Source organism: Erigeron canadensis, chromosome 6, assembly GCF_010389155.1.
Source record: "Erigeron canadensis isolate Cc75 chromosome 6, C_canadensis_v1, whole genome shotgun sequence".
NCBI classification, from domain to species: domain Eukaryota; kingdom Viridiplantae; phylum Streptophyta; class Magnoliopsida; order Asterales; family Asteraceae; genus Erigeron; species Erigeron canadensis.
In genome coordinates this window covers 12,540,137-12,612,225 of record NC_057766.1, presented here as the reverse complement: position 1 = coordinate 12,612,225, position 72,089 = coordinate 12,540,137, and the positions used below count along the sequence as shown (strand labels likewise).

Sequence of the window (72,089 nt, the reverse complement as noted above, 5' to 3'; positions counted from 1 at the left end):
TGTTTGCTGAAGTTAAGGATACTGGGGCAATTACTTGGTACTTGTATTATTGCTTTATCTCTCAGGTTGAGCCTAAAAATGTTGGTATGGCTCTTAAGGAACCGTCATGGGTTGAGGCGATGCAAGAAGAATTGGCTCAGTTTCGAAAGCTTGAGGTATGGAAGTTAGTTGACTTACCTCCGGGTGAATCTCCTTAACAACGCGTTGGGTTTTTCGTTGTAAACGAGATGACAGAGGTGTAGTCACTCGAAATAAGGCTCGATTGGTGGTTAGAGGATTTGAGCAACAAGAAGGCTTTGATTACGATGAGACTTTTGCACCTGTAGCTAGACTTGAAGCTATTCGATTATTTCTGGCATATTCTAGTTATAAAGGTATTAAGGTGTATCAGCTTGATGTAAAGAGTGCCTTCTTGTATGGAGACATTAAAGAAGAAGTGTATGTAGAACAACCTATCAGGTTTGAGGATCCAGACTTTCCTAATAGAGTATATCGTCTCGATAAGGCTTTATATGGTTTACATCAGGCTCCTCGATCGTGGTATGAAAAATTGTCAACTCATTTGAAGGAAAGTGGTTTTACCAGAGGTTCTATAGACAGCACGTTGTTTATTAAATGGAAAGGGAAGGACTACTTGCTTGTCCAGGTTTATGTCGATGACATCATTTTTGGTTCATCTGATGACAAAATGTGCAAGGAATTTGAACAGAGCATGAAGGCTAAGTTTGAGATGAGTGCTATGGGGGAATTAACCTTCTTCCTTGGACTACAGGTGGATCAATTGAAGGATGGCTTCTTTATACATCAGACCAAGTATGTCAAAGATCTTCTTGCGAGGTTTAGAATGTCTGATGCTAAGGATGCTGTTACTCCCATTAAGACTAATCATGGGTTGTGTCCTGATAAGCCTAATGATCCATCCATCGATGCCACTCAATATCGAGCTATCATTGGATCCTTGATGTACCTGACAGCCTCACGTCCAGATATTACCTTTGCTATTTCTATGTGGGCTAGATATCAGGCTAATCCGAAAGAGTCTCATTTGAAAGCTGCAAAAAGAATCCTTCGTTATGTGAAAGCCAAGCCTCGTCTAGGTCTTTGGTATCCCATGTATGGTTCTTTTGACTTCGTAGCTTATACTGATTCGGATTATGGTGGTGACAACTCGGATAGGAAATCAACGTCAGGTGGATGTCAGCTTTTAGGGGGGAGAATTATATCGTGGCAGTGCAAAAAGCAGACATCTGTTGCACAGTCATCCTGTGAAGCAGAGTACATTGCTGCTGGATATTGCTGTTCTCAGGTGCTTTGGATACAGCAACAACTGCGCGATTATGGTATGAATATCTCCAATACTCCTATTTGTATTGATAATAAATCTGCCATAGATATTACCAAGAATCCGAAAAACTTTAAAGTCACCAAGCACATAGATATAAAGTATCATTTCATACGTGACTGTTTTGAGAAAAAGCTTATTCATTTAGAAAAGGTTAATACTGATGATAATCTTGCTGATCTATACACTAAAGCTTTTGATGGACCTCGTCTTGAGTTGTTATTTCAACTCAATGGTATGAAGAATGCCGAGTAGTTTCTCTCAAAGAACTTAAAGTTATTTTTCGTTTCTTTGTAGTGTAAGTCGTACATAGATAGAGTCATAAAAATACAAAAAGAGTTGTCTTAGTATAAGTTTATATATATCTAGTGTCAGAAAAATACAAAAACATTGAAAAATCGAAAATCCAAAAAACTATGAATAAAGTAAAGTTACTACGCTAAATGATGAGAAGTGACGATACTTTAGCTTTTAAGCCTGCTTAATCGTAATATAACTGATTAGTTCAGTGATTACAATTTGGGATATATCGGTAGACACAAAGTACCAAGGTTTCCTTCAATCTGAACTTAAATTATACAATGTTCTTGTGGGAAACATATTCAGATATATGGCTGAGATTGCTTGCTTTTCAGTAATGAATTGATCTAGTCCTTAAATTTTGTGAAAGATCTAGCATTACTATAAGATTTGTTCAATGAATAGGCAAGAACCTCTACCAATCATGAGCATAAAAGTAAATGTGATATTGTTATGCAAATCAATTGAATGCAAATTAAGGGGCTAATGTGGTCCTTGAGATTCGGACAAGTATGTCCTCGGGGTGTCCTTGTATACCTAGCCTACCTAAAGCTTACAACTTGGGATAGGTTGTCGGAAAGTTCGCTACATGGATCTCATAGAAAATCACGGGTTCCTTATAAATCATGAAATGCAGAAGCAAATATGTGAAATCACAAAGCAATTAAATTCAATTATCTATAAAGTGTCTCATGATTTGGTAAGGATGTTCTTGAATATATTGAATATTTTTTATCTTAGTGCTTGTATCGATTACGAAAATATATCTGAATGTGGGTTACATAAGTTCGCAAACTATCCAATGGCATATTAGGCTACTCGGGTTACATGGTGACTGTCCTTGGCCAGGGTATGTCGAAAGTGTCATAACACCAAGGAAACTGGACGTACCGAGTGTTTAAGAGGACAAACATACCGGTAATCGCTGTTGGGTCACGGTTCAAAACTTATAATAAGAGAATTATTTCTCACCCGCAGGCTTATGTAACATGCTAACCTGATCTAATTAGCAGTAATCATGCTTAATGTGAATAATGTATAAAGTCAAGTTAATTAGAATTTAGATTAGTTTATTATTCTATAATTTTTATTCTGTGTTATTTTTCTTTTTATTGAGTCAAAATAGTATTTTTATAAGTTCTTATTGCACGAGAGACCCTATTCAAATTCTGAGTATATGTTTTGCTGAATTCCTTCATGTGAATTTTTAATGAGGTTGTGTGGTTTGTTTACAAAGAAGATTTTCTAATATGGACATTAATTTGTTTAAAGTTTAGAAAATGATCTTTTCAAGTGTTATGTGAAATGTCAAAGTTATTTGAAATCTCACAATTTTCACTTGTCACCAAGTTATTAATCGGGTTTGTTTAAGTTTGTGTGGTGACATTTTAGGGTTTGACAAGAAATGACCTCCCTTGATTAGTTATTTCATATTTGTTAACCCTGATTGAGTGTGATTGTAACTTGAATTTTCTGCATTATACTGTTTTGTTCTCAATGCGTTGATGAGTTCTATGGTAAGTGTGCAGTGTTCAGGTTAAGAAGATAACGTTGGAGTGCTGATTTCTGTTACTACATTGTTATTTACACGGATGATATCATGACGATAAGATCCTTGGTGTGTAGTGATAATATTTGTGATGCAGATTTGAGCATGTGAAGGATGAATACATGAACTTGTTTTTGGAATAGTTATTTATTTATGATTCATGTATTTAATGAAAATAATCAAATTTGATATTAGTTTCTTTTGAATTTCATGCTGTAATTTATGACATCCTTTTGGAAACTTTACTAAGTTCTTCAGTGAATTTTTGTTGGATTGTTCATTGTTTGTTAGTTTTGTAGACGGCATCTAGTATGGACTTAAGTGTTTCAAGATGGTTTGCCGTCATGCATATCTATGATCAAAGGAAGTTCTCGGTGTCATAATCGTTATTGGTAATGAGGTTCATATTTAAATTGATTATTTTCAGGTTTGTAAGGCATGAACAGGTTGCATTCTAACGAGTTTTTGCCATGTACAGATTGTGATGAAGGGTTGTGTTTTGGAAGATTGCTTGGATGAAAATCCAAAAATTTTTCAGAAACTTGCTGAAATCTGGACTATTTTCTGATTTTGATTTGTTCTTACAAAGATAACTGTTATCTTCGTTCGAAACAATTTTGTTCAAACGAAGGATATCTTCGTTTGGCTAACTTCGTTTGTGAAGTTTAGCCCGACCCATAGTTGGCCCATTGTTATTTCCATATATAAAGGGGTTTTTCTTCGTTACTTCTTCGTAAAACAAAAATTACTCTCATTTTCGAGCAAAACCCTAAAACCCAAACTCTTTTCTTTTCTCTCAATCTAGTTCGTTTTCTTGATTCGTTGTGCAAACTATGATCTAAGTAAGTGTTTGATGTTATTTTCATTCACGAAAATGATCTAGGTTTTCTATGTATCTTCGATTTGATTCATTTTGATTCTATATATCTATATTTTGAAATCATTAACTGGTTTATTCAAACGAAGTTACACTTGTACAAACGAACTTAGACTTTCGAGCAAAACGAATTTGGATTTGTGAACATGGACTTAAATGTTGGATTGAACGAATTTACCTTTGGTAGAAACGAAGTTAACTTTAGATGATGCCTTACGAACTTAGACTTTAGTTGATAAGGAATGAACTTAGCAAGGTTTAACACCCTTAGTTTTATCCAAACAAACTTAGACTTCGTTTATAAGTTACGAACTTAGAAGATAAGTTATAACTTACGAACTTGCATGTACAGTTTAGACCTTACGAACTTAAACTTCATTAGGTGAAAACTTAAGTTTAGTTCTTACGAAGTTAAGATTTATTTTCGTTTCGTTCTTGCTTACGAATTTAGGTTCTATCTTTGTTTCTGTATACTTAACGAATTTAATGCTTACTTTCGTTCAGTTTGAATAATTTTGTGCAGTTTTACTTTGTGAAATTATTGATTAGGTTTTTCAATTCTGCAATCCATTTATCGTGATTATTTATATTTGTTTCGATATTGTGATTGGTTTTGCAGAAATGGCTCTTGCTCCTCGTCAGTTTGTGAAGAAGCATAATCTTGCACTGAATCTTGATCCAGATCAGCATAATTGCGAACATTTTCATGAAATGTTTAACTACATTGCTCGCTCGCGATTATCTTTTGCTTTTTGTGACTCGCCGAGACTTGTTAGGCAGTATATCGATTCTTTCTGGTCTACTGCTCATGAAGTCATGGTTGATGGACATAGTTTTGTACGAGCTACTGTTGAAGGCATCACTTTTGATTTCAATGCTGAATCGCTTCGTACTATTTTGCATCTAGGAGCAGAACCGGACGTAGAAGAAGAGGAAGACGTCGAGATGACTTACGAGTTTGAACTGCTTCTTCACTGCTTTCAGCGAATGGGATTTGTTGGACAGGTCAAACTTCCTTTTGACAAAAGTGGTTTTCAGGGATGATGGCGTTATCTGGCGTATGCATTGCTCGTCTGTTTGAGCAATCGCAAGGCTGGATTTGATCAACTGTCTGCTCAGATTGCGTCGCAGATGGTTGCTTTGGTATATAATCGACCTTATCCTTTCTCCCGATACTTTTATCAAGAGTTTATTGATCAGATTAATGCTAGGGGGAGAAAGCGATTTCTTTTGTATCCTCGCTTTGTGATGGCTATAGTTAGACATTTTTGTCCTGACTTAGTATATGACCAAGGTCCTCGCTACGTTCTTCATGCTTGGCCTTCGCGTCTTTTTGCTGATCTTGAAGCCAATACAAGTAATGTGGCTGGTCTTCATGATCCACCACTTTTTGGTCACCTGATTAATCCAAACTATCGATCTCGTCTTGAGAATGATATGTTTGTGGATGATGTTGATGCCGATTCTGATTCTGGTACTTCTGAAAGTTCGGTTGATGGTTCTGATGATGATTCGAGGGATGAGTCTGATGGTTCGGATGATGGAAATGATGGAGATGATGTTGATAGTTCCGATGGTTCTGCTGCTACACATGAAACAGACACAAATGATTCTGCTGCTGCTGAACGTCGAACTAAGCTGATTCATGATATCTCGGCTGTTTCTGAAAGCGATCATTCACATCAGTCGTTTGATCAAGAGGGTGTTGTGTTTCATAGAGAGCGTAGAAGCAAGGCTTGTCACGCTGTTCCCGCTATTTCATATTCAGCTAACTCCATTCCTGCTGATGAGATTGATCCTGATGTTGCAGCACAGCATGATTCTGAATTGCGTGAGATCTTTGAAGATATGGAAGATCCGGTGAACAGAGCAAGTTCGGTTTGTCCGGTGAAGAGGCAAGGGAGTGTTGAACTTCAATATACCAGAATTAAGCGTCGACGTGTTGTTGAAGCTTCTTCTGCAGCAATGCATGATCCTCCACGACCAACTGCTGCTGTTGTTCCTGTTGTTTCACAAGCACCAGCCTTACGTCCTCTAGTGGCTCCTTCTTTATCTTACCGACTTCCTTCCAATTCGTCGCTTGGTCGTCGTGTTGATCTTTTGGAGACTAGAGTTCGCACTTTGGAGTCTGATCTCACTGATACTCGCGCCGCCTTAACTTTTTTGATCAACTGGGTCAAGAATCAAGGGGGAGAAGTTCCTGAAGAGGTCTGCAGATTGTCAGCTGTTCAACCAAGACGTCAGAATGACGATGATGATGCTGATAATGCTGGTGATAGGAATGTTTCTCGCCCAGTTGAAGATAAAGGAAAGGGTGCTGAGATCGAGGGGGAGACAGGAGGTGATACTTCTGTTGTTGGTGCTTCTGGTACTGGTGCTGGTCCTTCTGGTGCTCCTCGTGATTCAGGTTTCTAATTTTGATTATGATAAAGATTTTTAGATAGAATGTATAATTGATTGTGTGTAATAAGTTATGACATTTTGTGTAATGAAAATGTAATATATCTTATTTCAATACAAGTACATTTCATCTTTATTATAATTGTCATGATTATTCTTTCTATTCTGGTGTTCATTTTGTGTAAATTTAAATAGATGATCCAGATTATACAGATTTATTCTTTGATGGTGATGAGCTCGAGGAAGGCGAATTTGTTCCTGAACCAAATCTAGACATATTCAAGAAACCTTATGGGTTTGATGAAGTATGGAACTCAATTCCTGAAGATCCATCGATTGAAGAGAGCAGAGTGTTGGATCAGAAGAGATCAGATGTTCGGGAAAGAATGCTTCAAGTTCCATTCAGCAGCCAAACTCAAGTTCTACATTTTATTGTGTATGCTAAGAATGGTGACGTATTGATTCCATCTGATTATGAGATTAATGTGACAAGACCATTCAATCCAAATGATTTTCCAGTTCCTCTCAGAGATGATGATTCATTACATATGGTTGATCGACATGTTCCCGAGAAAAGAGTTAATGAATGGATAGTACATAGGGAAACATGGAAACCAAATCTGTATTGGACTCATATCTCAGACAAAGATGCTGCAAAGTACTAGACAATCATCTGGAGTTGGTTTTATGATGATGAACTGAAGTTATTTGTTCTTAAAAGACCAGAAGGTTGTCAGTACTTAGCGTGGTGTGAGAGACATTTCAGGAGTTTGTGTGAAGAAGATTTACATGAGCTTGGAAATAACTAGATTATCAATCCAAGCGATGATGGCTTAGCTGATGTTGTTGGTAAGAATCTCAGAAATGATTTCTGGTTGAGAAAGAATATGAAAGATTCAGATAAACCACAGTTTAAGATTGAGCCAAGATCGAAGAAAAGAGTGGTCAAACCAGATAAAACAGTTGAGTATGTTCAACATGATATTAAATGTATGATCAAAGTCCCTGCCAAGAAATGGGCACAAGATGTCTTGGACAAGATGGATAATTGGGAAATTGATTGAAATTCTAGTGAAGCCAAGATGTATGCAGACTCAAAGAAGAAGATTTTGTTGAGAAGAGTTTATGATCCGATGCAACTGGTGAACTTCTCAAGAAATGATCTGAGAAAGTTATACGATACGGAGTGTTCGTTCTTGCCATTTTTGAAGCATGAAGAAAGTCGATATCGTAAGATACTTCAATTCTGCTTACATGAAGATATTCATGCAAATAGCAAAAGATTATTGTTTGATGAATGATCAGATTTTGAAGACTAAAGAAATCGAAGGTGCTGCTGTCAAGGGGGAGTTTGTTGATGCACGTTGATGTGACAACAGCAACTTAGATTTGATATGTCGTTTAGATTAAGACATTATGTTATTTTATGTTGTATCTATATATGTAATTGATAGATTATGGACTTTATGTTTTGGTAATGATCGATTACATGTTTTGGTGTTATATATATGTTATTTATGATGTTTGTTGTGTGTTATGCAAGTACAAACATAATATGTGTTAGGATTCCTTGTTGATGAAACACTAAGGAATATAACTAAGTCTTATATCTAACGAAGATAAGGTATATCTTCGTTAGAGGCAAACGAAGATAAACTTCGTTTGGTACAAACGAAGATTAACTTCGTTACATGGGCTGGGCAGCTAAGTTCGTAAGAACAAAGCCCAGCAAGCCCAGTTCGATCTGAAACATATATATACGAATGAATACCCTAAAATGAGGCATTATATTCGACATACACGTACTCCAGACCACTAAGTTCGTTCTATAGCTTATAGAAACGAATATAGTATCATACGGCTAATTATCTACTTGATAATTAAGCGATATACACGTTAACTAATCAAACTAGTTATCTCGTGAGGATTTCGCACTCACGACATAATAATAGACGACCTCGAGAGCGATCTGTAGCTATCGAGGGACTCACATGCCCTGAGGATGAATTACTTCGATGAGAATGAAATGCCTGTTGAGATTCCATCTGGAATCAATACCAGGGAGGTGTGCAGGTTGATGGGGCACACAGAAATAGTGGATGAAAAAGGTCAGCTGCTCAGGAAGGGCACTGTATATATGAGCAGGCTGACAGATTCATGGAGATATTTCTTCACTCACCTTGTTGAGTGTGGGGGTGGCAGTTCTGGAAGTTTAGATCAGATAAACCAGACACAGCTCCAGATTGCTTACTGCTTATGGCATGGGTATAGGGTGGACTTTGCCCATATTTTCTTTAATGATCTGGTGGACAGATTGAGGGTCAAGAGTAGGAAGGCCTTCATTCCATTCATTCGATTTCTGTCCATCATATTCAGAAGGGCCTTGAAGAATGAGTACTCTGTAAATACAACTCATTTTTCAATATGTGAATATCTGAGGGACCTTAACCAGTTGACCTCATCTCCTACTGAGGTCGACATTCCATCGGTGATGCTTTATCAATTTAGAATTCAAGAAGATGCAATTGAATCATCACCTGATGAGGAGGTTGCTGGTGAGCCTCATAACAATGAGGAAATTGCTGATGTTGTTACTGCTAAAAGGATGCAACCTATTTCCCAGATCGCTCCAGATCTTCAGCAGCCTGGTGTGAATATTGTTGAAATTCCACCTAATCCCACCAGGCCAAGGAATAGAACTCGTCGTCTTAGGAGAGACGGAGTTCTGGTATCATCCCTTCCAAAATCATCTTATCAAGATTCTGGAGAAACTAGTCAGGAAACTGCCCCAGCAACCACTTCCCCAGTACAAGTAGAAGGAAGTGGTGAAGAAGAAAGAGGGTTTGGATCACCTCTTGTCATTCCAGTAGCAACTGCTGAGAGTAGGGACATCATGGCTGCTGATGGGTCCCTAATAGTTGAAGAGGTTGAGGGGGAACAAGTTAGGCAGATTGAAGGAGATAATCTGGAGCAGGTGGCTTAGATTGATTTGAATGTTGGGGTGGAGAATGTACAAGTAGGGGACCAGGCAGGTGGAACCGGCCCAGATTGGGATATGGTTGATTCTCCACTATCTGAGGATAATAAATTTGATGTTAATATGAGTTTTCTGGGAGAAGAAGAAATTGATCGCACCATCCACTCTGTCTCCCAGTCAATTCTATCTGATATGCCTCCTCCACCCCCAGAAAATACACCAACACCTCTTCCACAACAAACAACAACAATTTTGAATCACCTTCTGCACCAGAAATTCAACATTCTGAACCACTGGCAGTCACCCAACCAACTAAAAATATCACAAGGGTGTTGCCAGTATCATCAATCACCAGAATCGCCAATCCTTCCAGTGGTCTCTCCTCTTCTTCTTCAACCGAGGTCCAAGGCCTTTTTGATAAGGTAGCGGACCTAGAGAGATAACTTCAGGCTTCTTCTCAGGTTATTTCTGACTTCAAAACTCTAATTTCCAATAATCTTAAGTCAGAAATGAACATATTTGTTGGAAATGAGAAGATAGTCTTTGAGAAGCTGGATGAACTTGTCGTGGCAACAAATAGAAATTCTGAATCAATACAAGTTGCAGTGCAGTGAATCAAGGGGGATGTGGTGAGAAGTATTCAGACTGCCATTCAAATTGAAGTTGTTCAACCTCTGGCAAGTCTGACTGGTGATGTTCAAAATTTGACCACCAGAAGAAGTTCTCTGGAAAGCAGGCCAACCCTGGAGAAAAACTCAGTGGTCAGCACCCTCAGTGATGAAGTTGTTAGAAAATTCAGAGGAGATATGTTGAAAGAAATCACTGAGGAGGTATCTGAAACTCTCCTTAGAAATCTCCGTGATGGGTTGTTGCCCGAAGTAATGAAGATGATCGACGCCCAGTTGCCTTGCCACTTTCCTCAAGATCTTGAAATAATTAAAAAGGAAGTGATGAAGTTGAGGAAAACTGTGAACAACATTGCTCCAGTATCTGGTCGAACATTTGACTCTGCTGACAGACATAAGCTAGATCAGGTGTGGAATCATCTTCAATCTGGAGATGCTTCCAAGGGGGAAGGTTCTGGTTCTGGTACAGAGAAGGTTGTTGATCTTAAGAAGAAGATCGAAGTCTGGAAGAAGATTATTGGAGAAGATGTCACTGGTACTGAAGCCAGTGGACAAGTTGATGAAGAGGCTGCTGGTACTGATGCCAGTGAGCCAGTATTTGAAGAGTTCCCAGACATCCCCACCACAATGAAAAGTCTCAAAAGAAAGAAAGTGGTGTCTGGGGAACCATCAGATGAAGCAGAAGAGGAATATGTGTCTGCTGATCAGGCCAAGGCAAAGAGACTGGAGCAAGAGTGCATCTTAATTGAAATTTTCAAGAAGAACTTAAAAGATGACTTGATTGCTCACCAGTTAGATATGGCCAGGCATGGGACTCTGGATTCTTACAACGCTGGCAGGTTGGGCGTACAAATTGAAGTTTACAAAAAGATGAAGGATGATCCTAGGCTGAAGAAGTGTCTGGATGCCTTGGATGACATCTATATTCGATCCATGTATGCTCAGGATGAACAAGTATATGATTATGAAATTTATGGTGTGAGCATACTGGATCTTATTGACCAGAGAAGAGAAGAATTGAAAATTCTCCAGCAACAAGTAAGGAGTAATGCAACTGCTCTGGAGCATGAATATAGGAAGAAGGTTAAGGGTTTGCCCAAGGCACCAGCCAGAAAATCCAAAGCTTCCAGAGATGCAGATCTTAGCACCTTCATTCCCTTGAACACAACTGAAAGGATAAACAAAGAAAAATTTCAACAAGTTGCTGAACAGAGAAAAGTGTCCAGGGAAGTGGATGAAATGGTGAAAAGGGCTCAGACAAAGGAAAAGTATGAACATTTGTCACAATTTAGAGCTGATGTCGGATCAATACTGGGTGTTGAGATCCATTTGGCAGAAAATCTTGACAACTTCTCTAAGTTCCATGTCAAACTCTTCAGAGAAGGGAACTTTACTGATGAAAGAAAAGACACTTCAATCAGGGCATTTGGGTGGTCAGAATTAAGAGAGATTGGTCTTTCATTCAGGGGTAAAGATGTCTCCCAGGATGTTAAATACTTTATGAAGAGGATTGGCAAGGAATGGATGAGGAAGGAATTGATGGAGATGGAGTTGAGCTTAAGGACTTCTCTTACAACGTCTTCATCTCCAGGTGTAAAGAGGAAGGCCACTGAAGAGCCAGCTGGGCATGCTGAAAAGAAAAAGGCCTGACTCTGATATTGTACTTGTATTTATTTTATGTTGATAAAATTGTAACTTTCCTCCAGTTGATGTCTGTAAATATAAGTTGCAATTCCTATTTTTTTTTTACAAGTACTTATCCAGATTAAGTCTAGAAATTAAAATGTACAAACTGGGAACACTAATGATCTATAAAGTGGCTCTCCAGAAATTCAAAATAGACTTAGTCAAATTTTTCAAGGATTCTTCAAGCACAAACTTGTATAGATAAAAGTTTGAAAATTCTTGCATAATTTCTAAACAAATAGGGGGAATTTGTTAGGTCCACATTTACTGGACTCGCTCCAGACGTGACTACTGGAGCCCTCTGAAGATTTGTCCAGAAATTATGTGAAGACCAGTGAACAACTTACTTGTATAGAAATCTGGATTCCACCAGATTTGTTCACTAGACTTCACTCCAGTTAAGATCTTTCCACTGAAGAACATTCTCACTGAAGTCTGAAGAAAGAAGTCTGACAAATAGCGGAGCTCACTGGAAGACTTACCAGATCTCCTGACTAGAGTCCTTGTCAGTATTCTAGACCTTACAAGTCTGAACACTGATTACAAGGAATTGACTTTATGCCTTTACATGCCTTTAACCGGACAATCCATTTGTCTTTTATTAAAAGCCTTACACGCAGGTAAAGGTGGTTGGTTAATTAGAAGACAAGTCACTATCATGTGACTTTATTCTTGTACTTTAATCAATGCTTAAGGAATTAAAGTAATTTCCTTAAATGCATGTAACCATATTTGTACGGCAAAAAGAATATTATATTTATTCTTTTTACCTATAAATACCAAGTCACTTCCTCTTCCAAATTACATACTTCTGCAATTTGGTGTCTTTGCTCAAATACTCTCGATCTAAACAATCATACTTCACAACTTTAAGTATTTCAATCAAAGAGTTTATTTAGCAAAGATTAGATCACTTGTAATTCATAGGTTGTTTAGATACTTACTTTGTAATATCTTGTTCCGCAACAACCTTGTATTTTATTTAACATCAATAAATTGAATACACTTGAAAATTACATTGTGTCTCACCATTTACTTACTTGCTTATCTTTATATTGCTTAAGTACGTATTACGTTATATATATTCTTGCATTTATATTTATCGTAATACTAGTCCATTCTAGTGCTTACTTAAAGTTTCATACTAGTCCTATCTAGTGATTACTTGACTTGTTATTCTACACTTGTGGGTTAAACCATCGAGTGAGGGACTTCACATAGTTTCCTTGAATGCTGTCAACCATATATATACGACAAAGTTGGAATCCCAATGCCAACTTTTTCTATAAAAAGAGGTCTTTGCACAACAAGAATATAACTTTGCATATTCAGACTTTTGCAATGTTCTTGGTGTACTTGTGCAATATTCTCTCAATCGTAAAAGGGAACACTTCACAACTTTAAGTGTTTCGATTGTTAACGAGAATTTTCAAGTATAGATCGTTTGTATTTCATAGGTTGTTAGGATATTTACATTTATGTATTATCTTGGTTCCGCAACAACCTTGTATTTTATTTAGCATCAATAAATAAAATACATTTAAAAATTACAACTTGGTCTCACCATTTTTACTTTGTTGTATTTACTTATTGCATTGTCATTTCCTTATTGTCATCTGTTAAGTAATCTAACTAAGGACTTGGTATATATTCACTGTAACTGGTCGTCTCCAGTTCAGTGTTTATATTGCAAAGAAATCTCACCATTGACATAGAGGTGTCTTCAGTTAGTACCATCTCTTGAGTTGGGACTTATAAAGTAAATAACTGAAAGTAAATTGCGAGAAACAAAAGATGTTGAAACTATATAAAGTATATATATAATCAAGTATGTGACATTGAGACACGATGTACTTTTCAATGTATTCGATTTATTGATATAAACAAATACAAAGGTTGTTGCGGAACAAAGATAATCACAAAGGTGAAAATATCTAAACAACCTTCAAATACAAGTGATCTAAATAACTTGGAAATACTACTTAAAGCATATCTCACAAGTTGCAATGTCAAAAGTTCCAACATTTTGTAATTTGTAAGAAGCCTTGTATTTATAGCCAAAGTCCATGCTGATGTGGACTTGGCCGTACAATACTAGGTTGGGACACATTTTAACGAATTCAAATTGATTCCTTAAAAGTATGTGTTAAGGTTAAGTGTGAAAGTCATTTGATGTGACATTTCACACTTTATTCCCAACCTTTTACTCAATTTATCACTTTTTCAGGTGTTATGAAAATAATTGGATAAAGAGAGTTAAAGTAAAAAAGCTTACTCGTAATCAGTATAAAGTGTTATAAGTACTTTACACTGAGATGCTTCAGTCTTCGATCTGGTAGAATCTTCTCTGAGCTCTGCTTCTGAGATGATTCTCTTTCTTCAGTTTTCAGTCTTCGACTTCAGAATGAATGTCTTCAATTTGGGCTGATCTTGAACTAAAGTGAAGCTTCAGTGAACTTATTCTAAACGGGTTCAGAATTTTGTACAAGTATCTTCACTGAACTTCAGTTATTTCTGAACGAATCATACTTGGTCGATTTTCGACCCAACAAACAAAGGTTTAAAATAATTATTAACAAATTAATTTTATTAATTCAAGCTATTATCTATCATATAAATAATAAAGTAAATTTGTGATGACATAAGAAATTTTTACATTGTTTTATATGGTACAACCACGCATCTTTTTAATTTTATTATGACATTATCATGTTTTGTTAATTTAAAATTCAAAATATCCTTCTCTTTTTAAAATATCATTAATATAGATTTTTACTAAATGTACATATTATTATGTAAGATTTTAATAAACATAATTTTCTATTATAATAGGCCGAAAACTATGGTGTCTTCCAGATAACGAATTTACTTTTTTTGTTTTTTACCAACCGTATATGTTTCAATATATGTCCACACCTACACAACGTTTGTTTACGTTTAATTTTGTTTTTTACATAATAAACTATCACAACTTTTAATCTTATTTAACGCTGTAATAATACATTTAAAAATAACAACATATTTAAAGCTACCTGAGTATCATTTGGTTTATATACAATAAGTTAATCCGGTTTGAACCCGATTGATTAGCTAATTTTAATTAAATTAGAACCGAAACATTTTTAATCAACATGTGTCACACTATCTAAGTGATGCGTGTCTTTCTATATATTAATCTTATCTTTTAAATACCATATATAATTAAAAATACTATTTAATTAGTACATAATATATTTAACATATAATGAGACTTTTATTATTAAATTGTTACTGTATACTCCGTATATCGATAATTAAAATATGTTCAAAAAAAATTTCAAAGCAAACTTTTTAGTATATATGAAAATTAGAAATTGCTACACATACATTTTAGTTTTTCTAGAACATTTAGTCAATATACGACATCGAGAACCCCTCATCGTATAATGGTGAATCTTTACACGTACTCTAGACAACAATATATTAACCATGAGATGTTACAAGTATAAAAAGGGAAAAACTCCAAGGTTTTGTGATCCTTAAAGATCGAACTCAAGACCTTAGGTATAACTAAGAGTGTCTCTGACCCGTTAGACTAACCTTCATATAAACCTATTAAACATGTAACAATAAGGAGTAGACGCAACGGATAAATAAATCACGTATAACATATAATTAATTAACATAAATAATGAATAGATAAGATTGATTACCTTTTGTTGTTGTGACTTAATCAAATAAGTGACGTTTGAACAAGAGTAACAAATAAGATTTTAAAGTAAAAACCTTTTATAGCCTAATAGTTTAACCCTAACTAATATTTTAATAATAAAATACTCTCATTCGATGTGATTCACTTGACAGTAGAAACCAAAGAACCCATAAATGACTTTGTTATTCTACCCGAAAAAACAAAATTCATCATATCATAAAGGATTATTAATATAATGATAATAATAATTAACATAGATTTTGGTGATGTAATTGTTCATTTATATATTTTATTCGAATTTACCTTTCAACACTTACCTTATTTTCATCTAGCTTCCGGTCAAGTTACGTCTTATCTCCTGAATTCTAATTAATCTATTCATTTCATATTTATCCATAACAATTTATTTATTTTGAATCCATTAAATCGTATACGTAAAGAATATTAATTTCAATACTCCATAATTTGAGCATGTATAATAGCTAGTTATGTTATTCGAGCTTTGACGGGAAGAAGGAGATACATTCATTTATTGTCTGAAAATGTATTGTCATATACAAACTTCACATATAATAATCATCTTCATAATCAATTCTATGAAATAATTGAAGAAATACAAAAGAACAAAACTAGTAGAGAATACTCTCCGCTTGACATAAAAGGAAAATTCACAATAGATGAACTCATGAAAGTAAAACGTAAACTAGTTAGCCTATCCTCACGTTAATGGCGAAACACGGTTCTACAACAAAAACTTTGGCATACAAACAATATACAGTAGTATCAGTGTAATACAAATACATGTATGTCAAATTTCCAAACCCAAATTTAAAAAAAAAAAAAAAAACAAAACATGTAACAATGATAAAAAGTTAAGTATAAAAACTATAAAAATAATAAGATATATGAAACCATAAAACAAAAAAATAACTAGATAATGCGAATAATGACATTCCGAAAACGGTGATATAATATAATTTCTTGCTTTAAAGGTTACATAAACTTAAAACGTAACAATGAAGATTATTTTATATTAAAAAATGTTATATATAAGTATATAACGAATAGGAAGCGGAACATAATCAAAACTAAACGCTCTAAAAGTTTGGTGTACACAAACTGAAAACAAAAATTTTGATGGAAGGCCAAACTTAAAAGATATAATCTTTTAGGGCAAACTTAAAAATATAACTTCGGGAGTTAAAAATGAAGAGGAAAAAGTAAAAATAATATATGGTATTTCATAAAATAAAGTTATATTATGATTGGGACAAAAGTTGAACCATAAAAATCTTAAAGATAAAAAAAATTTTGATAAAAAAAACTAAGGTCGCATTTGGTTCACAGAATTTGATGGAAACCGATGGAATTGAAACTGAATTCCATTCCTTAACATATTTTGTTGGTTAAAGATGGAGGAATCACATTCCGTTGGAATATAAACATTCCCCCATTTAATGGAATCTCCGAAGGAAAGAATTTCATTTCGTTCCTCACTTGAATCTTCAAAATATCAATAACATTCTGTTAAACTTCAAAATATAGGTAATTGTAAGTTAAATTAGTAATATAAATATGGGCTTATCCAAGGATTTTGTGGCTAAGACCGGGTCATGAACCAGTCTTTGAGCCGATAGCAGGAGCAGGAGTCAGGACTAAAGTAGTCTTTATCATTTGTCAAGCTTGGTAGGATAGGACCAAAGCCCAACTGATTCGGGGAAAGGACTAGTCTCGGATATAAACTAATTTGCCAGAGCCACACATGTTCTCAATCAGACTAATTACACAGTTATACATACAGAACATGACTCCATCAAACAAAACCAGGTCTACAACTATTAAAGATGCCATGTTAATTTAGCTGTTAACATACCTCTGAGAATTTAACTTACACTATATTTCATGTTTATGCTCAGATTGTATCAGCTCAATACAGCCTGGACAATACATAGCCTGAGAGTATTATGAGTAATGGAACCAAACATAGAGCAACATGGACCATATTTAGAAGTCTAAAATATGGGCCGCTCCATACCAATCAAGTAATATGTTTATATTCCTAAACAATTAAGCTTAACTTCAAACTACTACGTTCATCTTTCTAAACAATTATGTTTAAAATTAAAATTTCTAATTTATTCTAATTTTCTATTCCTTATAAATTCATAAATTATTAATTTAATATATGTTAACCCAGATCCTATTTCCCCCGAGCCAAGTCCGAGAAACTGAATCGTTACTCTCACCTCACACAGCCAAATCTGAGTAGCAAGTTCCCCAACGTTGCAAATTCAGCTGATTTACTTATGGTGGTTGTTACTCAATCAGTGGGTCGAGTTGAAAGGCTACAGTATGAATTGAATTGGGCGGAACTCACCAATGTGTGATTTTTAAGCACAAATCCTCCGAAATCATTTCCTATAGATGATCATTGAAATAAATTGCATTTTGTAATCATACTTGACACATCGACTATTTAGAAAAGAAATCAAACTTTGAGCAGAAAGTGTTTTGAAATAGCCCCAAATCTTATGCAGAAATTACCAAGTCTTTCCACATCTGCTTTCATCTATTGCAGATCAAAGAGGGGCCTTGGTAACTCAAGGAAGACGGACAGACTGACTTTGTACGTGACTACCTTCACAATCCGGTGACCTACAAATTCTAAATCCCGAATAAAACAAAAACATGCAATCAGCATGTATAGAATCACAAGGGAAGTAAAAGCTTTTTCAAACCAATCATATCAATCAGATTCATGTGTCCTTTCTAAAAGTAGTTTTTCGTAGAGAAAAGTATGTAATAAGACTGGTATAAGACACACTACTTAAGAAGAGCAGCAAAGATCTATCTCCATGACCATAGACGAAATAAAAGTTAATCACAGCAACAGAGACACAACAAGCATTAATAGCAAATCTAAATCTAAATATCCAAAAACTACAAAGCTAGTTTGAAGCATCCGAAATTTTCAAGAACTAAACCTAAACTAATACCATACTAGTAGGAAGTATGAAAAATTTCAAGAGCTAGCATCATACAAAGCCTTCAATAAAAACCTGTCCATCAACCACATACTAAAGCCCAGCTCTACATTTCTTGGATCTTAAGGTATAACTATTAGAAACATCAACAGATGAGTTAAAACGTAAGAAATCCTCAAAACCATGTTTCTAGCCCACCAAGCAACAAGCATGAACATCAACAATGACCGCCAACAAATGACCTAAAGATTGACGATTCTTCATTAACCAAATAAAGAGCGAGTAAAAACCTCATCCTAGCATGTGTACGAAACAAGCAAAGTGCCTCCTTAACCATATCTTCATAAATTAAGCTGGGTAAAACATGAAACATTAACTTCACTTGCATGTTTGTGTCATATGAAATGTCAAGCTAGATTGATAGAGTTCTGCGAAAGACAAGCTATCGATATTTCATAACATTCTAATAAAGGAAAAATTCAAAGAAGCACGTTATTGTCAATGAGGCAGATGAAATATCATATTTAAATATTATTAACAAGTAGATATTCGGTGACCATCATGAAATCTGGACACATACTCATTAATGCTGGTTATAGTTATTTTACAAAATGAATGTGATTATATGACATAAAAGCAGCTAAAATTGTAAACAATCTCCAGCAGTCCAGCCAACTACAAACTATGCAAAATCTCAACTCCAAACCATTTACCAAAAAATTTATAGTTAATTAGCTATTATGTAAGTGAAGAAAAACACACAAACAGTCTCCAGCATACTACGGTGATTGAATCAACTAGAACATCGAATGAATTGTCATGGAATGGAGAGTATCACAATGATATGCTAGCATAAACACTTGCAAACAACTCATACCAATTATATTGAATAAGCTCACTCTAAAGTGTAGTATTCAGCCTGTTATAACTTAACGTCACCTACAGAAGACAACCAATAACTAGGTTCAACTAGCATCATTTTGCATCTACAAACAAAGACATAAAAAAGAAATCTAATCAAAACGAGGCCTGGCTAAGCAACACAAAAAACCAAGACATATAAACTTGTCAACTAAATGACAACGACATAAACAAAAAAAGAACACAAATAAGAAAAAAAAAATCGAAGAACAAGTGTATATATATATATATCCAAAAACTAGGGTTCAAATAGATTTCCACAAGACTAACCTATACAAAATAAGTCGGATAAACCTCAAAGACCAACTCTGCAATTCTTAACTCCAGCAGCAGTCAAAGATCCAGAAGAAGTTGCATTAGTAGAAAAGGCGACATTCAAATCAGGACAATAAACCCTCAAAACCCGTCTTTTAGCCCACCAAGAACCGGCTTTGAATCTAACCCTGGCAACCATCCTTATATTAAAAGCAACAGCATTCCCCTTGATTCGGTCATTGGCAATCCCATTCTTGTCATTCACATAAGAGGAAACCGAAGCAAACTTGGCCCCGAAGGCCGTCTCATTCTTTTTGCCTTGAACAAAGGGGGCAACAGTAGTTTCGGCAATAGATTCGGCCTTGTAAAAGACGGCAGCTTCGATTTGATCATAATACAGAGTGATCTTTGAGTTGGGGTTTCTAACCATCAACTGGGCATCCCAATTGCCTGAAACTAATGAGTTGGATGATGCATTGAAGTTGGATACAGATAAGGAATTGACACGGAATTCAGGCACTTGTGGACGGAGAATGACCCACATAAGGAAAACGATTATGCCGGTGATGATGATGCAACCCATGAAGATGGCGAATATGCGCCGGAGGAATTTAATGCGTTCTTGTTGTTGCTGGAGGGTGTATGGGTTGTTTGGTGGGTAGTATGAAGTATTGAAGTAGGTTTGTTGTGCAGCAGGGTACGGATATGCAGTGCCGTTTTGGGGCGGTGGTGCTGGGTACCCGGTCACCGGTGGCGGACGGTTTGGATCTGCCATAATTGATTGTATCGTATGTTAGATATATGTGGTGAGATTGATAATTATGTAGATTTGGGGTTAATTTTATGCCGGGAACCCACCGCGTGAAAGCTGCCTGACAAGTACGGGTGTGTCGGTGACTTGCGCTTTCGGATTCCTATACCATTTCATAACCTATTTCTGCTGGAGTATATCACGAGATTCGGCTAAGCGTTGCTTGGCCAACCTGTACCATTTCTAATAGATGAGTAGTCTCAAAACATATTAATCATAATTAAAAAATTAAAATTCAAATATATTAATTATATATATCAAAATCAACTTGAAAATTTACTAGCTAAATAGTCACTCCATCGATAAAAATATTCCTAAAATTTTCCGTATATTCATTATTGACCGAGCCATGTATGATAGTGCCCTGCAAATAGTAAAAAAAAAAATGAAAAAAACTGGTAAGTTCTCTTATTGTGTTTCTATGTATTTAACCCAATTTTAAAAAATCAACCCCAAACAAATTAACCATAAGAATTTAATAAACATTTTTGCATACAGATCCAGGAAACTCGAGCCAAAAACCTTGCAATTAAAGTCAACTCCTGCTGTGTTAAATCTTAAACATAACGTGGATCAAATGGTTTTATCTAAAGATATTATTTAAAATTGATATCATGTTTTTCATAAGTTCCGAAGTATATCTGTCATACACAAACTAAAATGATGAATTGTTCCACCATGATAAATAATCATACTAAATTATTCAACACCATCTCAATATGTAGCATTTTCTCCTGATAAAATAATAGCGGCTAAAAAATTACACCATTAATGAGTTAATTTCAAAACAGATTCCAAATAGTCATAGTCAATATATTAAAATAATCATAATCTTACTCATAGAAAAATTCGACTTTTTATCTAAAAGCTTATAGAAAGATATAATCGTAAATCTTAAGTATACACAATTAATGTGCTACTTTCAAAACGATATCAAAATAATCAAAGTCAATATATTGAAGTAATCAGAAACCTACTCATAGCAAGTTTAGACTTTATATCTAAAAGGTTATTGTAAGTCCCAACTATATAATAGATAAGTGCTGAAAACAACTCGATGTCAATGGTGAGTGTACTTTGCAACACGTTCTCTTAATCTGGACGTGACCAGTTATAAGTTAACAGTGTACCAGGTTAACTGGAGTTATACTTATTAAGGTGACAAACAAATAAGTAAATACAATGCAATAAAGTAAAGTACAAATAAGTAAATTGGTGAGACAATATGTAATTTTTCAAGTGTATTTTATTTATTGATTGTTAAATAAAATACAAGGTTGTTGCGGAACCAAGATAATACACGAATGTAAATATCCTAACAACCTATGAAATACAATTAATCTATACTTGGAAATTCTCTGAAACAATTGAAACACTTAGAGTTGTGAAATGTTCCTTTTTACGATTGAGAGAATATTGCACAAGTTCACCAACAATATTGAAGAATGTATGTGTTTGCAAAGTTGTCAAAAAGGCTTGTGCAAGGACCTCTATTTATAGTCGAAGGTTGAGCATTGAGATCTTAACTTCAACGTACAAATATGGTTGACAGCACATAAAAGTATTAATAAATAATTCTTTGTGTGTGTTAAATAAAGTAAGACAAAAAGTTACTTTATTCAACCACTCTACATCTTTGCACTTTTATCCACAGACAAGATTATTATCCGGGTAAAAAGATGTAGTGTAAAAGATCCTCCTCGTAATTAGTGTAAAGCTTTGTAAGTGCATTTACACTTGAGGAGTCTCTAGTTGATTAATCTTATAGAATGTCAAGTGGGCTTCGCTGCCATTGCCATTCTCTTTCTTCTACTTGTTGTCTTTGACTTCAACTGGAATGTCTTCAGATAATGGTCTTCAGATGTTGACTGGAGGAAGTCATCAGTTGCATAATATGTACATTGCAACTGGACTTCAAATATTTCAGACAATTTTTCTTGCTTTACAGATGCAACTGGAGAGCTCCAGTTTTTAGCAAAACTGGACCTAACAAATTCCTCCTAATTGTCCTGAAATATTGCCAAGTAATTTCAAACTTGTTTCTATACAGGTATAAGTTTGAAATACTTGTATTTGATAAAACCTATTAATTTTCCAAGGCATTTTTATAGATCATCAAATGCCTTAGGTTCAATTTTAATTGTTTGTAGATTCTATCAACTATCTAACTTGTGGGTTACAATCTGCCAACTTGTATATACAATATTTTACAAAGAAGTTACAAGAAAGTAAATAAAATTACAAGTAGATAGATAGAAGGAAAACTTAAACAGATGGCCCTTCGCCAGTTTTCCTTCTCTTAGCAACAGATGAGATTGGTTGTTGATCTTCAAGATCGAAGTTCAGTCTTTCTTCCACATTTTCTTTGAACTTGATTAGACTTTGCAATACATAGATCTAACCTTTCTCAACTTTGTTCTTCTGCTGTCGTGCTTCCAACAAGTTTAGCATGTAATTTGATAAATGATTCGTGTTTTGATGCGGAAGTTAGGTGATCAACAATGGTGGAAAGTGTGTGTTAGTGTGTGTTCTTGAGAGAGAGAGATGTGTGTGTGTAATGACCTGATTTCATTCAATTCCCGAAAAGGCTTACAAGTGTTATTAAAGTTATAAGGAAAGAAGGCTTGAGGGGTATTTATACTCTAAGCAAACTTATAAAAACTCCCCCTCAACCTTTCAATAAGTACATAAAAATACAAAGTTTGAAATACAACTAAGCACTATTTTGTATTTCTAACACATTCTCCCCCTAAGTGCTTGGTTGTGTGCTAGGTTGTCCATCATCTCTTCCTTTGTTGTCTTCTTCTTTTGCTAGCTCGCCTTTGCTTGTTCTTTCTCTTCATGTATCTTTGAGCAACATTTGATGTTGTAGGCTTGTCAATCTTTGAACTCCAGAAGGCTCTTTTCTTGTAACTACTCCATGTGTCTTTCCAGTACTTCTTGGGAATGAAATGCCAGTTATCACCTTCAAGACGTTCATCTGACAACCTGATGTTATCTTGGAAATTCACAGGTGGAATGTTATGAGGACCATGTTTATGACTAGGATTCCAAAGAACCCATGAACCTGTCTCAGTATGAATTATTCCTTCTTGAGCCTTAGGAGTTCTTGCAACAATGAGATCTCTTATTCTTTGACGCATCTCAAGAACAACTTTGATACGTCTTATATGATCTCCTCTCTGATACTTGATGTTATCATCTTCTTCATGATCAGAATCTTCATCTAATGCACTTAGAATGGATAGACAGTAATTCAAAGTACCATCAGAATACTTGGGAAAATCTGAGGCACGAATGAAGATCTTTCTCTTTAGTCGATTAATGAAGACAAACCCATCCAAGTCTTCAATCACATCTCCATTTTGAAATGAATCTAGCTCATAAACTCCAGCTCTTTGGTTTGGTTTTGTGAGATTAATTCTGCTAGTTCTTCTTTCTAAGCCAATCTGAAAGTCATTGAATTCATAAAATCTGATCAAGGCTTGAATGTGGCTTTTTCAATGCTTCATAGGCTTGGAGTTGATCTGGATTCTTGATTATCAGGTAAGCATATTGATTGTAGAGGAAAAGAATGCCTGAGATCTTCAAGTGTTGAAATAATTCTTCTTGAACAACATAAATGTTACCATCTGCTCGACGAACTTTAAATCGAACAAGTCTGATATTGTGAGCTTTCGGGGGAACAAACAGCTCTAGCACTCTAGCGATTGGTCTTTCAAATTGCTTATACCACCATTCATCTTTCACAGAACTTACTGCATTCATCAACTCCATGTATGCATCTCTTTGATTTTGATGTCTGAACAAAAAAGATGCTCTCAAACGATTCAAAGTCATGTTTAGTCTTTCATCTAGTGAGCAATAAATCTGGAAAGCTCTTTCTTCAAGGTATCTTGCTTTGCATACAATCTCTTCAGGTTTGGTACTCAAATCCAAGATCTGCTCATAGTTCTCAGCGAAATAACCCTCATTGATCTGCCAAATCTTATCTTTTGAGATCCTCGGGTGTCTAACTCCATATGCAAGCTCACTGGGAGTCTCAAGATTATCAGTGTCTCTCAAATGATAGACAATTTCTTCAAAAATGTCTTTTCCATATTTTTCTTGCTAAGATTGTGGAATGGCTTCACTTGTTGGAGCATTATCAAGATCATCAGAATCAGATGAATCAGACTCATCATTATTAGCATCTTCTGGTTGAAATGGATCAGGATCACTTGACTCATCAGAACTTGAAGTTGTGGAATAATAATGTGAAATGTTTCTGACAAGCGGGGTTAAGTCATCCGAATCTGATTCATGAACATGAGATGATGAAGCTTGAGCTTGAGTTTAATCTTGATTGGTTTTATCTTGAATCACATCTTGAACAGTTTCGTCTTGACCAACTTGATCTTGAGTTTCATGATCCTCTCTGATATCTCTAATATTCTCCCCCTCGGGTTGATCATCAGGATCATGATCATCCCGACTCCTGGAGATATCAGCCAGTCGACATTGTTGGTCAAGTTCTCGGATTCTTTTCTAAAGAGCTTCAACTTTAGCTCGATTCTCTTGTTGAGTACCTTGAAATGACATATATGCTAGAAGTGATTGAAAGATTGATCTTTTATGAGAAGTGAGATGTGGTTCTTTAGATGTCAACCGATGCATGAATGCAACAATAAGAGTGTTGGTTGATAAACCACTGGTGGCAATTCTTTTCGGTAAACAATCACTTAAGTATTCGGCTGAATCAGATGATTTGGAAGAAGAAGAACTGGAAGAATGATGTGGTGAACTTGGATCGGGGAATGATTGAGTTATTGGTGTTGGTGTTGTTGTTGGTGGAACAGTTGAAATTATTGTTGTTTGAATTGTTGTTGATAGAATTGTTGTTGTTGTTTGAATGGTTGGAGATGTTGGTGTTACTCGAGATGGTATTGAAGATGCTACTGGAGTACCAATGCGTAAAGTACCTCCAGTACGCAATCTTGGTGATGGTGAACTTGTTTCAGTGGCAGGAAGTTTACCGGTTATAATGTTTCTTGATACAAGCAATTCACTCCTTTGCCCTACTACAACTCCTTCAACAAATTGAGATAACAACCTTTGAGCTTCAAGAGGTAATGGAATAGCAGAATCTAGCACATCAGTAGTCTCAAGTGATTCTACTGAGTGACCCGAAGACATCATTACTGTCTCAGGATTTCCTGTTGGTTTAAGAGTATGAACAACAGTTGATAATTCGGCTCCACAACCAGAATCCTTAGGGAAATGAAGGTAAATAACACCAGAGTCACTTAGACTTACCGTTAAGCCTAAAGCACGAAGAGCTGACGCAACAGATTGAGCTCGTAAGAACTCAGACTGTCGCACAACTGATCTAGCTACTAAGGCGCCTTCGTTCAAAGCTGGCGTGATGTTAGCAATGGAAGGACTTCCAAACAATCCTCGAGAGGACACAATAGCCAATCTCTCTATGTCTGTTCCAGCAGCATCATGTAGATGTGCAAAAGGTATCACGATCGGTGTCCTAAGGGGGGTACTAGACACACGTGCAGAAATGAAGTTCAAGAGAGGGGCATGTGTCTCTTTTGATTCAACATTCACAGACTCTGAAGGAGAATGGAATGGAGTACGTGGATTTTGCCCATGCGAAAATGAGACGTTAGTCTATTGAGAGACTTACGAATGGCTTGCGAAGGTTTGAGCATGCGAGAGTTGGGAGCCCTCTGTACGTCTGAAGAGCTCACGCTTCTGAGCGTGAAGGCTTCATTATCACCCCCACCTTGATTGTGGGCGGCGTTCAACCCATGTGGTTTCAGAAAGGAATCGAGGTTTGACATAATTCTTTTCTTTTGATCGTGGCTAGGTTCGAATCTGAGAGCAAAGGTCCCACGGGTGGCGCCAATTTCTTTGATCAAATAATCACACTATGACTCAACCGGAGGTGTAAGTGGGTTTGGTGTTGTTTTGCTGGCAATTCCCTTCCGGTTAGAGGGTTGAAAACCGCTTTACGCCTTACGGTTGTTGATCCTAAGTCGTTTCGTGAGACTTAGGGTTTAGGGGATTTGTTGAGGGTTTATTCGGAAGTCGAATATAGGTGGTTATGATAATGGGATTTTGTATATTGTATATGATGGTCTGCCGTATGGCTTCCTCCTCTATTTATATAGAGGGTAAAAACTTAGAGAGGATGGTAAAAGAATTAGGGTAAATCTCTTCCTCCTTTGTGTATAACTTAGTTCTTCTTGAGGAGATTTGCAATGATCTCGTTACATGTTGTGTCCGAGTTTGACGAACCTTAAATATGTTATTAAGATTGGATAATCATAGAAAGTATCTATATCCGAACTTCTTGATATGTTTTAGCTTGGAGCTGGGAATTTATCACCTCGGGAGCTCTGAGATAATTATACTGAGCGGAGGTCGAGCTCTGTTTCTTGTTTTGTGCATAAGTAATTTTTACTTGTACAAAGGTGTCTTCGTGTCTGCTTCAGATACGGAGTTAAAGCTCTGCATAGGGTATATCATCAACTAACGAATTAGCTAACTAAGAATACATGTAATTAATAAAGCATTTGCGATTTTACTTTTCATAAAACATAATCATTTCATTACATTATATACACATCATCATATTAGGAATCATAATCCTAATTGGGCCTATAATCATTCACTTTTACTTTTCACTTTATCTTTCACCTTACACTTCACACTTTTAGTGACATTTGTCACCTATCACATGATAAGATGGGGGTTGTGTGTAGGCGGTCCTAAGACCTGACAGGGAACCTCACACCCAGCATGATGGGTATTGCTTGTCGGTGGTCCATCATTGTTGTTAAGGAAAGACAAGTCAATCCAAAAGTATACCGTTTATGCCTTTGTGCATTTAGTGGTGAGTTACTTCACCCAGATATACTCAAACACGTACTCTTCGTCGCAAAGAGCCACTCAAGCGACCACATGGCACACTAAACAACGAGGAGCTAATGCAGGTTATGCTTAACACTTTCTTTACACTTTGCTCGAGCTACACTTTATATTTAGATTAGGTGTTCACATTACCTAAACTACATTTTATCACTTTTTACGTTTGGGCCCTTAAACGTGCACGTGTCCTAGCAACTTACAAAGTCTAGTGAAGTATATTTACAAGCCATGTAATCATCATATTTCACATATACACATGCAGTCCGCGCTGGCGTTTGTTCGAGAGAAGGCGCGAGATCACCTTCCTGACTACCGGCAAAGCTGGCAATCGTAGTGGGGAGGTCCTTGTCACCGTCTTCGCTGTCACCATGAGCTATCTTCGACCCGTGCTTTTCCGATGGGGAATCTGAGTTTGACATAATGCTCTTATTATGATCGTGGCTAGGTTCGGATTTGAGGACAAAGTGTCCCACGGATGGCGCCAATTTGTTTGATCAAATAATCGCACTATGACTCAACCGAAGGTGTGAGCTGGGTTGTGGGTGTTGAACGGAGATTTCCTTATGGTCAGAGGGTCGGAGAGACCGCTTTACGCCTGTGATCAGTTGATCCTAAGCCGTTCAAGTTCGACTTAGGGTTTTGTGGGATGTGTTTGGGGTTTATTCGGAAGTCGAATAAACCGTGAGTTAGGATTTTAGAATTATGTAAAAGACTTATTCGGAAGTCGAATAAGTTGTTAGGGTTTATAAGTCGATTTGTGCTCGACTTAAAGGTTTAAGGATGATTAGATAGAATATGCCGTGAGGTTCCTCCTCTATTTATATAGAGGGTGGATAACTTGGAGAGGAGGGTAAAAGAATTAGGGTAAATCTCTTCCTCCTTTGTAAATATCTTGTTTCCTTCTTGAGGAGATTTGTGGTAATCTTGTTACCTACTTATGTCCGAGTATATCAGAGCTTTAGTATATATATCTTTAATAAGATTAATTGCGGAATAAATTATATCCGTCCTTTATTGTATATCTCCTCGGAGCTCGGTATTTATTACCTTCGGAGCTCCGGGATGATCATATTAATCGGAGGTTAGGCTCCGTTATGGGTTTACTTGTACGAAGATAACTTTGTATTCTGCTTCTGCTTCGGGTACGAAGCTAGAGCTCCGTATGGGTATATCATCACCCGTCTTATCAGCCTAATAATTTTTAAGCTCCGTACAGGTTATATCATCACCTATAAACACAAAGAATCTGTTAATAGGTGGAATGTATGTATGTGTATGTGTATGTGTATGTGTGTATTAGTTGCTTTTCAATTAGTTTCAAGAAACAATACATTAGGAATCATGAGTACATGGTATAAAGCATTTTCACAATCACAAAAAACAAACATAAAAATTATGGTCTTACAACAAAATTCGATGAAAATTCTACCTTTAATATCAATCAATCTTAACAACTATAAGATAGTCTATATATTCATGGTCTCAAAGTTTTACGAAAGTCTATGGAAGATCATCTAACCTTTTTGAAGCTATCACCCGACAACAAAACAAAAAAAAAATAAAAGCTTTTAGATGGTTTGTCAGAACTCGGAACATTATGTGGCAGAGATCAAGTATAATAAATAAGCACGTGGGAGCACTTCTTAGAATCTAGCTGATGATCATAAAGACCCTAGTTTCTTGAGAACTACTCTTTCAATTCCTTAAAAAGAAGAGTACTACTCGGCTTCTCATGACAAATAGAAAAAAAAGGCCATATTAAAATACATAAAATATACATTAATGTACAATGACTATAAAGTTACAAAAATACCATGATCTTAATCTAATGTCAAGTATATAGAGATTGTATAGAATATGAGAGAGCATGATAAATGGCAATGGATTTTAGGAACTTTTTTTTCTTTGTTGTTATAGATAATAAATTGAGATATAAATAGTTATGAACATCAAGAGATCATGTACTTGAAATTGATAGTTTATTGCCGCGTTATATGATGGAGTTTCAATGAATTAGATCTATAAGAAGTCCTAGCTTTTTAATAAAAAACGAATCATGCCTTGGGCTTATGGTGTGCCTTGAATGTGTGATGACCAATAATTGTGCATTTGGAGCTCACTTCCTTCCATTAGTCAATCGGAAGATCTTTGGGCTAACAACATCAATCCAAACAGTTAATACCAAGCAATAATTAATACACATGCACAAAACTATACCCAATAGTTAACAGACTCCAAATGAAGATAAATAACTGAATGAAATCTTTATTCAACTAGGAATCCAAAAAACGACAACCAAAAGCAAGAAATTGTCACCTGTCATCCGTGAGAAGAGAGACATGATCAATATCTAAGTAGAAACTCATAATCAATTCCAAAACCTCATCAATGAGAAAGCTTTAACATTGTTAAAAATTTAAAATTAACATTAATAAAAGATGATGTTGGTTTAATATATATTTCAGAAACTCAACTTTTATATTATTATAAACTTAAAAGTAGAGATAATATAGATTATTCTAAAAAAATAAATGATAACAAGAATTTTTTTTAAAAAATTCATTTTTTAGTCAGTCAAAAAATGTTGTTATTTCTTACCTTTTTATCTATTCCATTATGGAGATGTCATATTTTCCCGTCAGAGATATGCATAAAATTATGCCTAAAGATGTGTATAATGTTTTTGATCATGACTTTTTTCTTTTAATTTTTACAATTCAACATCTAATGTCATCATCTTATTTTTATGTTTATTATTAAAAATATCAATTAAATCTATTAATCATTATCCTTTCCCGTCAAATACATCCATACAAAATATTTCTAGCTAAACATGAACGAACATTTAATTATTGTAATAAGTAACAATCTGACGGGATTTGTCTCTCAATACTATGACAGTAAGGTATGTTGAGATGTAGGTAGTCGTACCCCTATCCAGAAAGAGATGCTGATTTCGGGTTCTTATTTAGAAAAATGACTCCGATTTTCATCTTTGAGCTCAGAAGTTACAAATGTCTTCTCATTATGTTGTTTCAAATAAGGGCCTTCGAATTTTTAAGACATAATGATCTTCCTTTCTAGATATGCAAAAGTGTTAACCACTTGATAACTTTATAAATAACATGTAATGAAGATTATTATTTTTATTATATAAATTAACTTCCGAGATTGTGATGAGACATCCTTGGTTTTATTTGTAAGTTTTGGGTTTGATTTTCAGGCCACATACCCCGACCACGGAATATTCTGTAACCCGACCACCTCCCTTTAGGAGCGACAGTCGCTCCTAAAGGGTAGACCCATTAATTGCTCGCGGATACCTATGCATATACCCGTTGACCCTTTGACCCGTCAAACCCCCTCTTTAGGAGCGACGGTCGCTCCTAAAGGGGTGCCTCGAATAAATAAAAACCGATCGATCCCCCTGCTTCTTCATCAGTCTTCTCCATACTCCAATCTCCTTTTCTCTTCTCCATTCCAACCGATCCAACCCCTCTCTCCCCCATATTTTCCGGCCAAGATATTCCGGTGAAGCTTTAGGAGCGACACAGTTTTCCAGTAAGGCTTTAGGAGCGACCCGTCGTTACCCCTTTCGTAAACCCCAACCGATCCAACCCCCCTCTCCCCCATATTTTCCGGCCAAGATATTCCGGTGAGGCTTTAGGAGCGACCCACTTTTTCAGTGAGGCTTTAGGAGCGACCCGTCGTTACCCCTTTCGTAAACCGAACGTCGAAGTAAGTTTTTATTTTTTATTTTTATTTCGTATCTATTAATTTGCTATATAGTATATGTATTAGTTTGATGTTATTCTTGTTATGCATAGATGTATTAGGATCGATATTATATGCCCATACATTTAACGTATTGTATACGCCCATAGATTTAATGTATTGTTGTTCTTGTGTTCTTGTTGTTGTTCTTGTTGTTGTTCTTGTTTTTGTTATGTAAAAATGTTTGTAAAAAAGTGTAAAAATATAAAATGTAAAAAAAGTGTATTACATAGTATATAAAAAATATATTTAAAAAAAAGTTTATAAAAGTTTGTACTAGAAAATGTTTGTATTAGAAAATATAAAAATGTATAAATAAAAAAGGTATTAAAACATAAGTATAAAAAGATATTAAAACATATATTGAAAAAGTAGTAGTACAAAAGTCATATAAAAAATTAAGTTAAAAAAAAGTTGTTAAAAAAGTTGATATAAAAAGTATTATAATACGTGTATTATTTATGTAGATATAAGAAAAATGCTAGGAAAATGTATAAGTAAAAAAGGTATTAAAACATAAGTATAAAAAGATATTAAAACATATATTGAAAAAGTAGTAGTACAAAAGTCATATAAAAAATTAAGTTAAAAAAAAAGTTGTTAAAAAAGTTGATATAAAAAGTATTATAATACGTGTATTATTTATGTAGATATAAGAAAAATGCTAGGAAAATGTATAAGTAAAAAAGGTATTAAAACATAAGTATAAAAAGATATTAAAACATATATTGAAAAAGTAGTAGTACAAAAGTCATATAAAAATTAAGTTAAAAAAAAGTTGTTAAAAAAGTTGATATAAAAAGTATTATAATACGTGTATTATTTATGTAGATATAAGAAAAATGCTAGGAAAATGTATAAGTAAAAAAAGTATTAAAACATAAGTATAAAAAGATATTAAAACATATATTGAAAAAGTAGTAGTACAAAAGTCATATAAAAAATTAAGTTAAAAAAAAGTTGTTAAAAAAGTTGATATAAAAAGTATTATAATACGTGTATTATTTATGTAGATATAAGAAAAATGCTAGGAGCTCACGGCGGCGACGGCGATGGGAGGGATCCGCACCGATCGTGGTGGAAGAAAATATCAGGCTGCAAAAACAGCGGTAAGAAAATTGACTTTACATTAAATTTAGTTATGCATTGAAATAATTGTATTCTTATCGTTTAAAGTAACTTATTTATGTTATTGTTACTTATTGGTTTTGTAGGCTCGAAGAAAACACCACCACCACCAAGAGGGGCAGCCAAAAATCTAAAACTTGAGGCTGCCTTGAAGAAAAATGGAGGCCCGTTACCCATGTACTTCGACTACAAATCAAAGACCTCTCAGTCGATCGGGGACTACGGGGCTATGTACAAATCTTTGTTAGGCTCGTTGATCGGAGATGTCCCCCAGTACTACGAGTCATGGGACGATGTGCCTGAGTCTATGAGGGACCATATCTTGGAGGAAGTACAGGTTAGAATATGTTTCTTTTTATATTTTTTACTTAATATGTTTTTCAATGATAACCCCGAAAATGCTAACTTGTATTTGTAAACAACGTAGCGCTATTTTGCGATGGACCAGTACTTAGAGCTTGATGAGGACGACCCCACCCGGAAGGCAGCAAAACTGGCTTTCCGTGCTGATGCAGCTAGCATATATAGGCAGAGAAAGTCAAAATTCAAATCTCAGCATTTTACAGCACGGGGGGGGGGGGGGTGTAGGCGCAGCAGATACCCTGCAGACAGCACCGCCAGCTGGTATGGACCCGGAAGAGTGGGGAAAACTATTGCGTTTCTATACGAGGGATGACCGGGTTAAGCGGGCCGAGACAAACAAGACAAACCGGTCCAAACAGGCGGTGGGGACTCAGGGTCGGCGATCTATTTCTCTTGCCCACGATCGGGCGTTGGTACGTTTGGTTTTAACAAAAGTATACAATTCTTGTGTTTTTTAAATGCTAATTATTTGACTTGTTTGCAGGCCAAGCACCATAACGAAAAGAAGGAGGGGCCACCGCCCACGTGGGAGTCGACTTGGGCGGCAACCCACAGACTACAACCTCCGGAAGTTGCGGTATATACATAACTTTAAGTTAAATTACTTTTAATTGTTGCTCCATTTATTAAACTTACCTTACTATTTATATGCAGTCCCGTCTGGAAGCTGCGCAGGAGAGACATTCACAGGATCCTGCACCGACACCTCCAACCCAGTTGTTCCCGGAAGCGTTTGGATCGCGATCGGGACATCAACGCGGACTAGGGAGGATTCTCAGGGGTTTCGGATCCCATGATTTCCCTGTTGAGTTGCCGCAGCCACATTATGGACCTCCGGAAGGATCCTCCTCCGGCCCGTCTGGATCCTATTCTGGCCCCTCTGGATCCCAACCTTCCGGCGACCATGTTGACTTGAACCAGCCTGGTGATGCGTATTTCGACCCCAGCCAATTATGGGGTGGGACATCGGCGCATCATGGACCTCCATCAGGGGAATTTGGTAGCTTGTCGGATATGAGTGGATTTTTTAGTGGGACAGGCTCTGTATCCGGACCAGGTGTAGGTGATGATAATGCCGGTGAGGACGACAACGATTCCGATGATTAGCCTTTTTTTATTTGTACAAAGTACGGACAATTTTATAAATACAGTTTCTTATGTACATTTTTATTATTTGTGTTTGATATGGACATTTTGATTATTTGTGTACTGTTTGTTTATAATGATGGTGTACTATCCGGTTTGCAAAAATGTAACACCCCAAATTTCGTAGTATTATTATATTATTAACAGTAATATAGCAAGTAAAAAGATGATAAAGTTACGAAGTAACACCCCAAGTTTTCTTTGATAAAAAAAAAGGAAACAAAAAAACAGGCATAACAAAAAACAAAAAACTTTATTACAATCCTAATCAGATGAGTCCACTGTTCCCATATAGACGGGAGGAGGTTTTGTTGCATCTATATATCTATTGTAGGCTAACTGGCGGTGTCGGTACAAATCTTTCCATTTGCTCACGGGAGGCCTTACACGATCCTGTACCCAATATGCGATCTCCGGGGCCATCGGGTAGTCACCTTCCAACTGCACCATGATATAGTGACCGTGACCATGTACTAATGCTATTGATATGGGCTCTCTCCTAGGCATCTCATCAGGACCATAGGTAAATGGGAACGAAGTCCAACTGGCGGCAGTAGATAAACAGTGAATTACTATACCCATCCTGTTGGACAACAACATGGCCCCCATAGTCATGTGCATCCAGTAGCCAGTTGGTCTAAACACCCCTACATAAGACCTTGATAACCCCTCAAAAAACCTCTCTTCAACCTGTCCCCATCTTGTTAGTTCATCGTAGAATTGGTTGTTGTTTTCATACTCGGCCAACATATGTAGTCGGATCCACTCGTAACCTTCGTTTTCATCGTACCCCAATGCAACAGCAAGTGCCCGGAATCCACAGTTGCCATCACCACTGACATTAATAATCCCCTTGACGTATGGTCTAAATACATTCGGTATGTCATCAAGGTAACCCTTTATACCCGTCGTCTGCAGTGGGCGAGTGTTAGGTGGTGGTACTGGTAGAGCAGCCAATTGCTGCTCAGCTGATATGGGAGATATTGGTGATGGTGCTGGTGCTGGTGGCATCGGAGGTGATGGTGCTGGTGGCATCGAAGGTTGTGTGGGCGTACTGAAAAAATCAAAGTACGATGATGGTGCAGCTGGCATCGGAGTGCTAGGACCTGCAGGAAAATAAGTATCGGCACTGAAGAACTGATCCACTACGCCTGTTGGTGCTGTTGGTGGCACAAGATAGTACGCGGGTTCGGCTGCGCCGAACAACTGATCTAGGAATGAGGGTTCGGTTGTAGGCTCATTACTCGGCCCTGCTGCTGAAAATTGTGACGATCGGATCAACTCATCAATATAATCACGGGTGTCCTCCCGTAATTCGGTGTCAGGCTCCGCGAAACGTGACTGCGTGGGCACATGCTCACTGTGTCTCGCCGCCTGAAAGTCTCTGTAGCATGAGCCTGAGTCTGGTGCGGTATCCGGATACTTAGGTGTTGTCACGTGCACGGACCTCGACTTTTTCATCTTTGGTGGTGGTGGCATCGGAGGTGATACGTTCAAGTCTGGCATCTGCAATGAATGAATGAATAATTAAGTTAGATGTATACCCGTATAGTATTTAACAATTAATAATTTGCTAGACTATAATAATATACCTTTTTCTTTGACCCAACAGGTCTACCACGTGTTTTCTTTTGGACCTCCGGATCCTTGATTTTGGACCGACCCGGATAGATGAGGTCCTTTATTTTTGACATCAAGCTTTTCCTTTGTTTTATGGGTTGTCGTTCCAAGGCAGCAGTAACCTCGCCACAAAAGGCCTCAACAGGCTCGTCATCATCCGAGTCTTTCTTCACATTTCCAGGCAGGCAGGTGGACGGGGTTATATCGAGCCTGCACCAAAATGCATCTATCTCATATTCTTGAACACGCCTTCCTGCAGGAATAAAAATATTACATTAAGTATTTTTAAGTAAAATGGACCATTTGTATCTGAATGAAATGTACTTACGTTCCTGCATGTATGTTAGAAGTCGACAACTACATGGCAAGCCACAACTAGCCCATACTGTACACCCGCACTTTGACACGTCCCCTTTTACTGTATTTTTCAATCGATCAATTTCGTCAACCATAATTTGCAAGGCTACATGGGAGGCTTTACCGAGCAAATCCTTTAAACAGGGATAGTTGTGTTTATTTTGATTGTACTGCCTGCAATGTTCCAGTGACCCCTTTATTTCGGTGTATTGCCCGCTGACAACAGAGTTAACACATTCAACGATTCGATGGAACGTAAGCCGCTTTTGATGCATAACTGACTTCAGCAAAGAATGCTCGCTCTCAACCCTGTTGGTAGTGTAGTTACGATAATTGCGGTGTTGGTCGACCCAACATGACACAAATAACTCCTTGTACGAGGCAAGCCACTGTATTTGTAGATACTTATAAAGATCTGCAGGAAAATAAAAAGTGATTTAGCTACAGGGTTACATCGTAAGCGTTATCATAAAAACAGTATGGGGACGGGATGTATATACTTGGTTTATCTGCCAAGAATACTTTTAGCCGCTGCTCATTCTCTGCGTATTCTTTAACTGTGATTGAGTTTACGAGTTTATCCCACCGGTGTCTAAACGAACCATAATCTTTTTTTGACCCAAACGATGGGTTGGCATGTAACTCAATATTCCTCCAAATGTGTATTCTACACAGTATCAGCTTCGTTTCCGGCATCACATCCTTAACTGCTTTCATGAGGGCCAGATCCCGATCAGTGAGTGCCACACGCACGACGAACCCTTCTTCGAGCGTCGACCTCAAGCACTGTAACACCCATGTGTATGCCGCATGTTGCTCATTTTCAATAAGTGCGTGCGCAATGCTGAATGTCTTGCCAGTTGGAGTGACACCCACAATCTCAACAAGCGGCATGTTGTAAACGTTGGTTTTATACGTGGCGTCTATTTCAATGATCCAAGGAAATGCACGCCATATGTCAAGTGATGTAGGATGTACGAAAAAGAGATTGGTCAAACATCCGGTTTTGCTATCCGTCGTGTACTGATACGTGTACTGATGGTCAGATAGTAATTGGAGCACGATCTGCAACGGGTAAACAACCAAAGTATAAGGAAGTCGTATTTTTTTAAAAAATAAACATATAGTTATACGATCCACATGCAGGTATGTTTCTTATTTCACCTGCATTCGAGTTTCCCCTCGTTGTTGGGCGTGCTTTAGCCGGTGTTGCCGCAGGTAGTTAGAAATGTCTTGTGAACGGGTCAAGATGTCGGGAAATGCATCCTTCAATTGGTCCCTTATGCTATTTGGCCCAAAACCTAGCAACGCCTTTTCGTCCACAAATTCTTTTTGAACATCGGTTAGTCGTCTTGCGTACGCAATACCTTCCAAATTACGAGCTGATGGATGGTTATGTCGGTGATCTATAACTTCAACCCACCAACTATGGTCCTTTGTCAGACGGTCTACCAATTTGAATGGACAGTCAATTTTGGTACTCCTTTTGGGTGCCCCGGTTGACCGCTTATCTTTTTTTCCACCACGGTTGCAAATAAGGAACCACCTTTTTAACTTCTCCGCCTTTTGTGACATTTGATCTTCGTGTTACTAACACATAACCAAGCTCCTTTGCTGTTCTTTGAGCCCAGTCTACCAAATCTATGTGTGTGTCAAACACCTGAAATATTTTATACACTTTTTTTTAATACACTTTTTATGCACTTTTTTATAATACATTTTTTTTAATACACTATTTTATATACTTTTTTATAATCCACTTTCTTATATACTTTTTTATAATACACTTTTTATACACTTTTTTATAATACACTTTTTTATATACTTTTTTTTTAACAATTTTTTAATAGCTTTTGTTAATCTACATTTTTATTTACATTTTTTAATATGTTTTTATAAACAATTTTTTATCCGTAGTTTTAATAATTAGTTTTCTTACATACTTTTATAGCAACAAATCTAATGAATAATAACAAAATACAATTACTCACAAAATAACAACACAAAAATGAAAAGGTTGGATTATATACATACCTCCTTGGTATAAAAAACATCGTGATCGTAATCAAATTCATCACGGACATCTGGGGATTCAAATTCGTCATCGGGTTCTTCGTACACAAACTCGTCATTTACACCTTCCGGCGCATTTGGATTTAAGAAAATTTCCTCCAAGCAATCCATCTAAAATAATAAAAACACTTAACAGTAATAAATGAAAACTAATAAATCAAAATGAATGAATATGAAAACGATCGAATATCAAAACTATTGAATACTGAGATTGAAGTTATAAAGAATGAATATGAAATGGTTGAACTTATAGAATGAATCTTCACGGGGAAACATGAATATGAAATGGTTGAACTTATAGAATGAATCTTCACGGGGAAACAGAAACATTCCTGTACGATTCGAACCTGCTCCTAAAGGGGTGGTAGGTTCGAATCGTACAGGAATGTTGTCGTATGCTGTCGCTCGTTGTCGTATCCTACTACCTCTTTAGGAGCAACTGTCGCTCCAAAAGGAGTGGTCGGGTTACATAAGGGGTGGTCGGCCTACACGTCCCCTTGATTTTTCGGGTTGACAAATTCATGGGGTATTTCCTCTCAATTCTCTGCGGTTATATTTTGGTGGAGTTGCTCGGTGGGCTTTGATGATCGAATGTTAAAGAGAGAGAGAGAAAGTGCTGGGCCTGTTGGCGAAACGGGAAAGCCGTTACTTACATGGATATGAATCGCACGTGCCCTGTTGATAACTTTACTGCGTGTTTCACTCACAAACAAAATCATCATTCTCATTATCATATCACTTTTTTTTCAAAGGGATAAGTATCCTGAATTCCCAATCTCTTGAATTCCCATTATCATTCTCATTATCATTAGCAAACAAAACACACCTATACGTACACCGTATCTATATCTATATATCTTCAAATCCAACCCAATCTCTTGAATTCCCATGTGGGTATTTCTAAAATTTACATTCCATAATTAAATTCACTCACTTTGTCAACAAATCAATCAAAACACATAAAATCCTGATCATTTATAAAACCCTAAAAAATATGAACAGGCAATCTACAAGGTTTTGGACATTGAATGCTTTAATTGGTGCATTTCTTGATTTATATGTAGCTTTTTTGTTACTGTTTGGATCAATTATGGCATTTATTTGTATTAAATTTCTTAGCTTCTTTGGTATAAGCATACTTGGTAATAATCTTGATCAAAATGTTAATTCTGAATTTAAGTCTTTACTTGTTGATTATCCTACTGATAAAGTATCCGCTGTTCAGTTTTCTGCTGCTAGAAAGTTCCCTTTTGATACCCTTTTCTATAGAGTTCAAAATGATAATCCAAATAATGATAATATTGGTTTGAATTTGGAAAGAAATGATGGGGTTAGGGAGTTGGAAGGTGAAGCATCGTGTAGTTCGAAATCGGATGCTCGAAAAGTTGTTGGAATTGAGAGTGATGAGGTTGGAGGAAAGGTGGATAAGGAGAAAAGGATTGATGTGAAAGGGAAAGGAGGGTTGAATTATAGGTTGAGAGGCGGGTTTCGGCGTAGGAGGAAGGGTAGTTTTGATAGTGGGAGAAGGTCTTCTGTATCGTCTTCTACGAATTGGGTGACTTGTGTTGATCAACAAAGTAATAATGAGATTGGGACTACTGGAGGACTTGAAGGGAGTTGTGATTGTAAGTATTTAATTCTTTTAGCTAAAAGTCATATAATAGCAATGTACTTATGTTGGTGTTCTTCCTGAAGCGGTCTCCTTACGTATGAGTAAGGTTATGACTGTCAACATTTGACCTATCCCATACCCCACATTTACATAGGATTGGATGTAGTTGTTGTTAGGTTTGATGCTCTGTTTTGGTAATTATACTCAATAATGTGCAGGCATAGTAGTAATACTCTTTTGAAATGGGCTGGTTAAGCAATATCATAGCTGTTAGTACATTATTCAAAAGATGAGCTAGCTGGTAAATATCCTTGATTTCAAAATGAAGTTTGTTAAACTGGATAGGCAACATTATAGCCTGTATGTTATCGATAAATGAGCCAGGTTTATAAGTTTGGTAATTATACTTCTTTCTAAATTGGCGCGTTTGGTAATATAATGATTAGCCGCCTCATTCGTCAATATGTGACATCAGCATGAAACTGGTTTTCAGGTAATCTAATGCCCAAATTAGTTAATCTCCTTAAAGTATGATTACTAAATCTTTGAGTACAATTTCCAAAATAGACCACCAACCCACGTATGTTACTCTTCTATGGCAGAAGTCCTTTTCTTCTTTATTTATTGATTATCATGCTTAATATGTTTTGTGGTTTGTTTTAGTTGAGGGAGAGACTTCTATGGTGGTGAAATCAGATTTCCTCAAAAGGATTCCTGCAAATGAAGCTGATAAGGACAACTTGATTGTGTTATTGACACGAGAACTGGAAAAATCACAAGCTGCTCAAGTTGCACTTTATATTGAACTTGATAAGGAAAGAAGTGCTTCTGCTACTGCTGCTGATGAGGCTATGTCAATGATTCTTCGATTACAAGAAGAAAAGGCGTCTATTGAAATGGAGTCACGTCAATATCAGAGAATGATTGAAGAGAAGTCAGCTTATGATGAAGAAGAAATGAATATATTGAAAGAAATTGTTTTGAGGAGAGAAAGGGAGAAACATTTCTTGGAAAAGGAAGTCGAAGCATATAGACAGATGGTTCATGTAGAAAATGATCAAGTTTTTGGTGACAATAACCAAGATTTCACCAATGATCCTAGCAAGTCTACTAGATTTAGGAAGAATGCAAGATTGTTTGAAGATGTCGACTTTTCAAAGCAAGACGAGCCTGAGAGAACAATAGCTATCGTTGGAGAAGAAGAAAAAGGTTTCGAAATGAAGGCTGGTGATACATCTCATGAAGCGGATTCACCTGTGTATGATGTTCATGTGATTGATAACGAGCCTAAGTCAACTGAAAAGTCAAGTAGAAGGAAATTTGACCAGAGCCGGAGTGGTTTAGAGATGAGTGCTGGGTTACCACCTGTGAGCTCAAAGAGTAGTTTAAGACGAAATTCCACATCAGCATTGGATAATGAAAGAACACGACTCGATACTGAAGTTGAGTGGTTGAGGGAAAGGTTGAGGATAGTACAAGATGGGAGAGAAAAACTTAATTTTTCTATTGATAATCGTGAAAAAGAAAGCTTACAGTTGCAACTGTTGGAGGATATTGCACGACAGCTTCAGGAGATCAGAATGCTTACTGAACCCCATACGACCCGACAAGCTTCTCTCCCTCTTGCTTCTGCCAAGGTATGAAGTTATATGACTTTTTTGCTTTATTTATTATTATTATTGTTATTATTTAATATTATTATTATTATTATTATTATTATTATTATTATTGTGTTATTTTTTTTTGCATATACATCATATTGAAGTTCATCAATAGAGTATTAACCAACCCACTTAGTTTGATTGGCCACCATGCCGCCATTTCTTAGGGGCCACCTAGGTTCGATCCTTGCCAAAGGCAAAGCCTTTGGGAGAATTGAAATGGTAGTTAACCTCAATACTATCCTAGCATGGTGGTTATGAGGTACCAATGCGGTACATGGGACCAAAGGGTTCTCATCAATCTACCTTTTTTTTTAATAGCTGATATTAACTATCCCTTTTATGACATAACTTTCCTGATGAAGATTTATTTTTCTTGAAAATTATTTATAGTTTCTCTTGTTAGAACCCTTGACAGTTTCTCTATGCCAAAGGAGATTTAGTAAATCTATACATGTTCGACGCTTTCTGTATTCTGGTGGTAAATCAGATGCTGCCAGACACTTTAGTATGATCATTAGTAGACCATACCAAGTGGCGGACACACAGCAAGCAAAGATTTACTATTAAATAAATTTTAAATATTCTATTATTAGGCATGATAAGCTATAGTGCATAGTCTAAATTAACAAATATTCTATTTATTATACCTTTACACTGTTTGTAGCCAATATAACCGTTAACCAGATTCTTATAATTGAACTATGAAACTTTAACACAAAAAAGGGGAGGGGGAAGGGGGTGGGGGGGGGGGGGGTAAATGGGTGGGTACCCTCTGGTCCCATGTACCGTCTTGGCACTCATAGCGCACACTGCATAGAACTCATGCCCGTGACTCACCATTCTCACACATGGGTCACAAGATATAGTTTCACCACTTGCCTTTGGCAAAATTTGAACTTGTGACTTGCAGCCTTCATCTGTGGGCCATTTGGTCATATGGTGGCGGTACCAGTTGATCTATGATCAATTGGTTATGAAACTTTAATATATGAATATCCTATGTGTAAATAAGATATTCTTGTAAACATACATCTTTCTCAAAGTACTCTTAATAAGACTGGATTCCGGTTCCTATTCTGGTTCGCACGAACCAATTCGAAATTCGTGGGTAGTTCATTGAATTGTGTGATTACGGACTGGCTGTAATATAAATTTTTTATCCCCTCCGCTAACACAGGACCTAATGTGATTTTTTAAACAACTGATTAGTACACCAAGTTTTACTCTTACTTCTAAAATTACCCGAATGGCCTATGCCATGGTTTGAACCCTGTTCTTCTTCCCAAGACACATAAGCCTCAACCAAATGGGCTATTTCAGGTCCACATTGGCACTACTTGTTTAGTTTAAATGTACTTAGCATGTTCTTGGTTAAGGTGTTTATCGGAAAAAAAGAAACCGACCCGAAATCCTAAACGTACCAAAAGGCAAAAGCCCAAACAAGAACACTTAAAAAAATTGTGGTTCGTCAAAATAGGCATAAAGTTGCATACCCTGTTACATATTTCTGGATCCGCCACTGAATTTATTACCATGTGCCTGTTTATCAGTTTATGTATCTTTAGAGTTTAGACAGATATTTTCCTCTCCTGGTTGATCTGTAATGATCTAGTTGAAAAGTTAGAGACTTAGGGGCCGTTTGGTTCAATAGTGGACAGGAATTTAGAATATTATATGTTAACCTAACATGACAAAGAATAAAATTCAAATTTTATTCCAACAAATTCACATAGATTTTGTGTACCAAACAACCCCTTTGAGTAAGATGAATAATTAGGTTGCTTGTCTTGATGATCAAAACTTCTTGTCATATATCATATAAACATAGGAACGCGTATCAGAGCCTATTCAGTCTTTATTCGATGTATGTCTTAGAGTATTAATCAAAAAAAACCTTGACTACTACCCATCACTAGTGATCTGATAATGTTATTTTCAAGTGTCAACTTAATTAACATTGGCTGACAACTTTTGTTGATTTTGGCTTATGTAATGTTGTCCCAACTATATAACTTTATGCTTTGGGCTGTTGACATTATACGTGAGTTATTTTTCCAAACTAAAATTGCATAAGAATATGAGAGTTGGTATATGTAAGGGGCAACACTGGTCTTCAGTTAAATCTTACAGTTACGTCCTAGATTGTTTGAACTAATATATGCACCGTGATTGGCTAAGCTTATTTATTCAGCTTATCCTATTCTATTCTTTGAACACTATTATCATTAGCTAGTGTGAATGCTACTCGCAGCTTCTCATTTTTAGAACACAATAGGAACAATAAGCTCATCTTGTACAAGCCTTTTCACATCGGTTTTTGAGTTTTTAATGTTTTGAAGACACTATAAAGTATAAACCGATAGGCTTACCCAAACTAAAGAATGGTGAGGCTTACCTGCTTAATGGAATTTCTTAATGTATTTTGTATCTGCCAAGGATGTTGGGTTATATAAAGGGATAACTACAGAAAATAGAAATGAGTTTGGGTCGAATTCACGTAATTAGCATTATCCTATAAAGACTTTACTTTTTAGAAACCAACTTACAATTATTGTTAAAATTAGCAACTGTTTACCTGGAAACCAGCTTTACAGGTTATTTTTTATTGTTTTTAATTGAATTAAATGCAAAAGTAATCCTTGTGGTTTGTTTATTTTTACAACTTAAGTTCTTTTTCATCAATTATCATCATCTTAAACCTTAACTAAATGTATTTATCATTTCCAGACATACATGCATATATTACATGATAAAACCACTTTTATAAGCATAAATCACCTCTTTTATTGTAATACATATCACCTCCTTTAGAAATTTTTCAACCCTCTTTTAGGATGCAATAACTTGTAGTAGATTAAGTGAACATCTGTATATCCTTTTTTCGCTCTAATCCAAACAATGTAAGCTTAAAAGAAACTTAAACATCACATTGCCGGCCACCAACTCTCGATCAGATCATTATCATCCATGAAATTTGCCCTTCGATTTACATCACCGACATGTGCCTTCCTTTGAGTTACAACTGTTACATCATCCATGATATCTGTCATTCGAGATTCATCATCCATGAGATCGTTTTTTTTTTTTTTTTTTTTGCCGGTGGTGGTTTGCATGACGGTGGGTTTTCTGGCCAAGATTCGGGTCGATATCTATATCCAAATCTATATCTATAAAACCCGATCTAGCCTCAAACACGAAAATATAGTATCTGTATCAGGTTTTGTGATGAGAATGGGGAGAAGATCATTATAAACAAAATATGCTAATTAAGGATAGATTCAAATAGATCCATAGTGGTAGTGCTGGTTTATTTTTGCTATAAAAATAATAATTATTAATTTATATAGAGTTAGAGTTAATATTCAGCAGTCGAAGTGACGAGTGTTTCTTTGGCTTTTCTGAATAACTTTAGTGATGTGTATAAATTATGAGCTTTTGTTTCATGGCTTGTTTTTGATTTTTTAGAAAGTTTGAATTTGGGATTTATATGGTGATCTGGGAATATTTTTTTGGTTTTGTTTTGGAAATATAAATGGATATAAATTATATGGTGATTTGGAAAAAAAATTTGGTTTAGTTAGGGTTTGAGATTATGATGATGATGATGATGATGATGATGATGATGATAGATGATAGATGAAAAAGGACATAATTTGTATAAATAAACAAACCACAAGGATTATTTTTGTATTTAATTAATTAATATTGAAAACAGTAAAATAACCTGTAGAACAGGTTTCCAGGTAAACTGTTGCTAATTTTGACAATAGTTGTAAGTTGGTTTCTAAAAAGTAAAGCGTTTATAAGATATTGCTAATTACGTGAATTCGATCAAATTTCTTCTCTTTTCTGCATTTATCCCTTGTATAAATACTCAATTCTTAGAAAATTTTTGAGGTTATGTTGCCCTTTCCATGCAGTATGTCTTAGGCCAGATATTGGAGACATTTTGGTAATTTTTTATTATTTTGTGGAGTACGAAATTCCTCAACTCCCTCGTATATTGAAGAAGACATTGAAATATATTAGTTATGACGACATGATGATTTTGCAGGGTTTGACAAAGAAAAGACGTTGTCGAAGTGCATCTATAGGTCCACCAACACAAAGTTATTGAAATGGCCACCAATGAAACAGAGGAAGGATGTCAAAAACAACCTGGTAGTGTTGGTATAGAGTTTCTAATTTTGTATTATGTTGTGAATATTAGATTCTGCTGCAGTAGCATGTGTTTTCAGATAAACCTTACAAAAAGCACAAATATTACATGTTCAGTGTCAATTTTCTATTTTTTGACCTTTAAAAAGTCAAAAACTCTGTGGGTCGCATCTGGTGTGTGCACAACTGTACAAGGACTAGAGTCATGGTTTTTAGTTTACTATTCAGCTCTGTGGCAGAAACCTGCATCTGCATGATTGGGATTTGCTCCATTTGGGCCACGCACTGGGATTTTCAATCTCCACAAACTTCATCTGTGGGCCACGCATTGGGTTCTCCATTTTCAGTTCCCACAAATTTCATTTGGGTCGCACAAGATTATAATTTATATAAGAATGTTTTGCATGAATCCATTCTGTTATACATATATTGATATATACATACATTTATGGAGGATAAATTATTATACATTATCCAGCTTGAGTATGGTGCAAAAGAGGTAAAGAATTCTTAACAAGCTGCTTGAGTGCGATCTCGTTTAAGTCGAGTTTGAGTATAGTAGTTTCTGAACCCCTGTCGAATACAAACACAAACTTCATTAGTTTCAAAGTCGAGCTTAATATATTAATATTTGACTAGGCTCGTTTGAAAGCACCTTTAATTATTCGATTTCTAGTTCCACGAGTCATACGGGCCCGGCTAGCTATAGAATTAGTTTATTCGTAGCTATAAACTAGATTTTAAAAATTGTGTCAAACACTGGATACGGCGTTACGATATTATTAGTATTAGATCTTCGTACATTTAAGTTATAAAAGCTTATAATTTTGAAAATATACAGTTCCAAGTGTTATACTTTGCAAGTTGTAGTACAATAATCACAGGTTCGTCACTTTAATTATTAGCAGATATATATTGATGAAATTGTTTGTCGTAGTCTTTCCACAAGGCACATGCTATAATAATTTCTCTATCATAAAATTTTTTGAAACCAGTTTTACTCATAATGTGATATTATTATGAAAGATAATTAAAAATTTAAATATAAATATACTTATGATCCTGTACTTGACATTCAAATATATGTATTTGTTCATGATGCGGACCCATAACACGAATAGATTTATTTTCAATAACCTGTTCTATGATAATTAGATAACAATTAGGATTGTTTTGATATTCTCTGATAACAATTAGGACTCTTGTTAGGTCCAGTTTTACTGGACTCGCTCCAGACTTGAAGACTAGAGCCCACTGAAGATTTGTTCAGAAATTATGAGAAGACCAGTGAACTATTTACTTGTACAGGAATCTGGATTCTCTCGGCAGGGAGAACCAAGGAAGCCTATCAGTCTTTGGTATGTTGATAGTGGATGCTCTCGGCACATGACAGGGGACAAGAAGTTGTTGTCCAACTATGAAGATATTATTGGTTCTTACGTTAGTTTTGCTGTTCCCAAGATTGGTAACATCTCAGGCGAAGGTGATGTTGTCAATGGGAAAATTACATTGGAGAAAGTCAATTATGTGGAACAGCTATCTCATAATTTGATGAGTGTTTCTCAGATTTGTGATAAGGGAAATCATGTCCATTTTACTGAGAAAGAAGCACTTATTCTGAAGTCGGGATTCGTTATTCCTAAAGACTGGATCCTATTGAAAGCTCATAGGAAGAAAGACATCTATGGCTTTATGTTAGGTGTCGATGATTCGAAGGAGCCAATTTGCTTACTTACTGATAAACCGGGTACTCCTATTAGACGGGTTTATAATAAGCAGTCTGACAAAGTTGACTTGGGTACTAATGTCAAGATTATCAGTCATAAACCTGCCATTCATTCTGGCACTGGCAAGAATTTCGATTATGACAGTGTGTTTCGTTCACTACATGGTCCTGCTTCTTAATCAGGTGCTGAGACAGTTGATGATGTAGTCATATTACATGATCATCTGGACTATACTCCGAGTCATACATCCTCTCCTACTAAGGATGTTCATACTACCCTAACCAAAAGACAGTCTCCAACTGTTGCTGGTGCAAGTAGTAAGAATAATGATAAGACATCAGATTCAGAAGTTACTGAATGCGAGAACACTACTCCTACTAGTCCGTCAGGAATTCCATTGCCTGATGATAATCCTATTTCTGATGAGTCGGAAGATGATTTTAGTTCTCCTAAATTGCAGATTCGTACGAATTTAGAAGATAGTCTAAATGTTGATTCGGTTCCTCAGTATCGATTGACTAAGGATCATCCTATTGAAAACATTCTTGGAGATGCATCAGAACTCGTTCGAACTAGAAATCAATTAAATAAGGAGATGACTAGTTTGTTTTGTGAAGTGAAGGATACCGGAATAATAACTGAGTGTCTGTATTCTTGTTTCATTTCACAAGAAGAACCTAAAAATGTTGAAGTTGCGCTTCAAGATCCTTTTTGGATTGCTGCTATGCAAGAGGAGTTAGCTCAATTTGAAAAACTTGGAGTTTAGGAGTTGGTAGATGTGCCTAGTGGTAAAGAACCGATTGGAACTTGTTGGGTATTTAAATGCAAACGAGATGAGAAAGGGATTGTTACTGGGAATAAGGCACGTCTAGTTCTTCAGGGGTTTGCTCAATGTGAAGGTTATGATTATAACAAAACTTTTGCACGGGTTGCTAGAATTGAAGCTCTAAGGTTATTTTTGGCCTATGCAAGTTTCAAAGGAACTAAGGTGTATCAGTTAGATGTTAAGAGCGCCTTCTTGTATGGTGAAGTTAAGGAAGAAGTTTATGTTCACCAACTACCGGGGTTTGAAGATCCTAACTATCCAAGGCGAGCTTGTCGGTTAGATAATGCTCTTTATGGATTGCATCAAGCACCTAGAGTGTGGTATGAAAAGTTGTTGACACATTTGTTGACGACAGGTTTTACTAGAGGATCGATAGACAGCACATTGTATATCAAATGGTAAAAGCGAGATTACTTGATTGTGCAAGTTTATATTAATGATATCATTTTTGGTTCATCTAACAATAAAATGTGCAAGGAATTTGAAATGAGTATGAAAAAGCATTTCGAAATGAGTGTTGTGGGAGAACTACAGTTCTTTTTTGGGATTACAGGTTGATCAACGGAAGGATGGATTCTTTATTCACCAGTCTAAGTATGTCGATGACATTTTGGAGAGGTTTCAAATGCTAGAATCAAACACATATGGTACTCCTATTCAGCAGAATCATGGGTTAGGAGTATATGATCCAAAAGATGTACCTGTTGAAGCTTCTTATTATCGAGCAATCATTGGCTCATTGGTGTATCTGACTACTTCTAGGCCAGATATTATGTTCGCTGCTTGTTTATGTGCTAGATTTCAAGCTAGTTCGAAAGAGTCGCATTTGGTTGCAGCAAAACGTATTCTTCGATATTTGAAAGGAAACCAAGGGATTGGTCTATGGTATCCTATGGGAGGAACGTTTGACTTTGTTGCATATGTTGATTCGGATTTTGGTTGTTGTAACAATGACAGGAAGTCTGCTACTAGAGGATGTCAGTTCTTAGGGGGGAGACTTGTATCATGGCGGTGTAAGAAGCAGACATTTGTTGCTCAATCTTCGTGTGAGGCAGAATATATGGCTGTTGGTAGCTACTGTTGCCAGGTATTGTGGATTCAACAACAACTTCGCAACTATGGTATGGATTTTCTTGATACTCCTATTAGAATAGACAATAAATTAGCTATAGATATTACAAATAACATTGTTATGCATTAAGTCACCAAGCATATTGATATTAGACATCATTTCTTACGTGACTGTGCCCAAAAGAAGTTATATCATTTGGAAAAGGTTATAACTGATGATAATCTAGCTGATTTCTATACTATAGAATTTGATAAGACTCGCTTTGAGAAGCTAATTCTTCTCAATGGTATGAAGAATGCTGATTCTTATTAGATCTCTCAAAGAACTATTTTTGTTTAAGTGTCTTAGTTAAGTCCGTAAATAGCTAGAGTCACAAAAATACAAAAAGAGTTTTTAGTTTAAGTCTGTACATAACTAGTGTCATAAAAATAAAAAAATGGAAAAATGAGAAAACAACAGAAAGAAATAAGAAAGAGATTTAAGTTGATGCATTCAGACGATTAGAAGTGAGGAAATTTTAGCTTTTAAGTCTACTAAATCGTAATATAACTGTTTAGTTCAGTGATTACAATTTGGGAGGTATCGGTAGACATAAAGTACAAAGGTTTCCTTCAATCTGAATTTAATTTATACAATGTTCTTGTGGAAAACATATTCAGATATATGGTTGAGAATGCTTGCTTTTCAGTAATGAATTGATCTGGTCCTTCAATTATATGAAAGATCTAGCATTATTATAGGATTTGTTCAATGTATTGGCAAAAACCTCTACAAATCATGAGCATGAAAGTTAAATGTGATATTGTTATGCAAATGAAAATTAAGGGGCTAATGTGGTCTTTGAGATTCGGATAAGTATGTCCTCGGGGTGTCTTTGTATACCTAGCCTACCTAAAGCTTTCAACTTGGGATAGGTTGTCAGAAAGTTCACTACATGGGTCTCATAGAAAATCACGGGTTCCTTATAAATAATGAAATGCAAAAGCAAATAAACCTAAATCACAAGATATTGAGTGTTGTTATCTATAAAGTGTCTCATGGTTTGCTAAAGGATATTTTTGAATATATATTGAATATTTGTTATCTTAGTGCTTGTGTCGATTATGGAACTATATCTGAATGTGGATCACATAAGTTCGCAAACTAAAATGTGGCATGAGTAACTTACTAGGTTACATGGTGACTGTCATTGGCTCAAGTAATACGAAAGTGCTACATATAAAGGAAACTGGAAGTACCGAGTGTTTAAGAGGACAAATATACCGGTAATCGTTGTTGGGTCACTGTTCATAATTAATAATAAGAGAATTATTTCTCAACCGCAGACTTATGTAATTGCTAATTTGATCTAATCTGCAGAAACTTAGAAATTATTATAAATAAATAATGTAGTTTAAATTTTATTCTTTTTTTTATTTTGTTATTTTATTTTATTTTAGTTTTATTTTACTATATTGTATTATTATTATCTTTGGTATGATAAGTGTCAGTGTTAGGTTGAAAATCGACCAAGTAAGATTTGTTTAAAATAGTTGAAGTACAGTGAAGAAAGCTTGCTCAGGATTCTGAAGGCATTCAGAATAAAGTTCACTGAAGCTTCACTTCAGATTCAGAATCAACCAACACTGAAGACGTTCAGACTAAGTCAAAGACTGAAGACTGAAGAAGAAGATCATCTCAGAAGCAGAGCTCAGAGAAGATCTTACCTGATTGAAGAATCTGAAGTGGCTCAGTGAAAAAGTATTTACAACACTTTTTCACTGATTACGAGGAAAGTCTTTTTGCAGCTTTAACTACCTTTACCCAGTTTATTATCTTATACGTGGGATTGGGAAAGTTTTAGCAAAAAGTATGTCAAGTCACATCAAAGAAACTTACATACTTTACCTTAAACAAGCATGTTATGGATTTGTCTCACAAATCCATAAATGCATCCAACCATATTTGTACGACATTTTTCCATGTCATCAAGACATGTTTGCCTATAAATATAAGACTTCTCACACTTGCAAAAATGCTTGGAACTTTGGCAATTGCAACGTGTGATATTACTCTAAGTATTCTTACGAGAAATTCCTTGTCGCATAGATCATTTGTATTTCTAGGGTTGTTTAGATATTTTCACAAGTGTGATTATCTTTGTTCCGCAACAACTCTTGTATTTTGTTTATAGAAATAAATAAAATACATTGAAAAATACATCTCGACTCATTGCCATAATACTTGAATATAATTAGTATTTATATAGTTTCAAGCACTTGTTCTTTATCGTTCATATCCATATCTGGATCATGGTCCTTAACTAGTCGTTATCTAGATTTGAACCACTTGCCAGTCGGGTTACTTGATATACTTGTGTTTATTACTAACCTATTTTATATCTTGTTATATCTTGTTCTCTTGTACATCTTGTGTAGGTGGACTCATATTTGGTATCAGAGCTTTACAGGTTAAATCATTAAATTGTTATACCTGTTTTGATCCTACAAGATGTCTGGAACTGAACAACCAAACCCAAACCCAAATGGTAATCCTAACCCAAATGTCAATATGAATCAAAATCCACCACCTCCACCACCAGTTCAACCCAGTGTTCATGTTCACTTTCCAAACAATTCGGTACCTAAATTTAATGGAAATAGTGACACATTCATTACTTGGAAGGCATGTATGCTCAAGTACATCGCTGGAGTTGAAAGACACTTGACTACCATTCTTGTAGAAGGTCCTTATGTTCCGATGAATGCATCAACTGTTGTTTTTAACCAAGATGGGACCCCTAGGTTAACACCCATGGAGAAAGATCATTGGTCAGAGGAAGACCATCGTTTGGCTGACCTAGATTCCAAATTACAAAATATGATTCTCTTTGCTGTCCCAGAAAGTTTAAAACCCACTCTTGTTTTACTTGATAGTTCTAAGTTAATGTGGGAAGAGTTGTTAACACAGTTTGAAGGAACAAAGGAAACTATCACCACAAGAAAAGTTTCTTTGAATAAAAAATATGAAGCAGTTTTTGCATTACTAAATGAATCTCTAACTGAAACATATCTTAGATTTACAAATTTGGTCAATCAATTAAAAGCTCTTGGTGTTACAAAAGACAAAGAAATTTTACTTGAAAAGTTTTGTGATATATTACCTTCTAAATGGGAGAATTTGATCATGGTACTAAGGCAAGGTAAAACCCTTCATAGTCATACTCTGGCCTCCTTGTATGGTGCTTTCAGATACACTGAGGAGACTAAAGCTGAGAGAGCTGTGTCTGAGCAAGATGCAAAGAATCATACTTCAACCAGTTCTACATTGGTTCATTATTCTGAACCACAAGATGCTGCCCTACTGTCTTCTGAGAGTGATCAGTCTGACTCTGTGAAGAAGATGGTAGCTGAGTTAATGAAAGCTGGTATTTCTGAATATGCATCACATGAATGTGATGAGGATGATGATGATGACCTTGTTGCCATGATTGCCAAAACTTTTAATCGTTTTAAATTTAAATCAAAGAGAAATGGCAAACAATTTTCTTCAAATAATACTGTCGATAAGTCCAATTTAGAATGTTTTAAATGTGGAAAGAAAAGACATTTTATGAAGGAATGCAGATCATCACAACCTTCCTCATCACACACTGCCCCTAACCATTCTATTTTTCAGAAGCCTGATGATGGCTACAAAGCTAAGTACAAAAAGCTGAAAGCCCACATGGCGATGATGGCTTAGGAAGAATCCAACAAAAATAGCTGCATGGTGGTAGACACTGAAAAAATGGGAGGATTCTGACGCGTCATCTGATGATGAAGAAGAAGTAAGGGATATGTGTTTCATGGCTCGTGAAGATCATGGTCATGTTGTCAAGTCTGATGTTGAATCTGGTTGTTGGGTGGATATCATCATGAAAAAGGTTAGTACTTTCGGTTTTGAGAAGGATGAAGAACAAAAACTGGATCTTTTGGTTCTTATAGAGGCCGACATAACTTATGTTGAAACTGTGCGTTCAGAGAGTATAAAAACGTTTGAAATAAATTCTTCTGAACTGAACGCCAGTCAGGCCAGATTAAAAGAACTGAAAGATGTTCAGTTGGCCTTGAAAAGTTATCAATCTCTGGTTTCCAAACTTGAGTTGGAAAAGGAAGAACTAAAAATTATTTTGGAAAAAGAACAGAAAATAATTAAATCTTGGATGAAATCACCTTTTCCTGAAGCTGCCATTAGGAAAACTTTTGAAAATCAAAGAATCGCTTATGGTACTGGTGATCTTCACCTTGCATCTGTAATAACTGATTTGGATGCACTTCCTAAAGAAATGAGACCAGAGATCATTTTTAAAGATTTTAGAAAATCAAAAGTGATAACTGATCAAAACCAGGAACAACCTGAGGGCAAATCTGAAGCATGTCAGACCAATGCTTCAGAGAAGAAAGCTAAATCCAAGAAGCCTTCCCCTCAATCTTCAAATAAGGTTCCTAAGAACCTTCAAAAGAAGAAAAATGTGATCCCTGCTGAGCCTTCTACCTCAGATTCTGGTAGAGCTCAGGTGTCTAATTCAGAGTCTATTTTGTTAAGGATTGAAAGTCAATTTCAAAATTTGGCTAGGCAAGTGCAGAGTTGTAATGCACGTTTAAAAAATGTTGAAAGTACTCCCCAAAATCCTAAGCAAAACCCAAAACCTTTTTAAAAAAAAATCAAACAAGAAAAGCAAAAATTTGAGAAGAAAAAGGTTTCTGAAGTCATCAAACCAACTGTTTTTGTGTCATATGAAATTATGACTGAAATTCCCTTTGATCCTTCTGTCCCTTACTTACCAAAGAAATCTGAGGCTGTTCAGGGAAAGCCCAGTGAACCCATCAAGAGATGGGTTCCCAAAAAGAACTAATCTTTGTGTATGTGCAGGGTGACCGCAAAAAGAACACTTGGTTTCTTGACAGTGCTGCTGGCAGAACCATGACTGGTCACAAAACCTTGCTAGAAGGATATAGGGTGCAAGAGGGGCCCTCAATAACTTTTGTTACTGATGAAAACGGACAAAATGAGGGATATGGTGTTGTGAACAATGGACAAGTCAAATTCACTAAAGTTGCATATGTGAATGGTTTGAAATATAACCTGATCAGTGTCAGCCAACTTTGTGATGATGGCTTTAAGGTTTTATTTGATATTTCACAAGGCACCATATTCAACAGAGATTGGAAGGTAGTAATGATTGCACCAAGAAAGGGAAACATTTATGTTGTAGACATAAATAGTGCTACTTCTGAACAATGTTTCTACACAAGGGCAGATGAGGACACCAACTGGTTGTGTAACAAAAGGTTATCCCATCTCAATTTCAAAAATATTAATAAGTTGTCAAGAAAACAACTTGCTGATGGGATACCAGCCATGTCTTTTGATAAAGACAAGCCATGTTTAGGGTGTGAAATGGGAAAGAAGAAGAGAACATCCTTCAAGACCAAGCAAAATTTTAGCATCACTGAACCACTTCATATGCTTCATATGGATCTTTTTGGTCCTGTGAATGTTCAGACAAGAGCGGGGAAGAAGTACACTCTAGTTGTAGTAAATGAATATTCAAGATACTGTTGGGTGATCTTCCTCAGATTCAAAAGTGAAGCTGCCGCTGAAATAATTGCCCTCATCAAACAGATTGAACTCAAGTACAAGCGAAAAGTACGTCAGCTCAAAAGTGACAATGGCACTGAATTCAGAAATTCCACTCTGGAAACCTTCTGCACTGACACTGGCATATCTTAGAACTTCTCCTCAGCACACACACCAGAGCAAAATGTTGTTGTAGAAAGAAAGAATCGTACGCTGATAGAAGCTGCCAAAAGTATGTTGAATGAATCAGGTCTTCCAAAATGTTTTTGGGCTGAAGCTGTTGCAACTGCTTGCTACACCCAGAATTGTTCAATTTATGTCAAAAGACATAAGAAGACTGCCTATGAAGTGCTCAGAAATAGAAAGCCTGATAATTGATAGTTCCATGTTTTTGGATGTCCAGTATATATTCTAAATGATTCCAGCAAATTGGGCAAATTTGATGCCAAAGCTGATGAAGGCTACTTCTTAGGATATTCAACAATTCGAAAGGCCTTTAGAATCTATAACAAAAGACTTGAAAAGGTTGATGAGTCAATTCATGTTACCTTTGATTAATCAAATTCTGCAATCTTTAGTAAACCAATCTCTGAACCACCTTCAGAAGGTCCTATCAGTTTTGGTGAATCTGATCACAATGACAAATCTGATCAGTCACCTGAACATGTTTCTGATCATTCCAGTTCAGAACCAGTTACAAGTCAGCAAAGTAACATTCCATTTTATCCTTCAGTCACATTCAAACTACCCTCTGAATTGACTATTGGATCAGATGTGCGTGCTGCTCCTAAGATATCAGTATCCCCTGAATTACCTCAGAATGAAGAATTTCATGATGCAAATTGTGATTTACAAGATGATGAAGATGATGAAACTGAAATAGTCTATTCTGAACCATCTCCTGAAGTAAGCCAGAGGAGTTCTTGCACTGATATGATTATTCATCCTGGTCATTACTCTAAATGGACTCGCTCACATCCAATTGATCAAGTGATTGGCGATCCAAGTAGAGGGGTTCAGACCAGAAGAGCCATAAGCGATCAATGCTTATATGTCAGCTTCTTATCACTGATAGAACCAAAGAAGATTGACAAGGCTTTGAAAGATCCAAGTTGGGTTGAAGCCATGCAAGAAGAGCTTAACCAATTTGAAAGGAACAATGTTTATGAGTTTGTTCCATGTCCCCCAATCTGAAGAAAGAACCAATTGGGACAAGATGGGTCTTTCGAAACAAGGTAGATGAAGATGGTCATGTAATCAGAAACAAGGCCAGACTTGTTGCAAAGGGTTATGCACAAGAAGAAGAAGAAGTTGATTTTGATGAGACTTTTGCACCAGTGGCCAGACTTGAAGCTATCAGAATATTCTTAGCATTTGCAGCTCATCATGAGTTCAAAGTCTACCAAATGAATGTCAAAAGTGCATTTCTGAATGGAGAGCTAGAAGAAGTTGTGTATGTGTATCAACCACCAGGATTCGAAAGCAAGGAAAAACCTCACTGGGTGTATAGACTGAAGAAAGCTTTATATGGTCTGAGACAAGCACCTAGAGCCTGGTATGATACCCTTACTCGACATCTTTTAGATAATGGTTTTCATAGAGGTGCAATAGATAACACTTTATTCATCTTGTATGAGAAAAGTGATATCTTACTTGTACAAGTATATGTTGATGATATTGTATTTGGTTCTACAAATGAAAAATTGTGTGACAAGTTTTCAAAAATAATGTCTTCTGAGTATGAAATGAGTATGATGGGTGAGTTGACGTATTTTCTAGGTCTTCAAGTGAAACAAACCAGTGATGATATTTTTATTAATCAAGAAAAATATGTCAGAGATCTTTTAAAGAAATATCAATTTGATTCTTTCTCATCTAAAGATACTCCAATTTCTGCACCATTAACTTTGGACTCAGATCCTAATGGAAAACCTGTCGATCCCACAAAATATCGTGGCATGGTGGGATCATTAGTGTACTTAACTGCAAGTAGACCAGACATAATGTTTGCAACATGTCTTTGTGCACGATTTCAATCTGATCCTAGAGAAGCACACCAGAATGCAGTAAAAAGAATTTTTCGATACCTAAAAGGTGTCCCCAGACTAGGTCTTTGGTATCCCAAAGGCTCAAGTCTAGATCTCATGGGCTATTCAGATTCTGATCATGCAGGTTGTAAGATAGATAGGAAAAGTACCACGGGTGGTTGTCATTTCCTTGGTGGCAAATTGGTTAGTTGGACGAGCAAGAAGCAGACTGCAGTATCATTATCCACTGCTGAGGCTGAGTACATTTCTGCAGCAAGTTGTTGTGCTCAGATCCTATGGATGAAGAACCAACTAACTGATTATGGTGTTAAGTATACAAGAACGCCAATATTCTGTGATATCACAAGTGCCATCGCAATATCTCACAATCCTGTCATGCACTCTAAAACCAAGCATATTGATCTCAGGTTCCATTTCATTCGTGATCATATTTTAAAAGGTGATATTGAAATTCATTTCATTCCCACTGACAAACAACTAGCTGATGTGTTTACAAAACCTTTAGATGTCAACACTTTCAAACATCTCATCAGCGAGTTGGGAATGGTAAATCCTGTGTAGCATTTCAGGGGGAATAGACAAAAATGTTTTTACAAGAAATGGAATTTTTTTTTTTAGGGGGAGTTTTTGCCTCAGAAAATATTTTGTCTGAAATGATTCAGAAACTGAAAGACTTCAGAATTTCAGAAAATGAGAAGGTTCTGATTGCACTTCCTTAACCTTTCTCAGAACTTTACATTATTTAATCTGAAGTTTATCAAAACCTTTTATTACACAATGGATACCTAGCTGGCAAGTGGACACATGATTTTTACTGTTCCAGGATACCTTTTTGCTGACGTGTCATACCACTTGCGCCGTAAAGAAAAATGATCATTGCTTTTGCATTAAAAACGGTTGAATATTTTTCGAAAAAGTGGGGTCATGGCTGTTGTTGCATTAAATGCGGACGTGTCACCAAAAATTATTTCGGATTTCAAACCCGATCAAAATTACTTTCAATAAAATATCATTATATTTTATTGGGTTTGAACTTCAAAATCATTTTATTTATTTTCTTTGGAAAATCCTTTCGTATTCCTTTGAAAATATAAAGCCTTTTTCCCAAAATCATTCCATCATTTATTTCATTTTTCATTTACCCCTAATCATATTTCTCTCTCATTTTTTCAACACTCAATCATTTTCCTTCATAATTTTCCAAACCCTAAATTCCTTCAAACACTTTCATCTTCATCTTCTTTCTTTAACAAAACTCAATGGCTACATCCGTAAAAGAACCCAAAACACTTATTGGCTTTGAATATTCTCCCCCAAAATCTGCAGTTAAACCCAGTTCTCAATGGCCAAAGGATTTCGAATCTAAAACCATACGGTTTAACATGAACAACTATAAGCAGCCTTAAATGCCAAATCTGAAGGGTTGATGGGCAGGTTAAACGCTTTCCTTCAACGTTGCCCCATCTCCTACGCCCTAACTGCTGATCCAGAGCAGTTGTACCATAGGTATATGTTGGAGTTTTGGTACACTGCAGAAGTTGCAAAAGATGACAAGTCAATTGCCTTCACATTGAAAGAGGGCACGCTGAAGTGTGTTTTGACACTTGAAAAAACATCCGAATTGTGTTGTTGGTAACTGGCCATAACCAGATTGTGGATGATGATGGCAACCTAAAAACATCCGGCCACATCTTCATTGCTGGGTTCAAAAGTTGTTGGAGATATTTCTGGACACAGATTGTAGAGTGTCTAGGAGGAAATAGTGGTGGCTTGGATCAGATCTCCTTGATCCAAGTTGAGATGGGTTACTATCTATGGCATGGGATGAAGGTAGATTTTGCCGAGATGCTTTTTGCTCAGTTGTTGACGAAGCTGAAGGGGAAGAGGAGCATTCATATTGCCTTCCCAAGATTTTTTAGTTTATGTTTTCTTGCCATTCTGGGAGAAGGATACTCTGACATCCTTCAGGAGAGCTCTCAGACGGAATTTTATAAAGACCTCTCCAAGCTTCCTGAGTCTGAGGACGAACCTGAGCTTTCCTCTGCAATGCTTTAGGTACTTGGTAACAATGTTAAAACTGACGCAGCACGACCGGCTGGCTCAGAAAGATCACTGGGCGGGTCACAAAAGAATGTGAGACCCACCAGTCGATCTAGTGGCAAAATGTTACACTTGTTTAAACCCAAAACAAGTTCTACCCTGCCACCTTCATCTTCCACTGACCAACCTGAGGATCTCCCAAAAGACTCCTCAGGATCTCCAAAGGGTTTATTAAAACTGCGTCCTTTTAGGCCATCCTTACAACCCAAGGATATTAGTACCCAAGCTCAGCCTTCTGAGACCTCAAAACAGGTTTCAGAAGAAGATCAAATGGGAAACTTGCAAGCAACCATCTCCAAAACTTCTTTAGGAGGAGATGGTGAAGATATTAGTGTGTCAGCCTAACACACATTAGAAGTTGAGTCTGCACATGCACTCCCTGTAACTTCACAAATCTTACACTCTTTGCATGCACAAACTTTTGATATTTCTCAGGTGATATCCAGAGAGATGGAGGTTTCAACTTCTGCGGCCAATGAAGAGACTCTTGGATCCAGCACAAGGGTTACTGAGGCACAAATGGTATCGACTGAAGTAGTTCCACCTTTGACCAGTGACGATCCAACTGCTGAAGTAGCTGCTGAACTGGGTGCTAGCTTGGATTCTGGGAATCAAGACCAGAGCATATCTGACCAGATTGTAAATATCTGGGATGACGATGAGCTTCCTGAGGGAAACCTCGAAGATTTTGAGTTTGATGAGGACTTATTGAGGGAGAATCATTCGGATGCTGAGCCAACCCTCAACCTCATTGATGAACCTCTTCTTGAACAACAACAACAACAAAACATCCCCCTCATTCCTCAAAATGTTGTCGATCTTGATCCACCTTATCAACCACCACCAATTTCACATCAACATCCCTTGTTTCCCCAAGGCACAACACCAACATATGTCACCTCCGCCGTTTTTCAACCACCACTTCAATTTCTTCACCCTCAAATTCATGATTTTCCACCAAGGAGGACTTATGATTTGACAAAAGATCAAGGAAAGGAATTGGATTCTGAGACCGAGTCTGATGGTCCCTCAGAAAGGATATTAGAGAAAACTCTGGCAGGCATCAAGACAACTCCCTTTGTTGCTTCAGCTTCCACTTCATCTGCTGCACCTCTGAGCATGGAAGCTCAGCTAGAGAAGTCACAAACCGAAGTCCAAAACCTACTTATTCAGGTTGAGGGCTTATCTAAATCTCTGGCTGCCAACACCAAGTCTCTGGCCGATCTGAAAGGTGCCCAGGTTGCTATGGGTACTGAATTTACCAGAGTTGCAGTTAATGAGAGCTTGGTAGTTGGAAAGTTACATGAATTGGTATCGGCATGTAATGGTTTGAGTAGGGCCATTGGTGAAGCTTTCAAGTTGAACAAGAGGGATGTGCAGAGTTCAGTTGTTGCGAATCTGCAATCCTGGATTCAAATGATTCAAAGATCATTCTTGTCTATTGAAAAAGAAGTGGGTGAGTTGGTCAGGAAGCCAAGTGTTGATGAAAAGTCCCTTGGTGATTCTGTTGGTGGAAAGGTTTCTGAGACACTGAAGTCTATATTCTCTGAAGATCTTATTTCTCAGATTTCAGTGTCGGTGGCAGAGAAGGTTGAAGAGAAGGTCAGGTCGATGGTTTCTGAAGTCTCCAAGGCAACAAATGACAAGGTTGACAAAGCTTTTAATGAAATGAAAAAATCTGTGTCAACACTTGATCAACAAGTTCAGAACCAGTCGAAGCAACTGGATGAAATCCTGGCCTTGCTCGAAAAGCAGTCAGCAGTTGTTGCTCCTCCCCCCTCTGGTGCATTATCTGAAGAAGAAAGGGGACTACTGAAGGAAGTCTTGGAGCATGAGAAGCTGAACCTGAACTCTACCTTCAGATTAAGAGCTCAGTTTGCCACCATGTCTAAAGGCATTTCTGATAGTATTACTCTGCAGAATTGGGAACCTCTACAGGGCATGCAGAAGGCCATTGAATTATATGCTAAGATGCCTGAGGAGATTCCCAAAGGGGGAAGTGATGTGCCAATTGGTCTGCTTACCAGCTCTCAAGAATTAATTGAAGCGACCAAGAGGCAATCTGAGTCTGAGGGGGAACAACTGAAGAAACAATCTGAACCCCAACCATCTGAACAAGCGAAGAAAGTCAAAGGTAAAGCTCAGATGGTTGAGGAACCAAAGAAGAAGGGGACTAAGGATTCTGGTTTTGTTGTTGGAGAAAATGTTGATGAGCATGGTTATCCATTGCCAGATTTGGGTGCTGATCAGAAAAAGTTGGAAGCCCTTCATAGACAAGTCTCCAACCAGTTCATTATGTGGAGAGAAACTAAAGAAAAAGAAAGGGCCCAGCACTTGGCAATGGGTAACATTGATTTGGTAGATGTTGCAGCTCTTGGTCTTACTAAGGAAAGATATCAGAAGATCAAACATGATGCAAGAGTGCAGAAGGCCTTGGAAGAGATGGCCGAGTATGAATATGGGGTGAAGTATTCTCCCTTAGAACAAACGCTGGACCATCTCACTTTCAAATTGTCTATTGAAGATCTGGTGAGGAATAGGAAGAAAGAAATGGAGATCAAAAGAAAAGAAATTATGGCCAGGGTTCTGAAGGTTGAGAAGGAAATTTGTAGGCCACCTCAGAAGCCCAAACTAACGGGCCCAAGGTCTACAAGAAAACATGCTCGAGATTCTGACCTCTCTACATTCATACCTATTTCTAAAGAAGTTGCTCAGGTGAAGGATAAACATGAAAAGGATTAGTATGATTATTATATGAAACACAGGTGCCATCCTGCAAAGATCCTTGATGTGCAAATTCTGAAGGAAGATGGTCTAAAATTGTTCAATCTGGTTGTGAAAAGAGAAGGTAGAGCAGAAGAAGAATATGAGCAGGTTTCAGTGCATAAGTTTGGGTATTCTGAGCACAAGGAGATGATCACTGTTCTGAAAGGAAAACCAAAGTCTCATCTAACTGGCGCCTGGTTGCTGAAGATCCAATAGAAAATGAAGGCCAAAGTTGAGATGGAGGAAAGATTATTTGGGAAGGTCAGTTCTCCAAAGAGAAAGGCTACTGAAGCACCTTTTGGCTCAAGGCCTGCGAAGAAGTAGTTGTATCTCTTTTGTAAATATTTGTGCATGTAAATATTTTCCATTTTCATTTCTGTACTTGTAACTGAACAATCATCTCAATATCTTTTATATAGTTGCAAGTTAAATCATATTATTAGGAAACAAGAAAATTTTCTTAAGGCATCATGATCTATGAGATGTCTTTAGAAATATTTTTACAACTTAAACAAAAACTTGTATCTTTAGACTTACAAACCTGTATAGATAGAAGTCTAAAATACATGAACTATTTTAGAACAAATAGGGGGAATTTGTTAGGTCGAAAATCGATCAAGTAAGATTTGTTCAAAATAGTTGAAGTTCAGTGAAGAAAGCTTGCTCAGGATTATGAAGGCATTCAGAATAAAGTTCACTGAAGCTTCACTTCAGATTCAGATTCAACCAACACTGAAGACGTTCAGACTAAGTCAAAGACTGAAGACTGAAGAAGAAGATCATCTCAGAAGCAGAGCTCAGAGAAGATCTTACCTGATTGAAGAATCTGAAGAGGCTCAGTGAAAAAGTATTTACAACACTTTTTCACTGATTACGAGGAAAGTCTTTTTGCAGCTTTAACTACCTTTACCCGGTTTATTATCTTATACATGGGATTGGGAAAGTTTTAGCAAAAAGTTGGGAATAAAGTATGTCAAGTCACATCAAAGAAACTTACATACTTTACCTTAAACAAGCATGTTATGGATTTGTCTCACAAATCCATAAATGCATCCAACCATATTTGTACGACATTTTGCCATGTCATCAAGACATGTTTGCCTATAAATATAATACTTCTCACACTTGCAAAAATGCTTGAAACTTTGGCAATTGCAACGTGTGTTTCAAGCACTTGTTCTTTATCGTTCATATCCATATCTGGATCGTGGTCCTTAACTAGTCGTTATCTAGATTCGAACCACTTGCCAGTCGGGTTACTTGATATACTTGTGTTTATTACTAACCTATTTTATATCTTGTTCTCTTGTACATCTTGTGTAGGTGGACTCACATTTGGATAATGATACTGCATAGTTTTTGTAATATTAATATCTTTGGTATGATATGTGTAAGTTTGTAGTGTCTAACTAGTTCTTATTCCACGAGAGATTTGATAAGCATCTAATGATTCCATAGGAAGTTATATGATCCTTGGTGGATTATATAAGTTTTGTTGCTTATGGTATATGTGTTTGAAGATGGATTTTTCTATTTAATACATAAGTTTAATTTAGAAAATGATTTTTGGATTGAAAATTGAAAAGTCAAAATATTTTTGAATAAGTTTCAATATATGTTGAGATTTCAATTGTGTTTGGATGATAAGTATGCTTGAAAAAATTGTGACTTGATTTAGATTTTGTTTTAATTGCTAGGTTAAGATTTTGATTGTTTTGCGTGCTTATATTTTCTTTTGTTGCTTTTGATGCATTGATGAAGTTTGTTAAGTGTGCAGGTTACAGATATCAAATTTCATTTCCACAGATTTGGATACCATGTTGAAACACATCAGGATCGATCAAATCACGATATATTTGACTATAAAAGTGCGGAATGCATCATGCTCTTAGTCTTAAGCAATTTTTCTTATGAATTGCCTGACTATCATCCTTAAGACTTGGTGTCATAGGATAGATTTTGTACTATCAAGATCACCACCTAAGACTTCAATGTGATAGGTTGTTGGTATGATTGTTTGATGAATTTGTAATGCATTATACATTGAATGTGTTTCTTTGTAAGTTTGCATGTGATTGAGTTAAACGTCAATAGAAAAATGGTCGATTATGTGTCAAGATTGAGTTATGGTAGTATTCAAAGATTTATGGAAATATTTGTAATTTTTCATTATTAAGTTTCTTGAAAAATTGACAAATTTGAAGTGTACAGATCGAGTTATGGTAGTATTCGAATTCGTTCATGCTGACATCATCGAGCCCCGTGATGACATCAGCAAGAGCCCACGAAGTATGTCCTCGGCCCGACCCACGAGTTTCGAGTACTTATTTAGGTTTTATCTTTAAATTTTTAGTTTTATCCAAAAATTTAAACCCTAATATTTACCACACGAACTCGTCCTTCTTCATGCACTATTCATCCGCCCCTAAATCGTTCAATTAATATACTTTTTGAGTTTTTCATCCAGATTTGTTGGTATATATTAAATCAAGGGTTAATAATTGATGTTTTACCATTGAAAATCATTGATTTTAAGCCATTATGATGCCCGATTTTTGAATTTTTCTTCATGTGAATAGTAACTTGGACGAATTTGATTTCCAGATCTTTGATTTTTGATGATATGGACTCAAATTGAACTTAAAATTGACTTAAGTGATGTTATTACACCTTAAATCTAACAAGAGTTTAATTTAATCAGTCTAAATTTGAGATTAATCGAAGATTTTGAGAAGCGGTCACTATTCACACGAAGATGAAGTTTAGTTCCTGTTCTGGAATTCGATGATTTTAATGTTTCTGGGCATGAAATTCATAAAAACAAGTTCAAGATTCATGATAAACAAGTCGTTTAATCGGATTTAACATGAATATGAAGATTTTTTATGATGATTTATGCGTCGTGCTGACGTCACATGAAGAGGATCTTACCCTCGTGCTGACGTCACCACGAAGACATTCGTGACACTTAGAAATTTTTTGAAATTTATTTTTCATTTTTAATTTGTTTCGTTTTTATTTTTTTCTTTTCGTTTCTCGTATGTAGGTATGGCTGAACAAGGTGTTGCTGCTCGTGTGTTTGTCAATGAGCATAATGCTGCTATCGATATCAGCATTACTCAGCAAGGATGCATACCAGAGTTTCACGGTGTTCTTCAGTATCTTGCAAGATCTCATATTCGATTTGCTTTGACCGAGAACCCTCCTTTGGTCATAGGTCTCATTTGTGAGTTTTGGAACTGGCTAGACTAGTACATATGGGAGATCATAGTTTCATTAGCACTACGGTGGCAGGTCGTACTTTTCAGTTCTCAGCTGGAGACTTAAGGACTATTTTAGACCTTGGTGAAGATGATATGGAGCAAGGTCCTACAGAACTTGAGGAATCATTTTGTGATGGTGCTATTAGGCGTTTGGGTTATGTTGGTGCTATTGAATATCCATATCATAAGAATCGCATTATAGGAAAATGGAGATTCCTTGCTTACTACCTATTGAGGTCGATTAGTCATAGGAGTTCGGGTCATGATCAGCTGAATATACCTTCTGCTTTTCAGTTGGTTGCCTTGGTATTGAATAAGCCTTACAGCTTTTCTCAGTACATTTATGATAATTTTGTGAAGCAGGTGAGATCTTTTGGAAGCGATAAGAAGTTCTTTCTTTATCCGAGATTTGCTATGATTATCATTCGGCATTTTGCAACTGATTTACCTTTTGATGGTCCTACATTCGATTTAGGCCGTCTGACTCATAGAGTGTTTGAAGATATGATGAAACCTTTGAAAGGTGTTGGTGTTGCTCCTAATCCACCATTATTCGGACACTTGATTAATCCTGACTATGTTGCTCCACGATAAGGATGGGAAGATGATGTTCCTGCTGCTGCTGCTAATGATAATGCTGAAGGTCATGATGAACCTCAGGGAGTGCAAGAGTAAGAGAATCCATGGGATGGTCTTAATGATGTTCCTTTGCATGTTGAAAATTTGGAAGATGATTCTGACATGATTGCTCTTGAAGAGGATTTAAATGATCATGTAAATCTTGTACCGACTACTGGAGTTTTTACATCTACTTCTACTCCTGTAGTTGATGTTGCTGGTACTTCTGGATCACATGCTATTGTCAATGCTCATGATGATTTAGACACTGAAGATGAAGATGAAGAGAGACCACTAAAAAGAAGAAGAAGAGGACAAGGGAAAAGGATTGATGCTCTACAGAGACCTCAGTCAGAAATTGATAGGGAGTTCGATGAGTATGAAGCTGCTATGGAGATGTCTCATACACCCGCACCAACTAATATACCATCCGTTGCTGCCTTGAGAGCTTCTGACGTCCCGGTATCGGTGTCCACTACTTCTGTGGTTCCTATTGTTGGTGAGAAAAGGCCACGTAAGAAGTTTATTATTAAGGGGAAAGGTTCTTAAGCAAAAATTGTTGAAGCTACGACTGTTAGAGCTCCAGAGTCGTCAGTGCGTCAAGTGCAAGAACCACTAGTTCAAGCCCCCAGGCCTCCTTCTACATCAGTTCAGGCGATAGTTCCTATTTCTACTGTTATTGATCGTTTGAGGATGCCTTTGCAAAGACCCCAGATGCCTCCATCAGGAACTATCTCTGCTCGTATGCCTTCTTTTGAGACTACGATGCCACTGCCTGTGTCTACATCTAACATTGCTTCTACTTCTGGTTCAACTTTGCCTATGCAAGTTCAGCTAAGTCAAGTGATTTCTGAGAACAAATTGTTAGAAATGAGAGTTACAACTTTGGACAGACAGTTGAAACACCCAGCTGAGAAACACTAAGAAGAGTTAGATTTAATGACAACTCTTATTTATTCATTTGGTGAACGACTTGACCAATTCTTGGCTCAAGGGGGAGATAAGAGTCCTTGTAAGGATGATGAGCTTGCTAAGAAGCGTAGAGATGATGATCATGAAGATCAAGATCCAACTGCTGAAGATCCTGATCAGACTCAACCCAGGATAATCGGATTAGATGGTAAGCTAGAGAATGAAGGTCAAGATGATATGATTGTTTCAGAGACTGCAAGAATTCAGGGGGAGTCACCAAGACAGAGAGTGTTAGAGATTGCTGGTACATCTGGTGCTAGTACTTCTGGGACTTGACAAGATAAAGGAAAGGCTATGGTGGTTGCTCCAGATGCAGATCTTGATGATGGAGAAGATTCCAATCCAGGTAACTCCAATTCTAGTAAAAGTCCTGATTATCACAATCCACGGAGAGTGAGATCAGAACATGATAGAATAGAAAGGGAGATTAAAGAAAAGTTCGCGAATGATCCTCATAATCTTGTTGATGAAGAATCAAAAGTATGGGAAAATCTTAGCATAGAGGTTAATCAAGCGAATATAGACCTTGATAGTGATCAATGGTCAGATTCAGATCGTCATTGGAGAGAGAGAAGATGACTAAGGGTTTTGAATAACATGTCGTCTGGCTCTGATTCTAGTTCTGATGATCCTGAAGATTCAGATAATTTATAATAATTATAAGATAAATATGAATGTGTTAAGTAGTTACATTATATTTATGATATAATATTGTTTTTGTTATTTAAAATAGATAAAGATTAAAAGATAAATATTGATGCAATATTTACATTATATTTATGGTATAGTATTATTTATTTTATTTAATTTGTTTTATGTATTTATACTTTTTATTTATTTATGTCCTTAACTTATATATTTTATGTTTTTTTTTTGTATATTTGAATTATTAATTTGCAGATAAGATCCAAATAGGTGCATTGGATGATCTTGATGCATTTAATGATGACTTAGACAGTATTGATGATGTCTTCTGGAAGAAGAAGAATTTGTGTTTGTAACTGATAGACTAAGGTTATTGGAAGAACCTTATGGTTTTGCTCGTGTCTTTAATGATGATCAAGACATTACAGTTGAGCCAGTCACTGTAGAAGAACACATGGTACTTAATCTGATCAGACAGAGTCCAGATGATCCAAGGAATATTGCAAAATTAATGTTCAGAGTTTATGCAAACTTAACATTTGAAGAACATGAATATGTTGTGAATATAGGTTGGAAGGTTGATGCTACGCGTAGGTTTGATATTAGAAGGTTTAATTTACCACCGCCGGAGAAAGATAATCAGTTTGTTATTAACAGATTGATTCCAGCTTATAGAGGACCTAATGGTATGCCGATGGGTGATACGTATAAACAGTCGATGTTTTGGGAGTTCATCTCAGACAAGGACGCACCAAGGTATTTCTCAGTGATACAAAGTCAGTTTTATGATCATAGAATCAAGCTTTTTGTTATCAAGAGAAAGGAAGGCTGTCAGTATATGTCAATTGGTGAAGGACAATTTCAAAGTCTCAGTGATTCTGATATGATAGACTTGGGAAGAAGATGGTTTGTTAATCTTCAGAAGAATGGTAACACAGATTACTTTTGGCAGAGATTTAAAAGAGAAAGAATCCAGAATTTCAGTGATAAAGGATTGAAGCCAGAAGATAGATTGTTTAAGCCAAAACCATTAAGGAAGATTAAGAATCCAGATGGCACATTTAGGTTTGTCTAGAGAAAAATTAAGTGCGTTGAAGAAGTTCCTACTATAAAATGAGATCAAGACATGCTGACAAGTATGACATATTGGCAGATCGACATCAAATCAGGTGAAGCACAGATGTTTGTTGATGACTCAAAGAAACAGATGTTGCTGCGTATGTATGATCCGATGCAGGTAGTAAATTTGTCAAGAGGTGATCAGAGAAGAATCTTACAGACACCTCGCTCAGCAGTGACATTTTGGACAGTTGAAGAAAGGCGCTATCGCAACAATCTCGCACACTTGTTGTTAGAGAGCATTCATGCGAATAGTACTAGACTTCTGTTTAATGGATAGCTTTGAAGTTTAAGTTATTAAATGCTTTAAAGAAATCTAGTCGCTAATGTCAAGGGGGAGTCCGTAAGTGCAGATTTGTGTGACAATAGCAACGTAGATTTGGTTAATGTTTTTGTATTAGGAAAACTTATGTAATCGTTGAAATAATAAGTGGTTAGGATATTTGTAAAGTTTAATGATTACGTATGAACTTTAATATTATATATGTTATTGTGTTTGTGTCTTATATTATTGTTTTGCAGGTACAAGGATGTAGGGCCAAGGTTTATAAGTATCATGGTATGCTTAAACGATGGGACGTTATGTAAAATGCAAAATAAAGGATCCAAGATACGCACTTCGTGCTGACGTCAGCAGCACGTTGTGGTGTCCTCGTTCTGACATCAGCATGAAGACTTAGCCATTTGATGGATCGGCTTAGCTCACTTCGTGTGAAGCCCAAGCCCCCACGAACCCAATTAGAATTAGTATAAACACAAAGCTAAAACACAAAATTAGTAACGAAGTTAGATAGATTAACACTTGAATTCTCGAATTGTTGATCGTGTGACCTCCTACACGAATTGCACTTTGTGGGTATCCTTAGGTTGATTAATCACTCATTAATTGACAAAAGGCAATAGATAATCTAGTTATCTCAAGAGGATTCCACACTCTTGACATAACGAATAGCATCTTACTACGATCCATACAAACATAGGACCTTACATTTAATTTTTCATGAAACTCAAGGACCAAATCCTAGCCATTTGATCATCTCATTCAAAGGCTAGGATTGAAACTTATGTCTTAATTTAAAAAAAAAACACGGAGGGAAAATTATGTAAATTTGCTTAACAAAAAAAAAAACTCTTTTTCCCCCTTTCCCCATCCTGATGGAAACACACACACACACACACTCTTTCTCTCTCTCTCTCATCAACTTCGGCGACAATAACCACCACCACCACCACCACTGCCACCATCATCTCGCGCTCCCCCTCTTGTTTGGTTCTCCACCTCAAATCACTATCAACAACAACAAATGGATGATGATATTTTAGATATTATTATAGTGTAATTTTATGTAGTTAATGTTTTTATATAAAAAGTAGATAATCAAACCATGTTTATCCATGATTTGAAGTTATTTTCAGTTATTTTTGTTTTTTCATATGATAAGAAGTTGTATCATTGGTTGTTGTTGTTTACAGAATTTTGCGCACAAAGTGTTTGATGAAATGTCCAAACCAAAGTGTATGTACTAAATCAAATTTGATTATATATACATTTGCTAATTATACATCCAATCATACTTGATTGTGCATAGCATAACCTTTTTTGTAGTTATTTTTGTCTCGTGGAACATCAAATTTGATTTTAGGCATACGGTGTGAAAAACCTATATAAAATCAAATTTGATTTTGTGCACACATTGAGATAAAACAAATGAGTTTCATACAAAGAAACCTATTCAAAATCAAAATTGATTTTACGCATACAATGTGAAAAAGATATACAAAAACATTTTTATGCATACATTTAGACAAAACCAATGAGTTCCATACCACGAAACCTACACACAATCAAATTTTATTTTACGCATACGATTTCAAAAACCTATACAAAATTAAATTTTATTTTGTTCTCACTTTGAGGCAAAACAAATGAGTTGCATACAAAGAAACCTATTCAATATCAAAATTGATTTTACGTATACAGTGTGAAAAAGCTATTAGGTCCAGTTTTACTGGACTAGCTCTAGACTTGAAGACTGAAGCAATCCTGAAAATTTGTCCAGAAATTATGGAAATCCAGTAAGCGTTTACTTGTACAGGAAATCTGGAGTCTTCCAGATTTGCTTATTGAACTTTACTCCAGTCCAGATCTACTCTACTGAAGAACATTCTCACTGAAGACAAAGTCTGAAGTCTGAAGAAGAAGACTGACATGTGGCGGAGCCCACTGGCAGAATTACCAGATCAACAACTGGAGTCCTTGTCAGTGTTCTAGACCTTACAAGTCTGACACTAATTACGAGGAATTGACTTTATGCCTTTACACGCTTTTACCCGGATATCTCTTTTGTCCCTTGTAAAAGTTATACACGCGTGTAAAGGTGGTTGGCTAAAAGGTGACAAGTCACTATCAATGTGACTTTATCCTTGTACTTTTAGTATTGCATTTAAAGAAAATACATAAGTTCCTTAAATGCTCCCAACCACATTTGTACGGCAAAATAATCACTGTAGAGATTATGTTGCCTATAAATACCAAGTCATTTCCCTCTTTCAAATTACTTTTGCAATTTGGTGAACTTGCCTAAATACTCTCGATCTAAACAGTTATACTTCACAACTTTAAGTATTTCGATCAAGGAGATTATTTAGCAAGTATAGATCACTTGTAATTCATACGGTTGTTTAGATACTTACTTTGGTATTATCTAGGTTCCGCAACAACCTTGTATTTTGTTTATACATCAATAAATAAAATACACATTGAAAATTAGTTTCATGTTCCACCTTTAGTTAACTTGCTTATTTATTGCTTAAGTCTCGTATATACTTATTTATATTCTTGCATTTATATTTACGTAAATACTAGTCCTCATCTAGTGCATACTTGACTTGTTGTATTTTACACTCGTGGGTTAAACCATCGGTGAGGGACTTCACAAAAGCTATAAAAAATCAAATTTGATTTTATGTATACAATTAGACAAAACAAATTTAGTCCATGGCAAGAAACCTACACAAAATCAAAATTGATTTTACGCATACGGTTTCAAAAACCTATACAAAATCAAATTTTATTTTGTGCGCACATCGAGACAAAACAAATGAGTTCCATAACACTAACCTATTCAAAATCAAAATTGATTTTACGCATACAGTGTAAAAAGCTATACATAATCAAATTTGATTTTATGGTTAAATTTAAACAAAACAAATTTAGCTTATACTAAGAAACCTACACAAAATCAAAATTGATTTTAAGCATACGGTTTCAAAAACCTTTACAAAGTCAAATTTGATTTTATGCACACATTATGACATAACAAATGACTTCCATCCGTTACTAAAAGGGTTTCCTTTTTAGGGTTTTAGAATGCGTCCCTCCCCCTCCGAATCAAATTTGAATTTCCACGTCCCTCCCCTACTAAATCTCGCTCTAGGGTTTAGGGTTTGAAAGTCGAGGGTTAGCCGCTAACCCTCGGCCTTCAAATCCTAAATGTAACATTTGTAAAAATTTGACTTTAGTTGACCCGTTAAGTATATGTACTTGTGACGTAATTGGTATTAATTAAGTGTTGAATGATCGAATTGCTTGCGTTACAATCGTGTTCAAGGTGTTTATGTGGATTAATAATCTCACGAGTAAATTATGTTCAAGGACTAGTCAAGGTTGATAAGTCGTTTAGTTAGTAATTTAATGAAGGTTCAAGATTTATTTTATGGTGGAATTAGTTAGTATCGTGTAAAGATTATCCATGGGTCAACCCATATCCTAAACCCATGACCCAAACCCAACCTTATCTCCTTACACCCTACCCATCCTCCCATTCACTCATTTCGCTTAACTCTTTCTCTCTCACACTCTTAAATGCAAGAGTTTTCTTACTTCTCTTTCTCCCTCTCTAAATTTAATACATCAAATTAAATGTTTCAAGCAAGATTTGGTTAGGGTTTTTCATCATCATCACCATTTTATCAACATATCAAAATTTGGGGCTGTAAAGTGCAAGAATCCATTCAAATCGGGTCAAAAATTTGGGTTTGAGCTTCGGTTGAAGATTTGGTAAGTTAAAACTATTTCATATTCATCATTTCATGTT

At 36.2% G+C, this 72,089-nt stretch overlaps 6 protein-coding genes across 9 annotated transcripts; 3 read left to right on the top strand and 3 right to left on the bottom strand.

Moving 5' to 3' along the window:
* Window positions 1-18,095: 18,095 nt before the first annotated feature.
* Window positions 18,096-20,571, bottom strand: LOC122604054 (NDR1/HIN1-like protein 1). 4 transcript variants are annotated; one of them, XM_043776952.1, is made up of 2 exons: window positions 19,624-20,571; window positions 18,096-18,112 (listed from the first exon to the last, which is right to left on the bottom strand). In XM_043776952.1, the coding sequence occupies exon 1, from the start codon at window positions 20,381-20,383 to the stop codon at window positions 19,649-19,651; it is 735 nt and encodes a 244-aa protein (XP_043632887.1). In that variant the 5' UTR covers window positions 20,384-20,571; the 3' UTR covers window positions 18,096-18,112; window positions 19,624-19,648. The 4 variants fall into 4 exon arrangements, with proteins under 4 accessions (XP_043632887.1, XP_043632885.1, XP_043632886.1 ...); XM_043776950.1 differs by lacking the exon at window positions 18,096-18,112 and adding an exon at window positions 18,492-18,785; XM_043776951.1 differs by lacking the exon at window positions 18,096-18,112 and adding an exon at window positions 18,844-18,860.
* A 3,958-nt stretch (window positions 20,572-24,529) lies between these two features.
* LOC122604318 (uncharacterized serine-rich protein C215.13-like) lies at window positions 24,530-27,759 on the bottom strand. Its single transcript, XM_043777209.1, has 3 exons — window positions 27,564-27,759; window positions 24,988-25,815; window positions 24,530-24,714 (listed from the first exon to the last, which is right to left on the bottom strand). Exons 1-3 carry the CDS (start codon window positions 27,757-27,759, stop codon window positions 24,530-24,532), a joined length of 1,209 nt encoding a protein of 402 aa, XP_043633144.1.
* Window positions 27,760-32,806: 5,047 nt separating this feature from the next.
* LOC122604317 lies at window positions 32,807-33,712 on the top strand. Its single transcript, XM_043777207.1, has 3 exons — window positions 32,807-33,018; window positions 33,090-33,182; window positions 33,260-33,712. The coding sequence occupies exons 1-3, from the start codon at window positions 32,869-32,871 to the stop codon at window positions 33,710-33,712; spliced, it is 696 nt and encodes a 231-aa protein (XP_043633142.1). The 5' UTR covers window positions 32,807-32,868.
* A 303-nt stretch (window positions 33,713-34,015) lies between these two features.
* On the bottom strand, window positions 34,016-37,303 carry LOC122604316. The gene is made up of 5 exons (XM_043777206.1): window positions 36,893-37,303; window positions 36,229-36,793; window positions 35,700-36,143; window positions 35,344-35,624; window positions 34,016-35,257 (listed from the first exon to the last, which is right to left on the bottom strand). The coding sequence occupies exons 1-5, from the start codon at window positions 37,301-37,303 to the stop codon at window positions 34,016-34,018; spliced, it is 2,943 nt and encodes a 980-aa protein (XP_043633141.1).
* A 1,078-nt stretch (window positions 37,304-38,381) lies between these two features.
* On the top strand, window positions 38,382-45,358 carry LOC122605311 (myosin-binding protein 3-like). Its single transcript, XM_043778230.1, has 3 exons — window positions 38,382-39,426; window positions 40,077-41,050; window positions 45,132-45,358. Exons 1-3 carry the CDS (start codon window positions 38,796-38,798, stop codon window positions 45,192-45,194), a joined length of 1,668 nt encoding a protein of 555 aa, XP_043634165.1. The 5' UTR covers window positions 38,382-38,795; the 3' UTR covers window positions 45,195-45,358.
* A 3,055-nt stretch (window positions 45,359-48,413) lies between these two features.
* Window positions 48,414-48,989, top strand: LOC122604315 (secreted RxLR effector protein 161-like). The gene has a single exon (XM_043777205.1). It carries the CDS (start codon window positions 48,414-48,416, stop codon window positions 48,987-48,989), a length of 576 nt encoding a protein of 191 aa, XP_043633140.1.
* Window positions 48,990-72,089: the final 23,100 nt, after the last annotated feature.

Coding starts and splice junctions, on each gene's coding strand:
- LOC122604054 (XM_043776952.1), bottom strand. CDS start 20,383: ATGGCAGATCCAAACCGTCCGCCACCGGTGACCGGGTACCCAGCACCA.
- LOC122604318 (XM_043777209.1), bottom strand. CDS start 27,759: ATGTCAAACTCAGATTCCCCATCGGAAAAGCACGGGTCGAAGATAGCT. Junction 25,816..27,563: donor ATATGATGATTACATGGCTT/GTAAATATACTT, acceptor ACATCACGCCAG/CTTTGAACGAAGGCGCCTTA. Junction 24,715..24,987: donor AGCATATATGTCATTTCAAG/GTACTCAACAAG, acceptor TTCATGAATCAG/ATTCGGATGACTTAACCCCG.
- LOC122604317 (XM_043777207.1), top strand. CDS start 32,869: ATGGACCCGGAAGAGTGGGGAAAACTATTGCGTTTCTATACGAGGGAT. Junction 33,019..33,089: donor TTGCCCACGATCGGGCGTTG/GTACGTTTGGTT, acceptor ACTTGTTTGCAG/GCCAAGCACCATAACGAAAA. Junction 33,183..33,259: donor TACAACCTCCGGAAGTTGCG/GTATATACATAA, acceptor ATTTATATGCAG/TCCCGTCTGGAAGCTGCGCA.
- LOC122604316 (XM_043777206.1), bottom strand. CDS start 37,303: ATGTCACAAAAGGCGGAGAAGTTAAAAAGGTGGTTCCTTATTTGCAAC. Junction 36,794..36,892: donor GAGGGGAAACTCGAATGCAG/GTGAAATAAGAA, acceptor TACCCGTTGCAG/ATCGTGCTCCAATTACTATC. Junction 35,625..35,699: donor TCTAACATACATGCAGGAAC/GTAAGTACATTT, acceptor TTATTCCTGCAG/GAAGGCGTGTTCAAGAATAT.
- LOC122605311 (XM_043778230.1), top strand. CDS start 38,796: ATGAACAGGCAATCTACAAGGTTTTGGACATTGAATGCTTTAATTGGT. Junction 39,427..40,076: donor ACTTGAAGGGAGTTGTGATT/GTAAGTATTTAA, acceptor GGTTTGTTTTAG/TTGAGGGAGAGACTTCTATG. Junction 41,051..45,131: donor TCCCTCTTGCTTCTGCCAAG/GTATGAAGTTAT, acceptor ATGATTTTGCAG/GGTTTGACAAAGAAAAGACG.
- LOC122604315 (XM_043777205.1), top strand. CDS start 48,414: ATGCTAGAATCAAACACATATGGTACTCCTATTCAGCAGAATCATGGG.